The following is a 72,089-nucleotide window of genomic DNA, read 5'->3' as shown; positions in this document are numbered from 1 at the left end:
CTAATAAAAATAAATGAAAAAAAAAATTAAAAAAAAATAGCTCTCCCTCTGAACCTGCATGAGTTTTCTTTTACACTTAGTACTATTCCACATTATGTAATACTTTATGTTTTTATATTAGTAAGAATGGACACTGAAATATATGTTAAATATTCTACTATGAAATGCTCAGTTGCTTCAGTCATGTCTGACTCTTTGTGACCCCATGGACCAAAGCCTGCCAGGCTCCTCTGTCCATGGGATTTTCCTGGCAAGAATACTAGAGTGTGTTGCCATTTCCTTCTTCAGGTGATCTTCCCAACCTAGGGATCGAACCTGAGTCTCCTGCGTCTCCTGCACTGCAGACAGATTCTTTATGGCTGAGCCACCAGGGAATCCCCTACTATGAATAATTAGTGAAAATAATTTACATTAAAAAAAAAGAAAATGATACCAGCCAGCATTCTAAGTTGTAAGTAACAAATAACTGGCTAAATGAAGCAAAGGTTAATTTTGTGGGGGAAAAAAAAAAACCAACACATTGAAAGTCTCCTAGAAGGGTGTTTGAAGAACCAAGTTTGAGAATAGGTTGGGAATGGGTGCCAAAAAGGAGAAGCCACAGCAGGAAGAGTGGCCAGCTCCCCACCCTACAATAAAAGATCCCTTTTTTCCCCTCCATGCACACAGCTTGGCCACATACAAGAGGCAGGAACACAAATATCCATGGAGTGAAGCAGGAACCTACCTGAAAATGCCCTCACGGTAAAAAATGGCACACAATGAGACAGGCATGATTCTAAGGAAGAAAAGAAGTTTGGGGGAAAGAGAGAGGGAGAGAAGGAAGGGGAAGAGAGAGAGAGCAAGAGAAATATCAGAAAGGTCAAAATAAAAAATAAAGAAAATATAGAATGCTGACTGGGACTTAGAGAAATTGAACCACTCATGCACTATTGGTAGGAATACAAGATGGTACAACCACTCTGGAAAACAATTTGGGGGTTCTGTTGTTCAGTCACCCAGGCAGGTCTGACTCTGTGACCCCATGGACTGCAGCATGCCAGGCCTCCCTGTCCATCACCACCTCCCAGAGTTTGCCCAAGTTCACATTCATTGCATCAGTGATGCCATCCAGCCATCACATCCTCTGATGCCCTCTTCTCCTACTGCCTTCAATCTTTCCCAGCATCAGGGACTTTTCCAATGAGCCATCTGTTCACATCCAATGACCAAAATACTAGAGCTTCAGCTTTAGCATTAGTTCTTCCAATGAGTATTCAGCATTGATTTCTCTTAAGATTGATTGGTTTGATCTCCTCGCTGTCTGTGGGACTTTCAGGAGTCTTCTCCAGCACCACAGTTCAAAAGCATCATTTCTTTGGCATTCTGCCTTCCTTATGGTCCAGCTTGTATGTGACCACTGGAAAGACCATAGCCTTTAGCCTTGAATATACAGACCTTTGTCAGCAGAGTAGTGTCTCTGCTTTTCAACACGCTGTCTAGGTTTGCCATTGCTTTCCTTCCAAGAAGCAACCATCTTCTGACTTCATGCCTGCAGTCACCATCTGCAGTGATTTTGGAGCCCAAGAAGAGAGTTTCTCATAAAACTTAACATACAATTACCATATGATCCAGCATTTGCACTCTTGATTATTTATTCTAGAGAAAATGAAATTTATGGTCACCTAAAAATCTGAACACAAATGTTCATAGTAGCATGATTCATAATAGCCCCCAAATGGAATCAGCCCAGATGTCCTTCATCAGGTGAATGATTAAAGAAAGTGGAGTGCAGACATGCCAAGCAAGTGGACTGTAGATATGCCATTGCATGGAATACAACCAAGCAATAAAAGGAATGAACAATTAATATATGCAAAAACTTGGATGGATCTTCAGGGAGTAACACTGAGTTAAAACAGCCAATCCCCAAAATTAATATACTACGTGATTTCATTTTTGTAACATTTTTGAAATGACAACATCTTAGAAATGAAAGACAGATAAATGGTTGCCAGAGGTTAAGGATGTGGTTAAGAAGTGGGCAAGGGGGGGAATGACATGAACTTGCTTATAAAAGGGCTCAGAAGGGACCCATGTGGTATTGGAACTGTTCAGTATTTTGATTGTGGTGGTAGATCCACAAACCTACATGGGTGATAAATTTAAGGTAATCTTAATACACACAGAAATGAGTCCAAGTAAAACTGGAAAAATCTGAATAAAATCAATGGACTGTATCAATGTCAATATCCTGGTTTTGATGTTATACTATAGCTTTACTAAAGGTTCCAGGTGGCACTAGTAGTAAAGAGCCTGCCTACCAATGCAGGATACATAAGAGATGTGGGTTCAATGCCTGGGTTTGGAAGATCTCCTGGAGGAGAGCATGGCAACCCACTACAGTATTCTTGCCTGGAGAATCCCATGGACAGAGGAGCCTGGAGGGCTATGGCCCACAGGGTCACAAAGAGTCAAATGTGACTGAAGCGACTTAGCATGCACATAAAATAGAGGAAAATGAGCACCATGGAAAGGATCTCTGTTGTTTCTTGTAACCACATGCAGATTAAAATTATCTTAACAGAAATTCCAGCTTAAGGCACACACACAATTTACACCTTTATTAAACACCAAGTAGGTGGTAAAAATTCTTCTCCCTGTTAGAAGGGAGAAAGCTAGCAACTGGAGGATAGTAATGGTGTAATGAAAAGTGAAAGTAAAAGTCGCTCAGTCACGTCCAACTCTTCACAACCCCATGGACTATATGGTTCATGGAATTTCCAGGCCAGAATACTGGAGTGGGTAACCTTTCCCTTCTCCAGGGGATTTTCCCAACCTAGGGATCAAACCCAGGTCTCCTGCATTGCAGGCAGATTCTTTACCAGCTGAAACACAAGGGAAGCCCAAGAATACCGGAGTGGGTAGCCTTTCCCTTCTCCAGGGGATCTTCCCGACCCAGGAATCAAACTGGGGTCTCCTGCATTGCAGGTGGATTCTTGATCAACTGAGCTATCAGGGAAACCAGTAATAGTGTAATAGTCTAGTATAAGTAATAGCAGAGGAAAAGGAACAGACGAATTACTAATTTCCAAAGAGTATGAAAAGTGACAGTTACAAGCTTGAGTCACAGACAACGGAAGTTGGAGGGCCTGCAACAAGCTACGAAAAATTCACGGAAAGTTTGACATCTTAGACAGACTGCAAAACTGAAGCTGACTGGATGGTTGGAAAAAGAACAGGGCACTTCAGGGAGTAACATGTGAAAAAGCAGGAAGCACAAAAGACATGGAATGTTTAAGGAACGGCTCTGAGTGTGGCTGAAGCTTCAGGTGGAGACACAGGAGTCCCAACCATGAAGAGAATTGTATTCTGTCCTGAAAAGCTATCAATGGGTCCTGGGGGCAACCTGGAGCCAGCCAAGATAGCGGACTGGCTATGTCACTGTAGCTAAGTGTCATGACCTGAGGGAGATCTCATCTAAGTCTCACTGCCTCATCTGTAAAATAGGGATGACACTGTCATGAAGATTAAGCAGTTGTTCCATCGCTCAGTCGTGTCTGACTCTTTTGCAACCCCATGGACTGTAGCCCACCAGGATCCTCTGTCTACGGGATTTCCCAGGCAAGAATACTGGAGTGGGTAGCCATTCCCTCCTCCAGGGGATCTTCTTGACCCAGGGATCGAACCTGCTTCTCCTGCATTGGCAGGCAGATGCTTAACCACTGAGTCACCTGGGAAGCTTTAAGTAGATAAACGTAATTATGTTTTTAAGTATTATGTTATTAATTAATTAAGAGGAAATACATCTAAAGAGTTTAACACTGTACTCAATAAATATTAACTTAGAGTAGGGAGAAGAAGAGGAGTAAGAATAGTCACCATGCTGAGACCTGCAGGAACTTGGAAGACCACAGGTGAGGTGGTGATGCTGGGTTGAAAGGAAGGCTGCAGAACACACACTAAGTGCTGGATCCCCGAGAGCCAGAAGGAGCAAGGGGAACGATCTTGTGGAGAGAAGCATGAGGTGTCGTCAAGGAAGGAAAACTGGAGCGCACTAAGTGCCTACCGTGTACTTTATGATATTAGCTCATTTGTTCTTCACAGCAGCTCTACAAGGACAGGTATTATAATTCCACCATGTAAAAGAGGAAACTGACTCAAAGAGATAAAATTCCCCAAAATTATATAGGGAGTAAGTGAAAATACTGAGATTCAAAACCTGGTCTTACCGTACAATGTCCATGCTTTTCCTGCTACACCAGTTAAATCATTTCCAAGTCTTAGGGAATGGCCCATAAAAACCGTTCACCATCAGTAATAAGTAATTCTATACAACAAATAATTCTCTATGACTAATAGGGTTTTTATGGCTCTCAGCTCCCCATTCCCCCAAATCACTCTATTAGAAAAAGAAAAGGAAAAAAAAAGTCAACAGGAAAGGAACGCATAATTGATTATGATTATAGCTGGCATTCTCAATGCAGAGAAGATAAATGATTATCCAAGTTGAAGCTGAATCTTTGATAGCACCTTATACTGTCATCCAATAACAATTACCCCTCAGCTCTCACCTTTCTCCATTTAAAATCCCTTAATGGTTTAAACATAATCTCCCAACCTACACACCAAATTAAAACACAAAGATCCAGGAATTTGAAGGAGGGAATTCATCGGTAGTGAGGGAATAATGGTGGTCAGCTCCTTGGCTTCTACCCTAGCTGGGTTTAAACTTTTCATTCCATATGTTAATTCACTGTGTTCACTATTTAGAACACAGGTAACAAATCTACTTGATAGGCCAAAAACAAAAATTCCAACAATGATTCTCTTTAACCACTTTCTACTACAACAAACAATAAAATCTGTGATTTGCGATTTATCGATTCTGCTTTTTTCTGAACTGCAGAGATATATGTTCAAGATATCTTATTCTCCTTGATATTCTAGATGTATTATATGTACAGTACACATAGATATACATATATACATACTGTCTAATCCAGCAAGACACAACTTTTTCATGAGTTATAATAGCCTAAATGACACAATATCTTTTTCCTAAAAGTACTATGTAGCACTTGTTTAAAATTATATGCATAAAACATAATTTTACTTTGCCATCTATTAGATAATGTAAGAAATCTTGGGCAGTGTAGAAAGGTAGGGAATCTAAATCCATTTTTGATAATTGTGTTATATATCCTTCCTTTACTGAAAACAGTATTTTTCAATCCTGGTTGTGTTAGAATCATCTAACATCTTTTAAAATAAATACTTATATCTGGACATGTCTTCCCTTCTCTGGCTCTCCCAGTCCCTGCCTTTAAGTGACTGTCTGGGGTGGAGATCACAAATTAAAACTCTCTTCATGTGATAGCTCAGTTGGTAAAGAATCCACCTGCAATGCAGGAAACCCTGGTTCGATTCCTGGGTTGGGAAGATCCCCTGGAGAAGGGACAGGCTACTCATTCCAGTGTTCTTGGGCTTTTCTTGTGGCTCCGCTGGTAAAGAATCCTCCTGCAATGCTGGAGACCTGGGTTCGATCCCTGGGTGGGGAAGATACCCTGGAGAAGGAAAGGCTACCCACTCCAAGTATTCTGGCCTGGAGAATTCCACGGACTGTATAATCCATGGGGTTGCAAAGAGTTGGACACAACTGAATGACTTTCACTTTTCCATGTGATTCTAATGTGCAGGCAGGTTGAAAATCACTAGACCAGACTCTCCAAAAAGTGACTATGTCAGCTTTATTTACCACACATCACTGCTGATCACTGTTCAGACAAGTGATAAAAACTGAGTAAGACATATTGCTGCTCTCAAGGGACTTATCATATAGAGCTCTGTTGTCCAATATGAGAGTCTCCAGCCACATGTGGCCATTCAAATTTATGTTTAAATTAAAGTTGAATTAATTAAAAGTTACCCCCTCAGTCATACTAGCCACATTTCAAGTGCTCAACAGCCGCATGTGACTAGTGGCTACCATACTGAATAGATTTATAACAGTTCCATCCCTATAAAAATGGGCTTCGCTTGTGGTTCAGCTGGTAAAGAATCCGCCTGTAATATGGGAGACCTGGGTTCGATCCCTAGGTTGGGAAGATACCCTGGAGAAGGGAAAGGTACCCACTCCAGTCAGTACTCTGGCCTGGAGAATTCCATGGACTGTATAGTCCATGGGGTTGAAAAGAGTCAGACACAACTGAGCAACTTTCTTTCATTATAAAAACTTTAATTGGGTGGTACAAACCTAGATATTGTACCATTAGAAGAAACAAACAAAAAAAGACATTAATTAAACAATTGTGGGATGGACAGAACTACTTGTATATATAGCATGATGTACACTGCACTGAAATTATCTTCACTATCTTTTATATTTTATATAAAGGTAGTATGTTAAACTCTTTTGCACCAGAATTATTTTGTCACTCTACTGTTTTTACATAAATGTCTATGGCTATGCTAGGGACTTCCCCAGTGGCTCAGCAGTAAAGAACCTGCCTGCAATGCAGGAGACACAGGAGATGGGGGTTCGATCCCTGGTCAGGAAGATCCCCTGAAGGAGGAAAAGGCAACCCACTCCAGTATTCTTGCTGGAAAAACCCCATGGACAGAAGAGTCTGGTGGGCTGCAGTCCATGGGATTGAAAAGAGTTGGACATGACTGCAGCAACAGGGCACATGGCTATGCTAATTTGTATGTTTCTTTGCCTAGATCAAAGCACTGTCAAATTGCCTCACATACACCAAAACTGATTACTACATGCCTTTAAAAAACATTTTAAATAATTTTAGATACACAGAAGAATTGCAAAGATAATACAGAAAGTTCCTGTATACTCTTTACCCAGCTTTCTCACAGGTTAGCTTACATAACTCTAGTTTATCAAAACTTTTCACCAGTTTTTCCACTAAAGAATCTTTCCTGTTCCAGGATCCAATCCAATGCACCAGGCTGAATTTATTCGTTATTTCTCCTATCTGTGACTGTTTTGGTTTTTCCTTTTTATTTTTTGTTTTGTTTTTTCATGACCTTGACACTTTGGAAAAGTGCTGGTCAGATATTTTTGTAGACGGATTCTCTGTCTGTTTGATGTTTTCTCATTAGATAGGGAATACAGATTTGAGGAAAGAACATCACAGAGTCAAGTACCCTTCTCATATAACAAATCACTATATCAGCCTGACTTACTACTGGTTAATAAGGTTAGTGCAGTTAACTTGATTGTTTAGTTTTTTTTCACTGCATGTTTTTCCTCTGTAAAATTCATTTTCCCCCTTTCTATACTTCATTCATTAGAAAGCAAGTTACTAAATCTATATCTGACCCAAGAGGAGGGGCATTAAACTCCACCTCCTGAAAAGGTATCAGGAAATTGTGGAAACATGTTAAGACCACAATAGTGATTAATAAATGTCATAGGAAAGATACACCAAGGCTATATAAATATCCTGTTTCTCTGTAAAGTTCTGCCCAGTAACGTTGACATTCATCTGTGGATCATGCCTGTTACCATTATTACTAAGATGATCGGATGGCCATTTTCTATTTCCCTCATCCTTTCTACATTATTTGGAACTATTCTCTAAGGAAGTAAGGAAGGTAAGTCTGTTTTCCTCTTTTTGTTTACTTATTCAATAATTATATCAGTACAAACTCAAGAGACACTGATTTTATTTCTTAGCTTATAATCCAATACCATTCATTTTGTTGTTCATATTTGTTCCAGGTTTAGTTACTGGAAGCTCTTAGAGATTAGCTTTGGGCCTCCCCTATGGCTCAGGGGTAAAGAAACTTCCTGCAATGCAGGAGCCCCAGGAGCCACAGCTTCGATCTCTGGGTCAGGAAGATTCCCTGGAGAAGCACATGGCAGCCGACTCCAGTATCCTTGCCTAAAGAATAAACAGTGAGGGGAGAAGGCGTATTTTCCTTATTCTTGGTCTTGGAAGAAAGATACAAACTCTTACCATTCAATGTAACGTAGGCAGTAGATCTAGTTTTGTTTTGGGCTTTTATTCTTTTTGGCAGGGGTTGTTGTCTTTTGCTTTTTTTGGTAGATGCCCTTTACTAGGTTAGGAAATTCCTTTATATTCCTAGTTTACTAAGTGTTTTTATGAAGAAAGGATGTAAAAATTTATTAAATTCTGTTTTTTACACCATTTATTGAAATGACCATTTGGTGTTCCTCATACAACCTGTGAATGCATCAAATTATGTTAACTGGTTATAAAATGTGAAACTAGCCTTGTATTTCTGTGATGAACCTCACTCGGTCATGATAGATTATGTTTTTTATCCAATGATGAATGCAACTTGATCATATTTTACTGAGGAATTTTGGTCTATGGTCATATAAGATATTGTTCTTCTTTCTTTGGCTTTAGTGCTGGAATAATGATGGTCTTTTAAATTCATGGCTGCAATCATCATCTGCAGTGATTTTGGAGCCCTCCAAAAAATCACTCCAAAATCACTGCAGGTGGTTATTGCAGCCATGACATTAAAAGATGCTAACTCCTTGGAAGAAAAGCTATGACCAACCTAGACAGCATGTTAAAAAGCAGAGACATGACTTTACCAACAAAGGTCCATCCAGTCAAAGCTATGGTTTTTCCAGTAGTCATGTACAGATGTGAGAGCTGGACTATAAAGAAAGCTGAGCACTGAAGAATTGATGCTTTTAAACTGTGATGTTGGAGAAAACTCTTGAGAGTCTCTTGGACTGCAAGGAGATCCAACCAGTCCATCCTAAAGGAAATCAGTCCTGAATATTCATTGGAAGGTGATGCTGAAACTGAAACTCCAATACTTTGGCTACCTGATGCAAAGAGCTGACTCACTGAAAAAGACCCTGATGTTGGGAAAGATTGAAGGCAGGAGGAGAAGGGGATGACAGAGGATGAGATTGTTGGATGGCATCACCAACTCAATGGACATGATCTTGAGTGGACTCAGGGAATTGGTGTTGGACAGGGAGGCCTGGCATGCTGTAGTCCATGGGGTCGCAGAGAGTCGGACATGACTGAGTGGCTGAACTGAACTGAATGCTGGCCTTGTAGAATGAATTATTAAGTGAGCCCCATCTATTTTCTGGAAGAAAATTTGAGGAATTGTCATTATTTATTCATTATTATTAAAATACCTAGGAGCCTGATCTGTAGCTGTATAATAAGACTATGTTTAGCTTTGTAAGAAACTGCTAAACTGTTTCTTGTAGTAGCTGTATCATTTTATATTTCCACAAACAATGAGAGTTCTTGTTGTTATTCATCCTTGCCAGCAATTAGTGTTATCAGGGTTTTTAAAACATTTTACCCATTGGAATACACATGTAATGGCATCTTGTTTTCATGTGAAACTCCCCAATGACAAATGACGTTGAGCATGTTTTCATATGCTTATTTGCATTTGTGTATTTTCTTCAATGATGTTTCTGTTAAAATAATTTGCCCTGTTTTAACTGGATTCTTTGTTTTTCTCTTGTTGAGAATTCAAAATATTTTTAAATTTGCCTTGAGATTGCCTTTTGGGTTCATGGGTTATTTAGAAATGTATTAATTTCCAAATATTTGGAAAATTTCCAGCTTTCTCTTATTAATTTCTAATATAATTATATAATGATCTGAGGACATAGTTGGTACCATGCCTGTTCATTTAAATTTGTTAAAATTCATTTGTGACCCAGAATATAGTTTATGTTAGTGAATATTCCATGGGCACTTAGGAAGAATGTGTATTCTGATGTTCTCTGGTGGAGTGATAAATGTCAACCATGTCAAGTTGACTGATAGCATTGCTCAGATCTTTTCTGTCCCTACTGATTTTTTTTTTTTTTTTTGGCTAGCTGTTCTATCAGTAACTATAAAGGAGGGTTGGAGTCACCCGTGATAATTGCAGATGTGTCTGTCTGTCCTCTCAGCTTTTTGCCTCATGTATTCTGAAGCTCTCCTATTAGGTATGCATACCTTTAGACTGTCAGGTCCATTTGCAGGACTTACCACTTTATCATTATGTAATGTTCTACTTTCTGACAATATTCCTTTTCTGAAGTCTACTTTGACTGAATTTAACGTAGCTTAGTCCAGCTTTGGCTTTTTTATGGAGGAGACAGGACATAATAATTGGTACAGGTATCTTCTGCTTTATACACTTCCCTTTTCTGAAAGACCTCCATTAGTACCTGTTTTCGCTAACTGAAAAAAATTTGAAGAGGGTTTTCGCTCTATGAAAACAGACAAAAATCAAAGTGGGAGAGGAAAGAGATGAGAGGCAAGATAGGGGTAGCAGACTGTGTGTGTATGCTTTGTCACTCAGTCATGTCCTCTTTGGGACCCTATGGGCTGTAGCCTGCCAGGCTCCTCTATCCATGGGGATTCTTCAGGCAAGAATACTGGAATAGGTTGTCATGCCCTCTTCCAGGGGATCTTCCCAACCCAGGAACAGAACCCAGGTTTTCTGCATTGCAAGTGGATTCTTATCTGTCTGAGCCCCCAGGGAGGGGTATGAATACTGGAGTGGGTAGCCTATCTCTTCTCCAAGGGATCTTCCCAACCTAGGAATCAAATCCGGGTCTCCTGCATTGCAGGTGAATTCTTTACCAGCTGAGCTATCAGGGAAGCCCTGGTAGGAAGCAAATTAGGAGATACAAACAACTATGCATAAAATAAACAAGCAACAAGACTATATAGCAGAGTACAGGGAAGTATAGCCATTATTTTGTAATAACTTCCAAATGGAATATTGTCTATAAAAAATATTGAATCACTATGTTGTACATCCAAAACTAACACAATATTGCAAACCAACTACAATAAACAATAGGTAGTGTTCAGTATTATTCTGCGGCAAGGAGGTAGGGCACCCCCAGCGGCCAGTGGCACCACCAAACTCCTTCCCTAGGAACCACGTTCAGGATCCCAGCATGAAGCCACCATTGCTTTGCACTGTATGAGCATCTGTACTTTCTCTTGATTTATTTTTTGCATCTGTTAGCAAGATGTATCTTTATCGATAAACGATTCTTTGCTTCAAGGCATTTTTGCTTAGGAAAGGTTTCATAGAACACTCTACTTTTGGATAGTGGGGGGACCTGTATATGCTTTTATTTTAACCTATGTCTTTATATTTGAAGTGAGTTTCCCATAGACAACATAAAACTGAGTCTTCTTTCTAAATTTAATCTAACAATCTGTCTTTTACTTATGCATTTAGATATTTTAAGTGATTATCATTATAGTTGGCTTAAAATCTACTATCTTGCTAGCCATTTTCTAGTTGTTCAATTTGGCCCTTCCTGCTTTTGTTCACTTTCTGCCTTTTCTGAATGACTAAGCATTTTAAGCATATTAAAAAAACAGAGACATCATCTTACTGACAAAGGTCTGTATAGTCAAAGCTATGCTTTTTCCAGTAGTCATATATGGATGTGAGAGTTGGATCATAAAGAAGGCTGAGTGCCAAAGAATTCATGTTCTTGAATTGTGGTGCTGGAGAAGACTCTAGAGAGTCCCCTGGACAACAAGGAGATCAAACCCGTCAAACCTAAAGAAAACCAACCTTGAATATCCATTGGACAGACTGATGCTAAAGCTGAAGCTCCGATACTTTGGCCACCTGATGCACAGAGCCGACTCACTGGGGAAAAAAAACCCCATGCTGGGAAAGACTGAAGGCAGGATGAAGGTGACGACAGAGGTGGTTGGATGGCATCGCCGACTCAACAGACATGAGTTTGAGCAAACTCCAGGAGATGGGGAACACAGCGAAGTTTGGTGTGCTGCAGTCCATAGGGTCGCAAAGTCAGACACGACTGAGTGACTGAACAACAAAGCGTTTCAATGATCTATTTTGTCTCATACAATTATTTACTATTTATGCCTCTTTTTTCAGTGACTAATAATCAATTTATTAAAATAGTTGATTTAAGCAACACAATGGTGATCTCCCCTACTCTTGGCTCAACAATAATAGAAATAATTTGCTTGACTCTCTCAGAAGGATTGTCCAAGTGATTGAGTCACTTAAGAATCTTCTGGAAATGCTGGCAAGTCTTAGAACCTTCACCACAAAGAGCATTTCTCATAGTGATTGTCAGTCCTGGTAGACATCCGAACCAGACTTTCCACTTTAAGGTTCTTTTCCTTTGAGCCTCTGATCAAGTCAGTACACATCTTCCCCAAGGATTTTATATGGTGGACGGTTAGGGTAAATCTTCAGTGAACCATCACTTCCGGGTCCACAAGTGTCATTCCATGGCATTCCAAATCCGTGCCATGTGGCAGCAGCATAACTTCCTGACTGACTCCCTTCCTCAGCAAGAAGAAACCATGGAGAGTCAGTGTCTTCCTCATAGAGATTTGATACCTTTTTGAATATTTAACTTTGTAAGGGTTAATGAGTTTTCCTTCAAATAATATTATACCACTTCATATACAACATGACAGTGCATTCCCAGGTCCTTCCATTCCTTGTGCCACAGTTCTCATACATTTCATTTTTATTTATGGAATATCTTGGTACAAGTTTTGCTTTAAATAGTTAGCTTTTAGAACAAGTACAAATTAACAAAATATTCCATTTTAGCTTCATTCTTTATTCTCTGTATAAATTCAAGTTGCTGTATCACATTTCTTCTACTTGAAAAACTTCAACACTTCTTGCACAATAGATCTGTAGTAATGATTTACACCAATTTTTGTTTATCTGAGAAAGGCTCTGCTTCTACTTCCAATTTTTAAAAATTATTGTTTATTTATGACTGTGCTGGGTCTTCGCTGCTGCGCATGGGCCTTCTCTAGTTGCGGTAATCAGGGTCTACTCTTCACTCTGATGCACAGGCTTCTCGCTGCAGTGGCTTCTCTGGTTGTGGAGCACAGCATCCAGAGCAGTTGCAGTAGTTGGGGCACTCGGGCTTAGCTGCTCTGCAGCACATGGGATCTTCCCGGACCAAGGACTGAATCCATGTCCCATACATAGGCAAGTGGATTCTTAACCACCGGACCACCAGGGAAGTCCCCTGATTCATAATTGAAAGACATTTTTTATTAGATATGTCAGACATTTTTCCTTTTCAGAACTTTACAGACATCATTCTATTGCCTTCTTATTTACATGATTTCTAATGAGAAGTCTGTTGTAATTCTCTTCCTTGTTCATCAATGTAACATCATTTTTCCCTCAGTCTGCCTTCAAAGTTTTTTCCTATGTTTTCGGCTTTCAGGATTTAGAGCATGATGTTCCCAGGTGTTGGGTTTTTTAAAAATTCTTATTCATATTTCTTCAAATATTTTTTCTGCCCTCTACTCTTTTTGTTCTCCTGAAAATTAAAGTAAGTGAAAGTGTTAGTCACTCAATAGTATCAGACTATTTGCGACCCCATGAACTGTAGCCTGCCAGGCTCCTCTGTCCATGGGATTCTCCAGGCAAGAATACTGGAGTGGGTTGCCATTTCCTTCTCCAGGGGATCTTCCTGACCCAGTGATTGAACCCAGGTCTCTCGCATTGTGGGCAGATTCTTTACCATCTGAGCTCCTCGAGTTTCAATTATGCCTATGTTAGATCATTTGGTGTTGTCCTTTAGCCATTGGATGCTCTGTTCTCTTTTGTATCATTCTCTTTTTTTCTCTTTGTGTTTCACTTTGGGTGATTTCTATTGATCTAGCTCCATTTTCAAGTTCATTGGCTCTTTTCCCAGCTATCTTAAATTTACTGGCAAAATCACTGAAAGCATTCTTCATCTCTGCTACTGAATTATTCTTTTCTAGGATTTTCATTTTTATAGTTTCCATGTCTCTGCTCAAAGTATCTACTCAACCAGGTATGTTGTCTCCCTTTTCAATAGTAGCCTTTACCATATTAACCACAACTATTTTAAATCCCTATTGGATATGTCCAACATATGGGTCATATCTAAGTCTGGCTTTATTGACTCCATTGTCATTTTAAACTGTGTTTTTTCTTCCCTCTTTGTATGCCTAAATTTTTTTTGTTTAAAGTTGGATGTATTATACAAGACAAAATATCTATTGAGATACATAATTGTTATACTTGGAGATGGGCACACATTTCCCTCTGTTGGGCTGTTAGTATAGGGGTTCATGCCCATCAAGCCAGGAATTGGGCTGCCTCCTTCTTGGCTCTGGGTCTTCTACTTGGCTAAGGTTTTTTTTTTTTTTTCCCTTTTGCAAAAGACAGATTCTGTCTCCTACAGCTCTCCCAGTTGTATTCCACTCTTAATTTTGAGAATAATAGGGGGAGTGGTGAAAGGAGATGTTCTTATTAAGCCTCAGATTTAGGCAAGCATTATGAACGTGGGTCTCAGGTCTGTGACATTCTTAAGTATTCCCATTCCTTCTCCAGGGGTAATACTGGGTCTACATGGTCTCAGCTATCCCCCAGATGCCTTAGTCCATACTTCTGTTTCCTTTTCCCTGTATAGTAAGGCCTTTGTTCCTCTTAGATGATACAGAAGGTGAATCTGGCAGTGTTGGCAGTGGCTTCTGTTCCCTCCCCTGTTCCAGCCATATCACAGGGGAAGTTTTCCTAGGCCTCTCCTCAATCTGCCCTGGGAGCTCCTAGAGGAAAATTCTTCTGACTGTGACCCCATACACACACGAATGTCTGCAGCCCCAGGGGCTTCACCCTCCCACCCAGGCTTTAGATATTCATTAAAAATTTCTAGCTGAATCTTCTCTTTGGCTTATATGAATCTGGCAACATCTTTCTTTGCAAGCACTTGTCTCTCCAGATATTTCAGGGTAGTTGTTCACCCTGAAATCTCAATTCTTTCATGGGTTCAAATATCATTAATTTCCACTTGTCAGGTTTTTTTTCCTTGTTGTTTGTGTAGAAGTGATAGTCTTTTCAACGCTCTTCATTTCCAAATTGAAATAATAAGTCTTTTCTATAAAGAGGCAATTTGACCCATCCCACATATTGCTCATCAGACAGTGAACAGACAAAGGGCCTACAAGTTTTTAAAAGAAAAAAACCTAGTTTCTAGTTACTGCTGTGTAATTAATTAGCCAGGAGTGTGACTTCAAACAAGAAAAATGGACTGATAAGACTTATTAGACTCATCCCTCCAAAAGGATCAAGTGGTATAACTATGTGAAAGTGATCTGAAAAGGATTTTAAAAAGACATGGGATAAATGCAAAGTATGAGCTTATATTTTATTCTTTAGTTGAAGGCTGTATGACAAAAATAAAATAGGTGTTTTATATCTGGCCACATAAAGCTTTAGATCAATTCAGTCACATTTAATGAGCACCTCAGTCAGTTCAGTTCAGACGCTCAGTTGTGTCCAACTCTTTGAGACCCCATGAATCGCAGCACACCAGGCCGCCCTGTCCATCACCAACTCCCGGAGTTTACTCAAACGCATGTCCATTGAGTCGGTGATGCCATCCAGGCATCTCATCCTCTGTCATCCCCTTATCCTCCTGCCCCCAAGCCCTCCCAGCATCAGGGTCTTTTCAAATGAGTCAACTCTTCACGTGAGGTGGCCAAAGTATTGGAGTTTCAGCTTCAGCATCAGTCCCTCCAATGAACACCCAGGACTGATCTCCTTTAGGATGGACTGACTGGATCTCCTTGCAGTCCAAGGGACTCTCAAGAGTCTTCTCCAACACCACAGTTCAAAAGCATCAATTCTTCGGTGCTCAGCTTTTTTCATAGTCCAACTCTCACATCCATACATGACCACTGGAAAAAAAATAACCTTGACTAGAAAACGGACATTTGTTGGCAAAGTAATGTCTCTGCTTTTTAATATGCTATCTAGGTTGGTCATAACTTCCTTCCAAGGAGCAAGCGTCTTTTAATTTCATGGCTGCAATCACCATCTGCAGTGATTTTGGAGCCCCCCAAAATAAAATCTGACACTGTTTCCATTGTTTCCCCATCTATTTCTCATGAAGTGATGGTACCAGATGCCATGATCTTAGTTTTCTGAATGTTGAGCTTTAAGCCAACTTTTTCACTCTTCTCTTTCACTTTCATCAAGAGGCTTTTTAGTTCCTGTCTTCACTTTCTGCCATAAGGGTGGTATCATCTGCATATCTGAGGTTATTGATATTTCTCCCAGCAATCTGGATTCCAGCTTGTGCTTCTTCTAGCCCAGCGTTTCTCATGATGTATCCTGCATGTAAGTTAAATAAGCAGGGTGACAATATACAGCCTTGATGTACTCCTTTTCCTATTTGGAACCAGTCTGTTGTTCCATGTCCAGTTCTAACTGTTGCTTCCTGACCTGCATACAGGTTTCTCAACAGGCAGGTCAGGTGGTCTGGTATTCCCATCCCTTTCAGAATTTTCCACAGTTTATTGTGATCCACACAGTCAAAGGCTGTGGCATAGTCATTAAAGCAGAAATATATGTAAGGTAAGAGAAACCCAAGTAAGATGGTAGGTGTTGCGAGAGGGCATCAGAGGGCAGAAACACTGAAACCATAATCACAGAAAACTAGCCAATCTGATCACATGGACCACAGTTTTGTCTAACTCAATGAAACTAAGACATGCCGTGTGGGGCCACCCAAGAGGGACGGGTCATGGTGGAGAGGTCTGACAGAATGTGGTCCACTGGAGAAGAGAATGGCAAACCACTTCAGTATTCTTGCCTTGAGAACCCCATGAACAGTATGAAAAGGCAAAATGATAGGATACTGAAAATGAGCACCTACTACATGCTAAATTCTGTCCTAGTCATTTCTCTATCTGGGGAATGAAAAAGACACAATCTGTGCCCTTAAGGAGTTTTTAGTCCAGTGAAGCAGACTAATTATGTTTAATCTGACTCAACCATTTAATTGTAAATATCTGAAACTAACATCTGTCCATTCTTAGAAGAAAATTGAGTAACAATATACAAATGTGAAAATAATTTTTTTACAATTAAATTAGTCCAGAATAAGTATACTGTTTTAAATTAGGGAAAAAAATGACAACTTATTTTCTCTCAAAATATCACCCTGATTAAAACTTCATTAAGTATATGAGAATTCTTCTTAAAACTAAAGAAATATTTTACTCTTTAAACAATTAATTTGTAATTCAGATATTGCAGTAGCATGCTTTAAAGAGTTAAAATTTGTCATCACCAGGAAAATTACACTAATAATACTTTATTTTTAAACAGAAATAACATTTTTATGTATTGCTTAGGTAGTTTCTTAAATGATTTACTCTCTTTTTCCATTAGGTCATTTATAATTGAAGGGTTCCTAAGCTGAACAGTTAGATGCAAAAACATGTGTTCAAAGTTGAGACAGAAATGGCAAATGGCCACATTCTTAAGATCATGTAATTGAATGAATTAGGGAATTCAATACCTCAGCAGATGACAAGTTCAAGGATGACCCTGTTTTAGCAAAAGCTAAGTTGGAACACATGAAACCATCTGATTTTGAGTTTTCATGTGAATCATTTTGGAGCACAAGGATTAATGAATGTATGAGAATGTGTGCTTGGATTAGAATGCATTCCTACAGAATGAGAATAAGAAATATGAGAAATATTAAACAGAAACAAATACAGCATTGTTAATTTCTTATGATGTGACTTCAGAGGTGGGTTACTTTCCCACAATGCACCTGCATGCAAAAGACAACTGTAAACAGTGTATGATTCTGTTCAGAGCCTGTTCACAAGCCACCATCAATTTGGCTCAGTCCTCTTTACACACTACTAGGTTTGTCTTCTGGAACTAATAAGATTAAAAATTCAAATCTGCTTATGCTTTGGGCTAAATAGTAGAATTACTTAAAAACAGATATATATAAGTATCTATACATATACATAAAATTATGAATTGGAGGGCCCATTTTGAGAGCATTTTTGATAGTTAAAAATGTTTGAAAGTAAATCAACTGTATAATTTAAAACTCAGTTGGTATATGGAAAGGTTCTGTCTTCAATTCATGTGAATTATTTCATCAAACATAACAAAAAGGACTCCCCTGGTGGTCCAGTGGTTAAGACTCCTAGCTTCCAATGCAGGGGGTGCAGGTTCGATCCTTGGTTGGGGAACTAAGATCCCACACGCCATGTAGTGCAGCCAAAAAAGTTAAAATAAGATAAAATAACAGAGAATGAGCTAAATATTTAATATAATTCATCCAGACCTTGCTCTGTTTATAACAAAGGCAAGTCAAAGGCCTGTGAGAATTGTGAACTTCTCAACAGTTCAGGGTCAATATGAACAAGGGTACCAGCTGTTCCATTAGATAATGTCTTGGATAAAGCCACTCTTGAATGAAAATTTTCACACTTTGTAATAATAAGGCATCATTACTGAAATGAAAAAAAAAAAGATGACAAATATCTGAGATAGTCCAGAAATGAATTCTTTTCCATGACCAAATTTATTTTCTAAGCCAAGAAAGAAATAATTAGCATTTTGCCAAACTCTATGCTTTCGTGGTGGTTTAGAAATTAATAATACAGTGAGTACAATGAGAATACATATTCAAAGTGAGAAAGCAGTACTGTGATCTTACTTCTCACTTTCAAGAGAAATAAAAATGAATGAACAGCTACTTTTAGCTTTCAGAACTACTGAACAATAACTTGAAAAATTAGGACATGCGATGCACAAATGACATTGGAATTGTTTCTTATTCCTTCTTCTTAAAGTGTTATTCTTTCATTTTCCAAATAACAGTTGGAGATCTTAGTTCCCCAACCAGGGATTGAACCCCAGCCTCAGCAGTGAAAACACTGAGTCCTAACCATTGGACCACCAGAAAATTACTTTGATAAACTTATGATGGTAGCTGCTCTTGAGATTGTAATGAAATTTAAAGAAAATACTTTATTTGTGCTGCCAAAATATGCTTACCAGTTGAAATGGTTAGCTATATAAATGAGAGGTTGCTTTTAGATTTCATTTTTATATTGAAGCTTTTCTTTTTAGATAGCACAAAATCACAGAATAATTTGCTAAATTTTCTTCATCCAAGTCATAATGATTTCTGGGAATTGAGCAGCAGTGTTGAAGATTTGCTTAATAGTAAATCATGTTCTTTATTGCAACTGTGGCTTTACAATGATTTGAGTTATGCCGGGATTCTGTTCTAGACAATTTGAAATCAAACAGGAGAATGTTAATTTCTTACAACCAAGACATCTCATACCACAATATGATACGCATGGCTGCTATACAGTAATAGCCGAGCAACATTTTTTAAGCTGAGAGCAGTTAGTGTTCTTTTTCAAGGCAGATGTTTTCCAGATTTGCTATTGTCACTCATTAAGAAAGTAAGAAGTCTGTGAGTTATGATAATGTGAGGTATGATATTGTGCATAAAATCTCATCCATAAAACACCACAGATTTTTCTCAGCTAATTCTTTCCTCTGCTTGCTTTAATTGGTTCAGTGTGACTGTTGGTTTCCATTAGGCTAGAAATACTTATTTTGTCTGTGTGATAAAATGTAACCAAACAGAAAATAGGTAGGTGGTGAACATGCTGATAAAATGGAAAGAGGGTAGATATTTTAGTTAGCAGGACTTATATATTCAAAACTTGTGCTGTTTTAAAGTAATTGTGAAAAAAATGATTTGGGGTATTTTATGAGACCTATTTAGCACATACTGAATTTGGGAAACAATGTGCATACTTTGGAGGAATTCAAAGCAATGTACAAATATCATCCAATGAACGTTTCCATGTAAGATAATAGAGGAGATCTTACCATGCCTGTAGTTTACTGGAGTAAACACATTTCAAATAGTGACAACGAAGCCCTAAATGAAACAGGACAATGAAAAGAGCAAAGGCTGGGATTTTTTTTTCAATCCTATAAATTGAGTTTAATGCCTAAATTATCAGAAAAATACTGCGGTGATAATACCAAAGAGAGACTATAATTTTTCAATCTAACATATATCTTCTTAAAGCTATCTCCTTACCTAGAGTGATCTTAAAATGTGAAATAGGGCAGATGAGATATGTAATATCTTGGTTAAATAACTACTGTTGACCTGATTGATATTACCATCAATTTAAAAAGTGTATTTATCATCTTTCTTTCATTTCTCCTAAATGTTTGAATAGAAATATCTTTATTTAAAAGTTGAGATTTTTTAATAGCTTCTATTAAAAATATGTATCTTTTTAAAAAGTTGATTGTCTTTATAGGGGTCATTAGTGGTGAGAGAGGTTTCTGTTTTCCCACAGAAGTAGCTCATGGTATCTGTGCAGGGCTCCCAGCTGGCCTGCTCCTCAGAACTGAATTTGCAAACCCACATTCCAGATTGCCTCAGTACTGTAACATGAGATGCCTTAAAGAAGTAAAAACATAAATAACTTAAGAGACGATCAGTGGAAATACAATGATGGCTTTTTCACAAAACTTCAAACAAGAAGCCTTTAAAAGGGACTACTTTTCTCAAACAACTCAAAAGTGATGGCCAGATCCTTATACTCCTCATAACATTTGAATAACTTTATGCAAACCACTGAACAAAATATTAAGCCTTCTAGTACAGAAGATTCATAATTCAGTAATGACACCCCCTGCACACAACTTACAGCAATAGCACTTTGGAATTCATATACCAAATACAAGCTCACAGACTCGGCTATGGGTATAAACTATATTGGCTCCAAGTTTAGCAATTCCAAGTGTGAGTGTTATGTGTGTCTCTTCTCTTTTCCCATCATACTAGAACCATAAAATTTATTTTCATCCAGGCAGTCAGCATGCAGATCCAATTTATTATTATTATAATGACACAAGAAGAGGGAGGACAATGGATCAAGAGGAAGGGACTTCTCAAATGCAGAACAACCTCTCTGCACTGAAGTCAATACCAAGGGAATTCTGAGGCTGACTGGGTATCCCAGACGTCATGGATGAGATTTCTACACAGATGAACTGCTGAGCTCTCAACTAGATTTTCAATGCCCTTCAATGATACTGCTTGACTAAACTGTACTCAGCCCTGATCTGAATCAAGTTTGTGGCAAGGGCTTGAGAATCCCATGTTGAAAGGGAAGTGCAGTCCTGCAGAAAGATGCTGGACTTCCTACCTTTTGATGACACTGTTTCTCTATAAACCAAATGATTCTGGCCTCAGGTAGATTAACTTTGTTGGTGCTGTGTCAAGTCTCATCAGTCATGTCTAACTCTTTGTAACCCTATGGACTGAAGCCCTCCAAGGCTCTTCTGTCCATGGGGTTCTCCAGGCAAGAATACTGCCATGGGTTGCCATTTCCTTCTCCAGGGGAATCTTTCCAACCCAGGGATCAAACCCACATCTCCCATGTCTCCTGCATTAGCAGGCAGATTCTTCACCATTAATGCCACCTGGGAAGCCCAATTTTATTGATAACAACCTGCAATTAGGAAGGCTCTGGAACCAAGAGGCAGTTGGAATTCGTGAATTAGTTTTTGACCACCCAGAATGCTTCCACACAGTGAAAGGTAACAGATGGAGACAAAATCTCAGCACATTTAACAACCTGTCACAGCTGAGAGACTTCTAGCTGCTGTTTAGTCATTAAGTCATGTCTGACTCTTTGTGACCCCATGGACTGTAGCCCACCAGGCTCCTCTGTCCATGGGATTTTCCATGCAAGAACAGTGGAGCGGGTTCCTGTTTCCTTCTCTAGGAGATCTTCCCAAACCAGGGATCGAACCTGCATCTCTTGCATTGGCAGGCATTGACAGCAAATTCTTTATGGCTGAGCCACCAAGGGAGAGACTCTACTCTTAGCCTAATGAGAACTTCTATCATCAAAAGATAAATTTCTATAAAGCAATCCAACTACAACTCACTGAGTAACTACTATGAATCTGGCTTTGTCCTAGGGTGCATGCGTGCTAAGTTATTTCAGTCATGTTTGACTCTTTGGGACCCTTTGGACTGTAGCCCACCAGGCTCCTCTGTCCATGGGATTCTCCAGGCAAGAATACTGGAGAGGATTGAAATGCTCTCCTCCAGGAGATCTTCCCAACCCAGGAATCAAACCTGAGTCTCTTATGTCTCCTGCATTGGCAGGCAGGTTCTTTACCACTAGTGCCACTTGGAAGCCCATCCTAGAATACTTCACACAAATTATTTCACTTGATTGTCAAAAGTCTTTGAGAAAGAATATATTATCCCCTATTTTACAAATTGAGGCTAAGTAATTACAACTAGGTAGTGATGAAGCCTTCTTAGGGTTTGTCCAAGTCCAAGCCCAAACCACTTCTTCCCACTGCTATCCCACCCTGTGGTAGGTTAAAGATGGCCACAAATACCCTGAGACTCTTCTCTTTGAAGGATGGAGTCTAATGATCTTTACCCCTTAAATCTGGGTTAGCCTTAGTAACTTGCTTGACCATTAAAATGAAGTATGGCTTTAATAAGTATTGGAGCTTACACCCAAGACCTCTTGGGTGATCATGCATGAAATCCTAAGCTGCCATGAGAGAACATGTAAAGAGGTCCCAAGACTAAATGTGAAGGGGCCCCAGTTAAACCCAGACTTCCTGCCTTCCCCACCAAGATGCCAGGCATAAGCCATCCTGCCGGCCAGATCAGGCTGGGCATCAGTTTAACATCTCCAGGTGACCCCAGCTGATGTCAAGTGGAGAAGAAAAATCATCCACTGAGCCCCAGTCAACTTCTGACAGACATCATTATAAGATGTGATGATTGTTGCTAGAAGCACAAAGTTTTGGGATAGTTAGATATGCAGCAATAAACAAGTACCAAAAATTTTCTTCTAGGATATTACCATACTATGAATCTAAAGTCAGCCTAGGGCAGGAAAAACAAAACATTAAGTGTTGCTGAAAAGTAGAATATTCTGCTGACATTTGATAAATGGGATACTTTTTTTTTTTGGTTTATTATTCGAGTTAGGATATACTTAGTGAGGAGGCAGGAAGAAGAGAAGAAAAGAAAAATGCTACTCACAGATAACATGTTTGAAAGGTGCCAAAAAAGAAGTGTATTAGTCAAAACTCTTGACTTTGTGATGGAACCATAATTAAACTACTTAAAAAAAAAAAAAATTTGGAGTGTATTTGTTCCATCCTGAAAATTGTATTGGGATGCTGACCTTAGACATGCCTGATTAAATCACTCAAAAACATTATTTAAAATATGTATCTCTGTACTTGTTGGCTTCATTTGCCTTTGCTCTGGCTTTATTTTCAAGCAAATGCCCTCCTCCTGATGACAAGATACTTTATATTTAGGTTATATCATATCATCTTAGTGGCAAACTCTCCAGAAAAGGAAATTTTCATTTCCAAAAAGTCCAGGAAACGATGTAATTTGCCTGGATTGGGGCATACACCCTTCCCTGACCCAGTTCCTGTGGTCAGGAAAAATAAAATATTCTGACTGGCCAGGTCTTAGTCAGCAGACCACCCATTTACCTTGGCAGTAGGTCAGCCCCACCATGCCCATGTGAACTGGGAGTGGTGGTGCCTAAAGGAAACGTACAGAATTTTTCCATCATAAGGACTATAAGCTGAAGCACCAATACTTTGGCTACCTGGTGTGATAAGCTGACTCACTGAAAAAGACTCTGATGCTGGGAAGGACTGAGGACAGGAAGGGAGGTGGCAGCTGAGGATGAGATGGTTGGATAGCATCACCAACTCAATGGACATGAGCTTAAGCAAACTCCAGGAGATTGTGAAGGGCAGAGCAACCTGGTGTGTTGTAGTCCATAGGGTCACAAAGAACTGGACATGAAGGGGAATGACAAGAAAACACCTATTTCTTCTTTACATAATTAAAATCATTTCATATTGATTATCTAAATCATAGCTATAATATTTGAAGAAACATGCCTTAAACAAAATTATGGTCTTCATCTCCTCCTTAATCATTTTGCTGTCCTCTCTTCTGTTTGATGGGGCTTCCCGGGTGGTGCTATCAGTGAAAGAACCCACCTGCAATGCAGGAGACATAATGAGATGCTAGAGCGATCCGGAGGTCAGGAAGATCCTCTGGAGGAGGGCCTGGCAACTCACTCCAGTACTCTTGCCTGGAGACTCCCATGGACAGAGGAGCCTGAAGGGCCACAGTCTGTGAGGTTGCCAAGAGTCAGACATGTCTTTTCACCTTGCTTACAGTTTCCTTCGTTGTACAAAAGCTTTTAAGTTTAATTAGGTCCCATTTGTTTATTTTTGCTTTTATTTCCATTACTCTGAGAGGTGGGTCATAGAGGATCCTGCTGTGATTTATGTCAGAGAGTGTTTTGCCTATGTTTTCCTCTAAGAGTTTTATAGTTTCTGGTCTTACGTTTAGATCTTTAATCCATTTTGAGTTTATTTTTGGGTATCATGTTATAAAGTGTTAAAGTTTCATTCTTTTACAAGTGGTTGACCAGTTTTCCCAGCACCACTTGTTAAAGAGATTCTTTACTCCATTGTATATTTTTGCCTCCTTTGTCAAAGATAAGGTGTACATAAATGAGTGGATTTATCTCCGGGCTTTCTATTTTGTTCCATTGATCTATGTTTCTGTCTTTGTGCCAGTACCATACTGTATTGATGACTGTAGCTTTGTAGTTCAGTCTGAAGTTAGGCAGGTTGATTCCTCCAGTTCCATTCTTCTTTCTCAAGATTGCCTTGGCTATTTGAGGTTTTTTGTATTTCCATACAAATTGTGAAATCATTTGTTCTAGTTCTCTGAAAAATACCATTGGTAGCTTGATAGGGATTGCATTGAATCTATAGATTGCTTTGGGTAGTGTACTCATTTTCACTATATTGATTCTTCCAATCCATGAACATGGTATATTTCTCCATCTATTTGTGTCATTTTTTATTTCTTTCATCAATATTTGATAGCTTTCCATATATAGGTCTTTTGTTTCTTTAGGTAGATTTCTTCCTAAGTATTTTATTATTTTTGTTGCAAAGGTGAATGGAATTGTTTCCTTAATTTCTCTGTTTTCTCATTGTTAGTGTATAGGAATGCAAGGAATTTCTGTGTGTTAATTTTATATCCTGCAACTTTACTATATTCATTGATTCACTCTAGTAATTTTCTGGTGGTGTCTTTAGGGTTTTCCATGTAGAGGATCATGTCATCTGTAAACAGTGACAGTTTTACTTCTTCTTTTCCAATCTGGATTCCTTTTATTCCTTTTTCTTCTCTGATTGCTGTGGCTAGAACTTCCAAAACTAGGTTGAGTAGTAGTGGTGACAGTGGGCAGCTTTGTCTTGTTCCTGACTTTAGGGAAAATGCTTTCAATTTTTCACCATTGAGGATAATGTTTGCTGGGGGTTTATTATATATGGCTTTTATTATGTTAGGTATGTTTCTTCTATGCCTGCTTCCTGGAGGGTTTTTATCATAAAGGGATATTGAATTTTGTCAATGGCTTTCTCTGCACCTATTGAGATAATCATATGGTTTTTATCTTTCAATTTGTTAATGTGGCATATCACATTGATTGATTTGCAAATACTGAAGAATCCTTGCATCCCTGGGATAAAGCCCACTTGGTCTTTTTAATATGTTGTTGGATTCTGTTTGCTAGAATTTTGTTGAGGATTTTTACATCTATGCTCATCAGTGATATTGGCCTGTAGTTTTCTTTTTTTTGTGTGGCATCTTTGTCTGGTTTTGGTATTAGGGTGATGGTGGCCTCATAGAATGAGTTTGGCAGTTTACCTTCCTCTGCAATGTTCTGGAAGAGTTTGAGTAGGATAGGTGTTAGCTCTTCTCTAAATTTTTGGTAGAATTTACCTGTGAAGCCATCTGGTCCTGGGCTTTTGATTGTTGGAAGATTTTTGATTACAGTTTCGGTTTCCATGCTTGTGATGGGTCTGTTAAGATTTTCTATTTCTTCCTGGTTCAGTTTTGGAAGGTTATACCTTTCTAAGAATTTGTCCATTTCTTCCAAGTTGTCCATTTTATTAGCATATAGTTGCTGACAGTAGTCTCTTATGATCCTTTGTATTTCTGTGTTGTCTGTTGTGATTTCTCCAATTTCATTTCTAATTCTGTTGATTTGATTCTTCTCCCTTTTTTTCTTGATGAGTCTGGCTAATGGTTTGTCTAGTTTACTTATCTTCTCAAAGAATCAGCTTTTGGTTTTGTTGATTTTTGCTATAGTTGCCTTTGTTTCTCTTTCATCTATTTCTGCCCTAATTTTTATGATTACTTTCCTTCTACTAACCCTGGGATTCTTCATTTCTTCTTTTTCTAGTTGCTTTAGGTGTAAAGTTAGGTTATTTATTTATTTTATTTTTCTCTTGTTTCTTGAGGTAAGCTTGTATTGATATGAAGCCTCCCCTTAGCACTGCTTTTACTGAATCCCATAGGTTTTGGTTTGTTGTGTTTTCATTTTCATTCGTTTTTATGCATATTTTGATTTCTTTTTTAATTTATTCTGTGATTTGTTGGCTATTCAGAAGTGTGTTCCTTAGCCTCCATATGTTTGTATTTTTAATAGTTTTTTTCCCCTGTAGTTGACATCTAATCTTACAGCATTGTGATCAGAAAAGATGCTTGAAATGATTTCAAATTTTTTTTAATTTACCAAGGCTAGATTTATGGCCCAGGATGTGATCTATCCTGGAGAATGTTAAATGTGCACTTGAGAAAAAGGTGAAATTTATTGTTTTGGGGTGAAATGTCCTATAGATATCAATTAGGTCTAACTGTTCCTTTGCATTATTTAAAGTTTGTTTCCTTGCTAATTTTCTGTTTAGTTGATCTATCCATAGATGTTAGTGGGGTATTAAAGTCTTCCACTATTATTGTGTTACTGACAGCCTTCAGAATGGGAGAAAATAATAGCAAATGAAGCAACTGACAAAGAATTAATCTCAAAAATATACAAACAGCTCATGCAGCTCAATTCCAGAAAAATAAATGATCCAATAAAAAATGGGCCAAAGAACTAAACAGACATTTCTCGAAAGAAGACCTACAGATGGCTAATAAACACATGAAAAGATGCTCAACATCACTCATTATCAGAGAAATGCAAATCAAAACCACAATGAGGTACTATCTCACGCCGGTCAGAATGGCTGCTATCAAAAAGTCTACATACAATCAATGCTGGATAGGGTGCAGGGAAAAGGAAACCCTCTTACACTGTTGGTGGGAATGCAAACTAGTACAGCCACTGTGGAGAACAGTGTGGAGATTCCTTAAAAAGCTGGAAATAGAACTGCCACATGATCCAGCAATCCCACTGCTGGGCATACACACCAAGGAAACCAGAATTGAAAGAGACATGTGTACCCCAATGTTCATCACAGCCCTGTTTACAATAGCTAGGACATGGAAGCAACCTAGATGTCCATCGACAGGTGAATGGATAAGAAAGCTGTGGTAAATATACACGATGGGATACTACTCAGCTATTAAAAAGAACACATTTCAATCAGTTCTAATGAGGTGGATGAAACTGGAACCTATCATACAGAGTGAAGTAAGTCAGAAAAATACCAATACAGTATATTAACACATATATATGGAATTTAGAAAGATGGTAACGATGACCCTATAGGTGAGACAGCAAAAGAGACACAGATGTAAAGAACAGACTTTTGGATTCTGTGGGAGAAGGCGCGAATGGGGTGATTTGAGAGAATAGCATTGAAACATGTATATTACCATATGTGAAATAGATCGCCAGCCCAGGTTCAATGAATGAGACAGGGCCCTCAGGGCTGGTATACTGGGACAACCCTGAGGGATGAGATGGGGAGGGAGGTGGGAGGGGGTTCAGGATGGGGGACACATGTACACCCATGGCTGATTCATGCGAAAATATGGCAAAAACCACTACAATATTGTAAAGTAATTAGCCTCCAATTAAAATTAAAAAAAAAGTCAGACATGACTGAAGTGACTTAGCATGCACACTCCTGTTTGAAGGACTTCCTAGATGGTGCTAGTGGTAAAGAACCTGCCTGCCAATGCAGGAGACATAAAAGACATGGGTTCAATCCCTGGGTCAGGAAGATCCCCTAGAGGAGGAAACCAGTATCCTTGCCTGGAGAATCCCCATGGACAGAGGAGCCTGGCAGGTTACAGTCCATGAGGCTGCAGAATCAGACACAGCTGAAGTGACTTGGAACACAACACACACACACACTCCTGTTTGAGAACACACTCCGCTGCTCCCCTACTTGTCTCTCTGGCAGCCCAGGGCCACCACCCAAGTCTGAGTGTTCTGTTCTCTATACCTAATCTTTCTGAAAACTAGAAAACCGACATCAACTAATTGAGCCAGTCACCCACCTGCCCTTGGCCCCTTCTCCCTATAAAATGAGGGGACTGTTTAATATCCTCTAATGTACCTTAATGAACAACTTCCTCAGACTTTTCACTTATAGACAAATCCTATAAAGGCAAACCCTGATCCCTCAGTATGCCTTGCCACCATGACTGAGCAACAGGAGGGGACTCTTGCCCTCCTTCGCAAATCCACAAACTTCCAGTCACTTCCTCCCTCTAGAGTGATGAAGTCAACACTCCCCCCTTTACTTGTTCTTCTCCTCAGGAAGGAGGGGTGCTCATCTGTTTGGCAGAACCTGGCTTCTACCAGAGCCTGTTTCCCTGCTTGAGGAAATGGCGGGTCACTACTCGTTGGTGGCAGGATGTCTAGTTCTCTTTGACCATGTGGGCTCAGGCAGTAGAAGGCCCCTCCTCCTCTGGGGTGAGCCAGAGCTTCCTATCTCTGAGCACTGACCACTGTGGGAGGACCCACACCACCATTGTGTGTGTGGGCTACTTGCCATTCTGTGTCCCAGCTTCTCTCATCCTCCAGAAGCATCCTTGAATTGGCAGTGAGTGGACTGGACTGCAGCCCAGTCGATTTGGTTCTCTTTGCCAATGTGAAGATTTTTATTTGGGGTGGGAGGCAGGGGACACAATTTTGGCCTCAGGTCTAAGCCACATTCTCCAATTTCAATTTCCCAAGCCCCGAATTTTGTTTATTACACATCTAACAAGATGGCACTCTGAAGCCCCATTTGGCTGGTTCTTCTTCTCTCTCTAGATTAGAACCTGGCAGGGAGAAGAGGTAATCTTGAGCTCTTATCTGCCTCAACAGTCATTTCCAAACTACTTTCACATGCATTATTATCATTTCATTCTCAAAACCACCTCGTAAGGCGGCCAGGCAGGGGTTATTCGTTTTAATTTACAGCCAAGAAAATGGAGATTTAGAAAACTCAAGTGACTCATCCATGGTCTAGTTAGTTAGTGGCGGAAGGGGACTAAGTTCATTCACCAATGAGACTAGACTCTCCAAACTAGAGGCAAACGAACATTCTACAGCCTCAGAATTCTACACCAACTTTCTACCAGGAGAATACTTCACCCAGCAGTTACTACCTGTCCCTTGAACTGCTCTGGCAAGGAATTGTTAAATACCCTTAAAAGTTCTAATCTTTACAGGGCATACAGGGTATAAGCGAAAAAAATATCATGCAGATACCAATGCATCATAACGTCAGGGGCATGATTTAATTTCTAAGCTGCTGGGACAGGGGACCATGCAAATCACACAAAAAACACATTGCAGATGTTTTATCCACATAGATCTGAGTGAATATTATGGAACTGGATGCCCTGGTGAAGTTGCATTACTAGGTTGCTTCTGTGGTTTTGAAGGACCGTATTGGCCAGGATATTGGATACCACTAGAGATCATGCGAGCCTTAAAGCCTGTCAAATTGAGGCAGGCTGTGCACCTGCATCCAGCCGTCCACAACCACAGCCGTCCTGGCAGCTGCCAGCGTTCCCACCCTCCCGCACAGGACTGGAAGTATCCAGCCCCACGCAGACCTTACAGGTTTATGTACAAAGAGGAGACAAGGTGACACACAGGAAACTGGAAAATCTTGGCAATCCCATTACCTCTGAGACTAAACCAGCAAATTCTGAACTCTAACCAGTAAATTCATGACATATTTTTGAAAATGGTATCAGGCACCTACTGGATGTAAAGATTGAAACTTTTAAGAGGAGATTTGCCCCCACGAGCTCCAAATCTCAAATTAGGATCTCAGTGTACCTCTGGATGTTGAGCAAGACCAGAAAAAAACGGATGACCGTGCCCTAGTATGCCCTGTCTCAGGAAGTGGTATGAGCTGAAAAAATTATTTGCACTTAACATTCCCTGATTTTATAGGTAGTGTTCTTGTTTCACTTTGTGTATATGATGTGTTTGTGTGTCTGTGAGAAAGGGGAGGGAACACTGAATATTTTGTGTGGCATCTAGATCAGTTTGTTCTGTGTTTCTGCATAAAGCAAGAAGTAATGAAGTCAATTTCATAGTTTACACCCAAGATATGGAAGGAATAGGAAAATTCTGGAATTCTGGGAGAATGAGAGCAAGAAAATCATATGCCTAGTCCATAGTAAGTTCTCACCACCTCCTTGCTGAGAGAGTGAACTTATTTAACTGGGTTCATTACAGAATTTACTGACTGAATATATGCTAAAATGACTACTGTTACTTATTAGCAACAGGTGACTTGTGCTTAAATGTGAAAGTATTATTAGGGAGATAAGAAAGAAAGAAACTAAATACCTTTTGTTTCTTTTTATTCACCTAGGAACAGTCTTACAAAAGTACTGCATAATATTAACCTGTTGTCATCAATGATACAAATAGTTAAGGACACCCATTCTTTTAAGTAGCTTTCCCTCTTGAACACAGTGGTTCTTACATCAGACTCTCTTGGTGGAATGATTCAGTCCTCGCCCTGGGAAGTCTAATCACAGGAAAGCTATTATGGAAAATGGAGAGGCAAAAATACAAATGCACAGGAGTGTGGTTTACAGAGGACGATGTGGGAGATGAGCAATGTGAAAACAGTCTTGCTGAATACAAGCTGCTCCTTGATTCCTCTGACTCTTGCACCAAGAGAAGCTCAAGAAAAAACAGAAAGCAAATCCCTCAACATATGTGAGACCTCTTGACATTCTCCTTCCTACACATGAATGGGATAACTGGCACTTCATGTACTGCCTTTCTAATTGGATTTCAAGATATATACAATATATTAATACATCACAATTCAGTGGGCAAGGGAAATGATGTCAGCAAAAATGGCAGATTAAGGAACTACAAAAATTCTCATTTTCTCCATTAAAGCAATTAGAAAACTCGCAAAAAATTGTCAGGTTCAGTATTTTAAGAATGCTAGAAATTAATCAAAAGATCCCAGAAATCTGGGTAGTGGTTTTTCAAGGCAAACAGCTTAATCTTGGTAAGAACAGTGTGCTTTGAGGCATTTTCATTTGCCCTGAGTTCACTGCTCCTCTCTAGCTCCACAGTAGCCTTGAAAACTGACAGCTCACAATTACAGTAAAAATCAGCTGACTTGGATACATATACACTATCATATGTAAAATAGATAGCCAGTGGGAATTTGCTGAATGGCTCAGGGAACTCAAACTGGGGTTCTGTGACAACCAGAGGAGTGGGATGGTGTGGGAGGTGGGAGGGAGATTCAAGAAGGAGGGGATATATGTATACCTATGGCTGATTCATGTTGATACATGGCAGAAACCAACACAATATTGTAAAGCAATTATCCTTCAATTAAAGATAATTTTTTTTTTTAATCAGCAGGCTGGCAGCCACTGGAGGGAGAAGAATGAGGTGGGGTTCTGTTGAGGTTCATTCCAAGAGAACTGTCATTATCTGACCTTTTAGTTCCCTAGAAAACCCCACTTGAAGTGATGCCTTTATTTCACCTGACTCAGCTCACCCGGTGCAAAAAGTCTTTCTCCAGGTGCGTTCATCAAAAATTACAGGCAGCTGTTAACTCTGAAGCTGCCTAATGTGGTGAATAAAGCTTGGGGAAAATAATAGGATAATCAAAAGTGTTAAAGGGAAAAGCTTCGGAAGGAGAATTCTATGTAGGCTTTGAAAAGCTCTGCCATGCTTCTGGGAATTAAGAAAGCCACAAATACAAGTAGCTCTGTGCACATTCCCAGAGCTGTGTGCATGCTTAAGAAAGACCTGAAAGGCTCTAAATGCTGGATGATCTAGAGGCTCTGTGCAAACAGGAAGAGAAGGTTAAGGCAGAACCTGTCTGACTAAGGGTTGAAACTGTTCCCCAAAACACACAGAAAGCACCTCAGCAAAGACTGGAAGATGTTTTGGTTCCAGGCATGTAAGGAAATCCCTGTCTAATCAGCAGACCGCTAAGATAATCAAGTAGAAACCAAGTAGAAATACAAAAAAGAACACTGGCTTCATGGGATTAGTGCAGAAAAAGTCACTAAACAAACAAAACCAAAAATAAACAATAGAAAACCCTGGGGAGGAAGAAATTCTGATTTCTAGAGCTGCCACATTACATTATTTTAAATGTCTGATTATCTACAAAAATCATGACACATGGTCCATACATGAAAGGATATTTATATTAGGGTTCTCCAGAGAAACAAAACCCAACAGGATACATACAAGAGAAGATTTATTATAGGAACTGGCTCACAGGATTATGGAGGCTAAGAAGTCCCACACTTGCCATGTACAAGCTGGAGAATCTGGAAACTAGGTAGTGTAATTCAGTCTGTCTCAAGGTCCAAGAACCAGGATGGCTTATGTCCAAGGGCAAGGAGAAGATGGATATCTCGGCTCAAGCGGAAAGAGCAAATTTGCCCTTCCTCCACCTTTTTGTTCTAATCAGACCCTTCAAGGCATTGGATAATGCCCATCTACATTAGTGAGGACCTTCACATTTATGTAGTCTACTGATTTAAGTATCAATCTCTTCTGGAGAGACCCAAACAGATGCATCCAGAAACAATGTTCTCCCAGCTATCTGGGCATCCCTAGCCCAAGCTGACATGTAAAATTATTCATCACACCTGTAAATGCCTATACTAAAAAATAAAAAAAGACTTCAAATCAATAACCTAAACTTCCACATTAGGAAACTAGAAAAAAGAGTAAGGTAATCCAAATGCAAGCAGAAGGAAGAAAACAATGCTTCCTGTGGAAATACAGAATATGAAAATAAAGACTAATCAACAAAACCAAAAGTTGGCTCTTTGAAAAGATCAGTGAAATCAAACCTTTAGTTAGACTGACTGAAAAGAAGAGACTGGACTCAAGTGACTAAAATCAAGAATTAAAGAGGGGACATTACCACTGACTTTACAAAAATAAATGGGCTTCCCAGGTGGTGCAGTAAAAAAGAATCTGCCTGCCAAGGCAGGAGATGCAAGAGACATGGGTTCGATTCCTGGGTTAGGAATATCCCCTGGAAGAGGAAATGGCAACTCACTCCACTGTTCTTACCTGGAAAATTCCATGGACAGAGGAGCCTGGCAGGCTACAGTCCACAGGGTCAAAGAGTTGGTCAGACACGACTGTGCACATGCATGCACATGCATACACACACACACACACACACACACACACAGAGTTACAAAAATAAAAAGGATTATAAGGAGATACTAAGAACAACTGTAAGCCAACAAATTAGATAACCTAGATTATATGTACATGTTCAAAAACACAAACTACAAAAATAGATTCAAGAAGAAATAAAATTTCTGAATAGGCTTGTGATATGAAATTAGTAATCACAAAATTACCCACAAAAAAGCCTATAAATTCTTCTAAACATTTAAAGAACATTCACACACTCTTTCAAAAAGCAGAAATGGAGGGAACACTTCCTAACTTGTTCTTTGATGCTAGTATTACCCTGATACCAAGAACAGAAAGATGTAACAAGAAAGCAAAATCCGCATCTCACTGATATAGACATAAATATCCTGTTACAAGACAAATATCTAGTCTCCTGAGAAACCAAGAGCTGGACCATAAAGAAGACTTAGTGCCAAAGAATTGATGCTTCTGAATTGTGGTGCTGAAGAAGACTCTTGAGAGTCCCCTGGACTTCAAGGAGATCAAACCAGTCAATCCTAAAGGAAATCAACCCTGAATATTCATTGGAAGGGCTGATGCTAAAGCTGAAGCTCCAATACTTTGGCCACCTGATGCTAGGAGCCAACTCATAGGAAAAAGACTCTGATGCTGGGAAAGACTGAAGGCAAAAGGAGAAGGGGGCAGCAGAGGACGAGATAGTTAGACAGCATCACTGATTCAACAGACATGAATCTGAGCAAAGTTCGGGAGACAGTGAAGGACAAGACAGACTGGCATGCTGCAGTCTATGGGGTCGTGAAGAGTCAGACAAGATTTAAGTGACTGACAAACAGCAACAAATAAAATACTAACAAACTGAACCCAGCAATATATAACAGGAATTACACATCATAATCAATTGGGATTTAATCCAGGTATGCAAAGTTGGTAGTTCAACATCCAAAAGTCAATTATTTCACCATAGCAACTGAATAAAGTACAAAAAAGTCACTCACATGATTATCTCAATAGATGCATAAAAAGTGTTTTGCAAAATCCAAATCCCTTCATGGTAAAATATTAAACAAACTGGGGTTAGAATGATACATCCTCAATATGCAAAGTGCATCTATAAAAACTCCACAACTAAGATCATACTTCTTGATGAAAGAATGAATGCTTTTCCCCTAAGATCAGGAATAAGAGAAGGATTTACACTGTTACCTCTTCTTTTCAACATTTTAGCTAGGACAATTAGACCAAAAAGAAAATGCAAGAAAGCAAGAGAGAGGGAAGGATGGAGGAAGGTGGGGTGAATGGATAGAAGAAAAAAGAAAGAGGCATCCAAATTGGAAAGAAACAAGTAAAACTATCTCTACTTGAAAATGACAAACTGCAGAAAATCCTCAACGATCTACTATAAAACCATTGTAACTAATAAAAGAGTACAGAAAGGTTGCAGGGTACAAGAATAATATGCAAAAATATATTGTATTTATATACACTAGTAATGAACAGTCCAAAATGGAAATTAAGAAAACAATCCCATTTACTGTATACAATGGAATATTATTCAGCCATAAAAAAGGAACGAAATTGGGTCATTTGTAGAGATGTGCATGGACCTAGGGACTGTCACACAGCATGAAGTGAGTCAGAAAGAGGAAAAACAAATATTGTAAAGTAACACACATATGTGGAATCTAGAAAAATGGTAGAGATGACCTTATTTGCAAGGCAAAAATACAGACACAAAGGTAGAAAACAAATGGATGGATAACAAGAGGGAAAGGAGTTGGTAGGAGGAACTGGGAGATTGGGACTGACTCAGATACAACATACCACTGACAGTATCTATAAAATAGACAACTGATGGGAAGATACTGCATGGTACAGAGAACTTTACTTAATGCTCTGTGGTGACCTGAATTGGAAGGAAGTCCAAAAAGGAAGGGGATATATGTATATGTATGGCTGATTCATTTTGCTATGCAGTAGAAGCTAACACAACATTTTAAAGCAACTATATTCCAAGAAAAATTAATTAATAAAAAATAAAAAAAAATATTTAGGACTAAATTTAACAAATGAAGTATAAAAGCTATACCCCGAAAACTACAAAACACTGTTGAAAGATAGTAACAAATATCTAACTGAATGAATATACCATGTTAATGGGTCAGAAGCTTTAATTAAGATGGCAATCCTCTTCCCCAGTTAGTCTACAGGTTCAGTGCCACTCCTATCAAAATTCCAGCTGGCTGTTTGAAAAGCTGACAAACTGATCATAAAATTCAGGTGGAAATTCAAGGGAGGCAGAATAGCCAGAACAATCTTGAAAAAGATCCCCAATTTCAAAACTTATTAGAAAGACAGCCTGGTGTGCTGCAGTCCATGGAGTCTCAGAGTCAGACACGATTGAGCGACTGAACTGATTAGAAAGATACAGTAACCAAGACTTTATGGTACTGGGATAAGAGCAGACACATAGATTAGTGGAACAGAATTGAGGGTCCATAAATATTCACTTATTTGGAAAATAAATATTATTCTCATATTCCTCAATTCATTTTGGTCAAGGAGACCAAGACAATCTAGGTAGGAAAGAACAATCTTTTCAACAAACGGTGCTGGGAAAAGTATATATTCACACGCAAAAAAAAAAGAAAAGAATTTGGATCTCTACCTCATACCATATACAAAAAGTAACTACAAATCAACCACAGAGACAGATATAAACGCTGAAACTATAAAACTCTTGTAAGAAAACAGAGGTAAATCTCTGTGACCATAGATTATACAATGGTTTCTTAGACCTGACACCCAAAGCCTAAGCGATCAAAGAAAAAAAATAGACTTTGTCAAAATAAAAATTCTGTGCTTTAAAGGATACTACCAAGTGAAAAGACAAACCCAAAGAATGGGAGAACATATTTGCAAATCATATTATTTGATTAGGTTCTAGTAATCCTAATCTTTATTACAAATAAATAAAGAATAGTTACAATTCAACCACAAAAAGACAAATAATCCAATTTAAAAATGGACAAAAGGCCTGAATGGATATTTCTTCACAAAAGATATACAGATGGCCAACAAGCACATAAAGAGATTCTGAACATCATTAGTCATCAGGGAAATGCAAATCAAAACCACAATGACACATCACTTTACACCCACTGGAATGACTATAACCAGAACAAAGTACAATAAAGAGTGTTGGTGAGGATGTAAAGAAATTGGAAGCTTTCTACTTCGCTTCTGGGAATGTAAAATGGTACAGCCACTTTGGAAAACAACCTGATAGATTCTCAAAAAGTTAAACAAAGTTACCACACAACTTGGCATTTCCACCACTAGATGTATACTCAAGAGGCTTGGAAATGTATGTTCACACAAACCTTGTACACAAATATTCAAGGCATCATTATTCATAATAGCCAAAAAATGGATACAACTCAAATGCCATCAATTGATGAATGGATAAACAAAATTTGGTATATACACACAATGGAATATTATCCATCCATGTAAAAATGAAGAACTAATATACATTAAAATATGGATCAACCTTGAAAAATATTATACTTAGTGAAATAAACTAAGATAGAAAGGTCTGTAATTTACTATACTGATGGCTTATAGATGGAATTAGATGATTCTATTGATGTAATAATGTCCAGAATAGACAAATACACAGAGACAGAGAGATCAGTGGTTTCCATGAATTGTGGAAGGGAAGTTTCCAGGAGGTGAAGAGTGACTGCTAATCCCATTCAGTTTGGAATGATAAAGATGTTCGGGAAATACATAATGGAAGTGATCATATAATGTTGTGAATATACTAAAAACCACTGAACTACATATTTGGAAAGGGTGAATTTTTATGGTACGAGAATTATATTCCTATTAGAGAAAGAGACTCAGTGGTTATATCCAACCAAACAATGTAAAGAAAAATTTGTAATTAAATTCACCATCTTCCAACCAAGTAGCATAATACTATTAAAAAAAAACAAAAACATGAAAAGTCAGTGCGTTGATGCTTACAGTTACTTGGGGCATCTTCCTTCCTGGCTAGATTCATTTTCCCACAACTTCTAAAATAAGGACTAAATTTCAAGGACTATGAGATTCACTATCCCTTTATAACACTCCCAATTTAGAACTGCCGGATAGTACACATTATCTTGCTTACTAAATTCTTTAAGATTCAACAGTTTTTGGTTAAGAACAATATCTGCAGGGTAGGCCAGCAGACTGGACACAGAAGGAAGAGATGAAGTCCAAGTCTGAAGGCGGTCTCCTGGCAGAATCTCTTCTTCTAGGGAGGTCAGTCTTTTTCTATTAAGACAGTCAACTGATGGCATAAGGCCCACTTACACAATGGAAGATGATCTGTTTCACTTAGAGTCTATCTGTTTCAAAGTGAAGCTAGGAATACCTTCATGAAAACACCTAGAACAACATTTGACCAAATAACTGGGAACTGTGGCCTAGCCAAACTGACACATGAAATGAACCATCATGGGCATGAAATGGTAAATGCAGAGCTAGACTCCTAGTCTAGAAGTCTGAGTTCACCTTCAACTATTCCTCACCAAGGGACTTTGCCTCTCTTAACCTTGATATCTTTATTATAAAATGTAGAGAAATATTGAAATTTTGTGTGCAGAGTGAGAAAATAAGGGCAATTGGGGACCAATCCGATCCACCCTACCTTTTTCCCCCATTAAACTATCTATCATATGCCAGTGAATGCCCTCTAACTGATATCAAGACATCAGGGGGCTTATCACTGATTTAAAACACCCAATATTTGCTGTGTTCTAAACTGCTGTGGCTTCCCTGGTGGCTCAGAGGTTAAAGCGTCTGCCTGCAATGCAGGAGACCTGGGTTCGATCCCTAGGTTGGGAAGATCCCCTGGAGAAGGAAATGGCAACCCACTCCAGTATTCTTGCCTGAAGAATCCCATGGACAGAGGAGCCTGGTGGGCTACAGTCCACGGGGTCACGAAGAGTCGGACACAACTGAGCGACTTCACTTCTTCAAACTGCTGTGGGATATGTTGAAAAAAATCTCCTAATGCCTCCGGGTAGCCTAAATTTCAAAGAATAGTTTACGTGTATGAAGGCATGTGTGCGTGTATTTCTGTATTCTGGTTGCAAGGCCAAGGCACAACTAAAAAAATATAAGAAACAGATATTCAATTAAAAAATCAATAATAGAAAAATAATAAATGATAATTGAATACACAGATTCTTCCACATTGGATTCTATGTCAATGACACCTTCAAAACTTGTACAACATAGTGGTACTATGTCTTTGCAAATCCTTTCCTCTTCACTAACCCCAAAAGAAAAAGAAATTAAAACACACTTTCATTTTTACCTCCCTCCTGTGTACCTTGGGTCTCCCAACTATAGAAGCTTCATCTAAATTCCTAACAGTATCTCCCCTAAACTCCATATTCCTAACTTGCCTCTCTACCTCATCAAAACCTAATGAATCCATTAGTGGCTTATTCTTGCAATTTCTTGTTACCAGAGATGTAAACTGGGAATCTTATTATCAAAATTCAACTATTTCTAATAACCACTATATATCAACCATTATGCTAGAAAACTTCATATTTGTTAATGAGAATAAATGCTCAAACTCACCAGGTCCCTTTTTTCTTTGATTTTAGGTGGGCTATTTTAAAAATCTTTATTGAATTTGTTACAATATTGCTTCTGCTTTATGTTTCAGGGGCTTGGGGGATTTTTTTGGCCCCAAGGCACAGTGGGATCCTAGCTCCCTAACCAGAGATCGAACCCCACACCCCCTGCTTTGGAAGGAAGTCTCAACCACAGGACCACCAGGGAAGTCCCTCATCAGGGCCCTTAACACTGCTTTGAAACACTTTGTCTTATACCTACTCAGTCCTTTCTTCTATTTTCCAAGAGTTACTCCTCACATTCTCCACTTTTGTTAACCTCAGTACCTCATTCCTACTCACAGAGGCTAACCTCTTAACTTCCCATGAGAAACCATTCCTGATCTACAGTGGCATCCTACATTATTTATTTTCAACTCATTTCAGGCAAAGGGGTGTATTTTATGCTCATCAAAGCTACCTTCCCATCTCCTTCTACCTCCTCTAGGAAACTCCTGTTTCTTATATTTTTAACACCTTTAATTTTTCCTCAAAACATAAGCATGCTTAAGCAATTCTAACCTTTAAAAGCAACCAAAAAGAAACCAGTCTCCTACCAAGGAATAATTTCAAAGACTTCCACTTAGGGCTAAAATTGAGTTCCAGTGATAAGACTCACCCTTCCATCTAGAGCAACCACAAAACAGGCAAAATAGATGAAACAATGGTTTTCCAAACATTGGACGGGGGGCAGTAAAGGACAGTGGGCCCTAAGAGATGGGAAACAAGGAAAGACCTATAATCATTGCCATTGCCCCAGACCTTGCCATCACAGACATTTCCAAAGTGAAAAGCAAAAAGGGAGAACCCAGGAAGACCCCTGAGTGGAGAAGCCAGAAGTAGGAGAGTGGGGAAAACAAGGCAGCTAGAATTCACCAAACAGAAGACCAGAGAGAAGGAAGTGACACAGAGAGCAAACTCTAGAGATCTGCAGGAGGTCCCCCTGGAGTTTTCAGATCAGCACAAGCACAGGAGGAAACTTCCTTCAAACAAAAGTTGAAGGAATGCTCACCAAAAAAGATTAAAGGGAACAGAGTCAGGTACGGACACAGGGCCAGGAATAACATGCTCCAGCTAGACTGGAAAACCTCATGATGCACCGGGCTTCAGCCTGAGTGCTGAGAAGAGTCTTTCCTCAGTATGGGGAAGAATTAACCTTAGAATGCACACCAATGATTCCTTCTACTGATCCATCTTAAAAGCAAGACTGAAAAGGATTACACTATTTCCAAGTAACCGCATCCCAGAATGAATGTTTATAGTATTTATTAGAATATACAGATAGCCAGCACCAACAGGCAAAATTCACAATGTCTGGCCTCCAAACAAAAGGCACCAAAGCATGCAAAGAAGCAGGAAAAAGTGACCCACAATTAAGAGAAAAAAAAAAAAAAAAAACTAATTCAGTTACAGAGCCAATAGGCTAGCGAGGTTTGCTTTTTTTGTTTCCTTAGTGGTTGCACTCACTACGGTGGACTTCCATCCTAATTTAGGTAGTGACCCACACCAGTCTCCCTCCTCACAGGGGACAATGATGTTCCCCCTTTCTGCAAAGGAACTCAACTCCTGGAGGCTCTTGCCTGGAGGAGTCCCTGAAGATCTGCCAGGAGCTCCAACTGCACTCAACATTCAGTTTCTGTTGTACTCCTGGCCCATGGAAATATTTTTCTTGCTTTTGAACCCAACTGTGCCTTTCTAGTTTCCTATTTTTACACTTTAACTCATCACCATGTGCTTGGAGCACAAGGGCAGCTTCAAAACGTGACTTTACCATACCACCTCAACTGGAAGTCCCCACCCATTATTTCCTGAAACCCCTCCCTTGCTTTCAAAAAACAGTAATCTTGGTTTTCCTCTCACCTCTCTGATGACGGCCTTACTTTCTCTGAATCCCCTGCTCTGCTCACCCGGTAAATGTGTGGGCCTTTCAGGGCTCCACTCCCTCCTTACACTATAATAAAGGTTTAATGTGAGGCTCTATGTATCTGTGACCTTCTGAAATTTTATAAAAATTCTGATTTTTTTCAATCAGGGAAAAAAAAAATACAGTATTTAAAGCCAGATTTCATTTTTTAAAAGGAGAAATCTCGTTGCTGGAATGTTTATAATAAACATAATTCTTCAGTTATTTAGAATTAACACTGGGATTGTGGCAACTACAGTATGAGTAAACTGACATATAAGCTACATTCGAAAACAGAAAATAGTTTTCCTAAGTCCATTCAGGTAATGAGAAATGTAATTGGATCTCTGTAAGTACTGATAGTGGGGCAGAGCACACAGGAGTAAACTGAGTTGGTTAAGTGAAGGGCAAATAATGGTTTGAGTATGTCTTCCAGTAATTATGGGTGAAGATTAGATAGGGTTCCTGTGTTTTTCAATGTTTTCAACGATCAAATACTTAGGTAGTATCTGTCACAGACAGGGGGAATACCCAGATGAACAAGGCAGAGTCTCTGTCATCACTGAGTTGACAGTTTAGTCTTTTTGTTTTCTTATTAATTTTAATTCTGCTACTCTCCTCCCTAAGGGAATTTGCCTAAATGCGGCAATTTAAGAAGAGACAGGGACAGGGTGATGAAACAGGCATGAAGATTCCTTATCTACTTGTTTCCAACATCCTCAAGGAGTTTGCCTTTGAAACTTACAGAGGGTAGCAATTTCCCCTGCACACTAACTGGCTCATTATCGTTGCTAATTGGGCAGAGCAGCACAAATAATCCAAATGACAAAACATTCAGAAAAAGTGCACACGTTGCACAAAACACCTCCCTTTTCTCTGATCCCTATGGGAGCTCATTTTAGAATAGGAGGTGAGAGGGGCTTAGGGCCAGGGAAACAAAGTTTGTATGTAAATAAGCCAGGCCCCCTTTCACAGAAGAGTTTAAGGGGCTGGTTGGTCTGACCAAGTGTACAGGATCCCTGCTCTCTGACACCACAAAGTATCTATTACAGGACAACTTCCTCTGGCGCCAGGCGGCATTTAGTTTTCACTTGATGTTCAATAGGGGATGAGGCTCTGCTGGGAAGGGGGTCGAGGGTCGAGAGCTGCTAACATGAGGGTGACTCCGAGCAGGGTTCACAATTGTGCGAGGGGGTAGGACAAAGATGAGTCCCTAGGAGAGAGAACGAAGACAACAATGTAATAACTGACCTTGTACAATGTGCTGCACTTTCCAGGGAAGCTTACACACGGGTTTGCAGTTTCCCTCACCGGCACCTGGTTGGTGGGCTATACACAGAGAAAGAGCTCCAAGGCAGCCAGCAAGTGTCCCAAGGCCACTGAGGTGATAGGCAGAGATCTCCTAATGTCCACAGCAGAAGGGCCTCTTTCCAGTACATGCCACATGGCAGGATGGCATCTTCTCCTAGGTTAACTCCACAGTAAAATCGAAGGCTTGGGACAATATACTGGAGACCAGAGCTGTGTGCTACGTTTCAAGGGATGTTTTGGAAATGTAGTATTTTCACACTTTCAAAGTACTGCCATTAAAAATCAACAGTAAAAGAAAAACTTCTTAGTCAGAGACTCTTAGCTTCTGCCTAAGAATGGAAGGCTGTCCCAAAGGGTTTTTAAAAAATAAGACTGCTGTCAGACCCATGAACCACAGTCCAGACCAACTTGTCCTTCAGGATCCTCCAAATAAGTGAAGTCCAGAGATTCTGCAGACAAACCTCCAGAGGCCAAGCCATCACCATGTGTTTCCTCCTGAGAGCTGGGCTGGCTGCTTAACTCTGCTAATGGAGAATTCAAAGTCGTCTGCGGGAATTTGTTGTTGTTGTTCAGTAGCTAAGTCCTGTCCTACTCTGCGACCCAATGGACTGTAGCCTGCCAGGCTCCTCTGTCCATGGGATTATCTAGGCAAGAATACTGGAGTGGGTTGCCATTCTCTCCTCCAGGGGAAATCTTCCCAACCCAGGGATGGAATCTGCCTCTCCTGCTTGGCAGGCGGATTCTTTACATTGGAACCATCTGGAAAGTCCATCTGTAGGAAACCCACACCTTTCTAGTCCTAACCTGGAGTTTGTAGAAACCTTGGTTAGCACCCACACCTATCCCTTTTTAAAAAATCTATTCCAAAGTCACCTGCATTTTAGTTGTCAAGACAAATTACCGAGGACTTAATTTTTTTCTTCTGTTCTAAATGGCAGAGAAAATCAGGTCTCTGGGTCTGATCACATTCCCTATTTCTTTTCATTCTTAACTCCAGTTTTTCCACCTTCAGACTCCGCAAACCTGACCTGCCCAGGCCCAGCCTCTCTAAAGGCTAAGGTCTCACGGGACTCCACAGAGGCAAAAATCCAGCAGCAAATCTTGGATAAATAACCGGCGGAGGACCGACTGCCTTCGGCACAACAGAAGACTTCTCTCTCAGGCCCCACAGTTCCCACAGACACCTGACCACGTGGCCGCCAGGGTCAAAGTGATGAGAGTTCCTTTCCTTCCAGGTCAGGGACCGTGGGGACACCCCAGATGCACCCAATCAGCTCCCCGGCTTCGCGAGACAAAGAAACATGGCAACACTATGCTCCCCACGTGACTGTCCCGCCCCACCCTGTAACCGTATACCACATGACCTGTGCTCCACGTGACTGGCACGCCGCCAGACCCGGAACCTCCCATGCGTGGAGGTCGTACTTTGTATCCAGGGCTGTTTTGAAAAGACTGAGGAACTGGGCATTCATAGCCCTGACATCCACTATCTGTGGGGTGGCCCAAACTACCTGGGAAACGTACACCTCCATGTAACTTGTCCCCGTGAGAAGCTCTGCGGAAATGCAAACCCACCGGAAGCGTTTCTCCCCGTGTTCTGGGGTTGGACCTATTAGATGGGGGTAGGGTACACGTGGAGCGGTGCAGGCGAGATGACAGGAATTAGTGAGAGCAGACGTGCTTAATGTGTGCTTCCCGCATTTCGGTGCTTTTTCCCACGAGAATGTGCCTTCCGAGTGGGCGGGAGTCGGGCTCACCAACACCTGCCACAGCAAACACTAGACACTCAATGCACAATTGCATCGTTAATCCCCGAATTATCCAACAGAAATATAATGCGAGCCACATCTGTAATTCCCAATGTCGAGTAGCCACATTATAAAAATATAAAGTCATGGCAAATTATTTTTTAATGATATACTTCCTTTAACCCAATTTATCAAAACATTCTCATTGTTTGACGTATATTTTTCAAATATTAGATATTTTACATCTTTTCTTCACACTGTCTTCAATATCTGGTGTGTATTTTACAATACTGGACATGACTAGCCACATTCCAAGTGCTCAGTAGCCTCATGTGGCTGGTAAGATCAGTAATATTTAGCCAGTGCTGGTCTAGACTCTTGTTTTGCTAGATCAAAGGAACAGGCAATTTGTTCATCCAACTGGACAACCCAGAACATCAGGAAAATCTGGGGAGATGCCACCAGGAAAGTCATATGGGAAATGCATTCCCACAACCATTTCTTAAGCACCTACTTTGTATATGCTTTGACTTGGTGTTCAAGAGTATAGCACAGTCCCTACTCTCCCTAAACTCTAAACCATTTGATCTGCCCGGCCTCAAACTTCTTCCCCCAGCACTTACTTTGGAGTGATGTGGCATTAAATGGGCTTGGTATGTACTCGGGGGGTGGAAGGGGTGGGTGTGTGGCATTAAATGGCCTTTTCTGTGGTTTGTGACCTCATTCTCTCTTTTTAGAAAACCAAAGTCTGCATTTTTTATATTTCAGCAAATTAAGCACCTTTAGTGTGTTACACTGTGCTGCTCCTCCACAATTTCATTTAACCCTTTCAGTAACTGATTTAGGAGTTTTATTTGTATTTATTTATTTAGCAGTTTTCAAATAGGGGAAGGGAGGCTGGGAGAATTGTTGTGGCTTTATGGGGAGAAAACTTGGGGAAAGAAAGTTTCTAATGTAGTCCCATCAGTTTCCCTCAGTGAGGTCTTTTCTGAGGCCTAGGGGAAATGTCAGGTAATAGGACCATGCACTTGAACCACAGAAGCCTGCAGTTAAAGAGAAGAAACCTCTGGTGCTGCCTGAAACCCAGAACAAGCCCTTGCTTACAAACCCTGGGTCAGTTCTGGACACTGACACTTATTAGATGTGTGATGTTGGGCATCACACAATTCATAGTAATAAAAATAACTAGCATTTATTGATTTTTTTTTCTCATGCATCAGGCTGTGGCCCAGGCAATTACTCACAGACTCCCACTTTCTTACAACAAGATAGATATTTCATATTACATATCAGTAATCTGGGCCTCAAAAAAAAATTGCCAAAGGTCATACAGTTAATAAGCAGGAGAGCTGGGATTATTAATGTCTTAACCATTATTAAATGTATTTAATGTTTGTTTGATAATGTAACTTTAACCCACCTCCCACTGCATACTTAAAAAGAACATCTTAAAAGAATTTCAAAATCATCAATATATACCATAGAAACCTGTATATTTGCGTTACAAATCTCAAAGGTTATTAGCATGAGCAAATAGGAATTGTTTTCAGTGTGCTTGTTTTTAAAATATAAAAGTAAAGTTTTCATTTTTTATTTTCAGTGTATGGGGACTTGCCAAAACAATTAAAACAATTGGTTTTTCAAAAGAGATATTATATTAGCACTGTTCAGCTCATGGGGTTTTTCTAATCATTGAGACAGAAGGAAAAGTAAAAGCATTTTGAAAGTGTAATATCAGATGTCATTACAAACCTGTTAAAGCAAACTGCAGTTATATACTAACATGCAATGTATATGAAGATACATCTCTTAAACTTCATTAGGAGTCTGCAACTTGAAAAAAAGAGTGAAAGAATAAAAATATAATTACAAAGAAATGGAGGGAAAGGGAAGATGAAAACAAAATAAAGGGGAAATAGAGGAAATGGCTATATTTCTTGAAAGAGATCAGAGGGAGGAAGGAAAAAGAAGGCTGAGAAGAAAGGAAGAAAAGAAAGTAGGAAGGAAGGGGAAAGAAAAAACCAGGAAGAAGGAAAGAGCTAGTTTAAAGAGAGAAGAAAAACAAAACAAAACATGAATCGTTGGGGTCAGGCAGTTCCTTCAGGAAAAAGAAACTGGCCATGACCCACTTGGCGTTGAGGCTGGGTACAGTTTTTGTGACTGTTTAGAGAAAATCTAGCGGTCTCCCTGCCATTAATCTTTTCCAAAGAAAGACTTTGTTCTGCACCTGTATAAACAATCCCGATTTTTAAAACCTATATGCCTGCCTCTAATGTATGAGGCTCTGTATTTATACTGATAGCTTCAGGTCATCAATAGGCGATGCAAAAAGCTGCCCGAGATCTTCCCTTTCCATCTTTCTGCTCCCTTCCCCTGCCACCCTCCCTTCTCTCTCCTCTCCCCAACCGCCCCTCCCTAGCCTCCTCCTCCCGGCACCGAGAGTCAAGTTCAAGTGCAAGCAGCGGTCCAGGAAAGATTTCAAGCTCTGTCAAGTACTCCCCGAGTTCGAGGGTTTTACTCAACTGACCTCAGAGGAGACCGTCCCCCAGCTCTCGCCCCCCACCCACCGCCACCACCACCCCCTCCCCAGAATGACAAAATATATCGGGAGAAAACCTCTGCAAACGGGGGCGAGCGGGAGGGGTCTGGCAAAACATCCCCACAGGGAGGCCTGGCCTGGGAGACGAAGGTGGAACGATGATGCCTGAGTGATGAAGTCAGCCCTGGCCAGCCACCTGTTGCGGCACTTCAGGCACCAAGCCCGGCGCATTTGTTCTGCTGGAGGAGTCGGCGGGGCGAGGCTGGCCTGCGGCTTCTGCCCGCACCGTCCCGGGTCGACTGCCCATCTGTCTCCTTCATCTTCTCTCAGCTTGGCTGTAGGCCTGGAGGGAAACGACAGGTAAACATCTAATTCGGGTGTGAAGACTCAGTTTCTCAGTGCAGAAGGGCGTAGCCAACCCAAACCCACTCACAGAATTTTAATTATTTTGCTGTTGTTTTAGTTTTAATTACTCGGGGTGGGGGGGGGGGGGCACCGGACGCCTAATCCAGTGCCTGGCACACAGCAGGCTTTCAACAGCTCGCCATTGATGTCCACTCCCAAAATGAAGCAGCCATCCCCAGACCACGTATTGCCAAGGCTCTTCCAGTTAGGAAACAAGGAGACCGCAGTTACGCTTTGTCTCCTTTGAGGGGCATACTTCTAGGTGCTGTTTTATCGTGGTTTCTTGTTTGTTTTGTTTTACTTTGGATGGTTGTGCTGACTTTGCATGCTGAATCCAGGAGCGTGCTCTTCAACACACCATCGAAAATAGTCACCGATTCCCTAGACTGTAGCTCAGAGCGCTGGGGCAGGACCCTCTATCTTACCGCACTCTGGTGTTGAAAACAGAATTAATGCGTGGAACTACCCAGACAGCAGAAAACAGCAGACAGAGAGCATCCTGTGCTGCGCGACTGAAATACCGACGGGCCTGGGATTCTACACACGGAGTTTGAGTCCATATTCTGCTTACCAGCCTGTCGATATGGGGTCCTTTACTTAACATCCATCTCTGCGGCTTAGCTTCAAGTTCTGCAAAGTGGAGATAATAACATTTAAGTCACAGATGTTGGAAAATGAAACGACCCCCTGTAGATGAAAGTGCTTTGTAAATCAAACGGCGACGTTAAAAGAAAAGAGGGGAGGAAAATGAGAGGTAATTCGCCCATTGTTCGCTGTTGCTTGTTTAGCTTTTACGCTTTTGTCGGGCCGGGCTTGAATAGGCAGTCATACATTATGAGTGATGAACCTGGAAAATACATTTCGGCTGAAAAGATGGGAAGGACGCAGAGGTCGCGATCCTGGGGTTTCCAAGTGTCCGGCAAACTTCGCCTCCGTTAAGATCAGTCGGGGGTGGAAGTGGGTACCTGGGTACGAAAAAGTTACCCTCCTTCACTCACCCCACGAGCACTCATCTCGCAGTGATGGGTCCCTCGGGCCCAGGGGTCCAGATCCCAGTTCAAGAGACTTCCCCTTCCCCGCCCCCACCGGCAGATTCTCGGCACTCTGAAAAGCGGTCCCCACCCCTTCCACGCCCCCGCCCCACCTCTTGCCCCCCTTTCCCACCCCCTCTTCTTTACCCGGGGTGGTTTGTTCCGAAGAGTACAGAATAAATAGTCCGGTCAAAAGGCGCTGCGCGCGGTAGTGAGCGCCGAGCCGGGGCCCAGGCGCCGACTTCTCGGCCACGCTCTCCCGGATCAGTCTCGGGGCTCCGCGGTTCCCGACTCCGGTCTCTCGTCTCCTGCGGAGTTCAGCCTGGCCCCCGCCTCCGCGAGGGAGCGGAAGGCGGAGGCCGCGAGACTGGCCTGGGGGAGGAAAGCTGGGGCGCGGGGGACGCAACGATGTCCACCGGCTCGGTGAGCGACCCCGAGGAGATGGAGCTGCGGGGACTGCAGCGAGGGTACCCGGTTCCCGTCTCCAAGAGGCCGTGCCTCCGCGGCGCCGAGCGCAGCTACGGGTCGCCCAGCGACAACTCTTCTGCGGAGGAGGATGACCCCGACGGCGAGGAGGAGCGCTGTGCGCTGGGCGCGGCGGGCGGCGCGGAAGGCTGCAAGAGGAAGCGGCCCCGGGTGGCTGGGGGCGGCGGCGGCGGCAAGAAGCCCCTCCCGCCCAAGGGTTCGGCGGCCGAGTGCAAGCAGTCACAGAGGAACGCGGCCAACGCCCGAGAGCGCGCCCGGATGCGCGTGCTGAGCAAAGCCTTCTCCAGACTCAAGACCAGCCTGCCTTGGGTGCCCCCAGACACCAAGCTTTCCAAGCTGGACACGCTCCGGCTGGCTTCCAGTTACATCGCGCACCTGCGGCAGCTGCTACAGGAGGACCGCTACGAGAACGGCTACGTGCACCCGGTGAACCTGGTAGGGGCGCCGCGCGCGAGGCCCGGGTCGGGGCGGTCGAGTGATGCCCTGCGCGCTTCCCGGCGCCCGGCAGAGTCTGGCCGCTGGGAAGAACCCGAAGTGGGGCGGGGGGAGGTCTGGTAGGGGTGGTAAGGAGGCCAGTTTGGTTTCTCCCAAATCACGGGAGGAGCCAGTCGTTTTCCTAGAAGAGGACCATCCACCCCTCTGTGTTTGCATCAGTCTGATCATTGTACGTGACGCTTTTGCCGGGTGATACTATCACTATGGCTAATATCCTGCTTCCGGGGTAAATCTAGGTTCCATTGGAGTCCGCTGTTCCTTTGCAGATAGGAAGAAAAACCTCCCTTCTTTTTTGCAGATAAGAGTCTGACAGGCTTAAATCAACCAGCCCTACTTTCTGAAAGGAGGGAGGGAAGACCGAGACCTTTTTTAAAGCCTTTGGGTTTTTTCAATTCTTGAATAGCAGAGGTTTCCCCAAACGGGATTTGTCTGGAAAGTCCCTTTCCGACCTGCCAACTCTCCGGGCTTGAGAAAGATCATATCCCAGTTCCTTCTTGGAGCGAATGGCTGATGGGTGTGTGTGTGTGTTTGGGGGAAGGGAACTAAGCCACAAAATCCCAAATTCATGCAAATTTCGCGGAGTCACCATGAGGACAGCGGGAACGGAAAACTCCCGTCTTACGTGATCAAAATCCAGTAAAATTAAAATCTGGTTTAGAGAGAAGACGCGAAAAATTCCCAGAATACTGACAAAATCGGAGCCATGCAAAGCCAGGGGTATCCCGGGGTTCCGTCTGGAGAGCGGTTTCGTTTTGAAACAATCGTTTCTTCGGTATCTGATGCTCTTTCTGGTTTTACAGACGTGGCCATTTGTGGTCTCAGGACGACCAGACTCTGACACCAAAGAAGTCTCCGCGGCCAACAGATTATGTGGGACCACCGCTTAGAGCGAACTCGAACTCTCTTGGGATTATTGGTTGAGCACACGGGTTTGGGGACTAGGGAGACAGCGTGAGAAGCCCTGAGAATGGGAAGAACGTTCCATTGGATTCTCCTAGACTCCCCCAGCCCGGGACCGTGAACTCGACAGGTGGCGGGCGTTAGGGGGCGGGGGGGTGGGTGGGTAAAGCCCGGGTGTCGGCAGTGCGCCTGGCATCGCCGGGCGCAGACGGCTCTGCTGCCGCGGGTCTGGGCGACGACACTGCACGCGGACCCAGATCAGGCCTCGGGCTTTAGCTGTATAGAATCCCACCGCGGCGCAGTCTGAGCCCAGCGCGCAGCCGCCTAGGGGTTAGTTTCCACACTGAGCCAGATCTACCGTGTGATGGCCTGTACTGTCCAGGCCTCTCACGCTTAGACCATGGTCAGATCGCGCTCTGGACAACCGGCTTCAAAGAGGTCTCACGCCAGACCCTACATCGGGATGTGTTTTTAAGTTACAGAGAGGAGCGCGGCACACCTGGGCCAGAATTCAATCCCACAGGGCCGGGCCCGACGCACGATGTCCTGCCGGTTCGGGAAGAGGTGGAAGCGCGCTCGCAGAGACCCACCTGGCCTACGGTCGCGCTTCCGTCCCCCGAGGCGAGCATCTCCCCTTAACCAGGCTTAGGTGTGCCCCCTCCCCTTCTAAGGCTTGAGCCTCCCATCCGCCTCTCCCCATCGACCTGGCTCCCGTCTGCTTCGGCACCTCCCTCTGCTCCCTCCGCCCACACCTACTTGCAGGCCCCCTCCCCCGACTGTCCCCACCCGGCCTCCCCCTCGGGTGGCCCCCGCCTCCAACTCCAACTCCCGGCGCCCCCGTTCTTCCTCCGGGCCGGGTGGGGCGCGGAGGCTGTTCGGTACTAGTGACCCTGTTCCGGCGGAACGCGCTGCTGCCCCAGGCTGCACGACCACAGTAATTAGCAAATGTAAATAAATTTATTTTTTTATGAATAAAACGCATTGTGAAAACCGAGTGCCCTGAGGCGTCAAAACGTGGTCTTTTTGCCGGCGGCTAAGTTTGGTCTGGGGATTAACTTAAAGCTGCCCTTTTGGCTCTGGGTGGGAATTGGGTCATTGTTGGAGGCGGAGGGGTTGATCAGGTTTGGGTCGCTGCAATTTTAAGTATAACTCTTTTCTCTGATTCTGATTCCTCTTCGTAAGGCAAGGATTCTTGAAAGCCAGGGACTAGAGGTTTGTAAGGCCCTTAATAGTCTCTTGGGGTCAGGGCCACGTAGAAAGAAAGGTATTCACTCTTCAAAGCAATATAGGTGCACTTCTTTGTTGCGTGCGCACACACACACGAATTTCTCCAGACTAAAAGACACTACACACACACACACACACACACACACACACACGAATTTCTCCAGACTAAAAGACACTACACACACACACACACACACACACACACACACACACACGAATTTCTCCAGACTAAAAGACACTACAGTGCTAACAATTGCAAGTAGTTCAAGAACACCCTACAGCCAACACATCCAGAGTGGGGATGCGTCTTGGGTCTAACTGGCACTGATTTGTATTTCAGGAGAGTTTTGGAGTTTTTTTGGATAATGTTTATATAGACTTTTGATCCAGCCACCTGCAATTTTCACAGGAAGTAATAACTGAGGAAACCCATCACAGGGTTTTTAAATGCAGGTCTTTTTACAGAGGAGCATTCTCTTTGTAGAACCTTTAAAAATTTAGAAAAGTGTGAAGGATGAAACTAAACAAATGCCCAATTTGGGGTGTGTCCATTATGTTATGAAATCGAAAGGCAGTTCACTTCCCAGAGAGAGAAAATACAGCTGGAGTTTAGGAGGTGAGAGGGAAGTGAGGAGCATGGTTTCCTGTGTTGCACTAAAACAAACCCAGACTCTGGAGAACTGCTTTCTGGCAGGATTTTCTTGGGCTTTTGTTCATACACTGGTGGGGATCCAGCCCTCAGAACCCAGTCTTCAGGGGCAGAAGTTGGCAGGAGCTTTCGGTGGCATCAAGGATCTCTGATTAAAGGAGTACTTGGGAGTGACTAGTGACGGGAAACCTTAGCTTGGTGGTTAAAGGCACTTAGTGTGTGGGGTAGTTGCTCAGTTGTGTCTGACTCTTTGTGACCCCGTGGACTGTAGCCTGCCAGGCTCCTCTAACTGTGGGATTCACCAGGCAAGAATACTGAAGTGAGCTGCCATTCCCGTCTCCAAGGAACCTTCCCGACCCAGGAATTGAACCCAGGTCTCCTGCATTGGAAGCCGGTTCTTTAGCCACCAGGGAAGCCCACTTGGGCCAGTTCTGGGAACCCAGCTTCTTTGGAGTCAGGTGTCTGCTGGAAGCCAGCCCTGAGTCACGGTCTTTTACAAAGCTGCCAGCAAATGAGGTCCTTTTAAAGGAAAGGAGACGGTATTGTATCTTATAATGTGAACCTGAAAATGTGCAGAAGCTAGCTTGGGATCCAAGCTCTGCCACACCCCCCACAGACTGGTGACTGTGCAACTCCCCTCAGCCTCACTATCCCCATCTACAAAATGGGGTAGTAACAGTGACTGCCTCAGAAGATGGCTATCAGGAATAAAAGTGACAGCAATATTTAAGCATCCTCTCTAGCCATGTCCTAAGGGCTGATTGATGACTGAAGGAAACAGAAGGGGAGGCTTTGGCAAAGGGGAACATTTGAAGGGGGGGCACTTTAAACAGGTGGTACCACTTTAAACAGGTGGGATATTTCAGGAATCCAGTCTTTCAGACTAGGTCCTGTTTTGAGATGCCTGGATTAAAACAGTGAGATAAAAATGCCCCCCACCAGAGTAGAAACACAAAAAAGAAAAGAAAAAAACTATACTTGCAATGAATGTAAGCAGGAAAAAGCAATTGAATAAACAAGGAAATACATTAGGGCACATTTTCATAAATAAAATATTTTAAATGTGTGTTACTATGATTATATACTTTCAGGACACTTCAGGGGCAAACCCACAGATTTTCTGCTCCTCCTCAGCCCCCCACCCCCAATAAGGGGGTGCTTTCACTGATTCACATATCCAGAGTGTTGTTCTCTGCGAACTCATTTTTTATTGTACTTGATAATCTAATAATTTATAGAGAAGAGAAAAAACTTTCTCGAGAATTTTTTGCTCCATGGTTTCTGTAAGAAGTTGAATGTCAAGAATTATGTAGTTAAAAAAAAAGAAGAAAGAGGCCAATTTCTAGTAAGTCCAAATGAATCAGTATAAATTGCTCAAACTTCTGGGCAAGGGTTGCTGCTGGGAGAGGCCTGGAGTACCTTGAACTGTCCTTTCTTGATCTGTGACTATGGTGATTACTTTGTGCTCTAAGGGGTAGAAAGACATCCCAAAGCCTTCCTTATTTTTTTCCCTTCATCAGTTTCTTTTAGGGATTTGGGCTGGAGAAACAGGAATTGGGACTGGGGAAATCAACAAATTAAAAAAAGAGAAGTATGTTTGTCCTTAGGGTTATTTCAATTTGATTATACTGCTGTGAGAGAAAAGTTGAAGGAAAAAAGGTTAAGAAATGTAAAAAGTACTGAATAACAAATCAAATGAGTAAATTGAAAAATACTTTTCAGGGGGCTTTTTGAGGGACCAAAGCATTATTATTAGTGAGACTGACTCAATCAAAGAGAACAAAAATCCCCTTTCACAGGCTCTTCCTAAGATGAATATTCTACACGAAATACTTTCAGCACTGTAATTTTGAAACATTTAGGCGTTTCTCTTGGTTGTGGATGAAGAATTGATTTGGGGCATTTTCTTTTGCACTGAGCTTCAAGTTTTTACAACTTTATTTCAGTCTGATATATCCTTCAACAGACAGTGACGATCATTACAATTTACAGTGGAGATTTTCTTTTACAGGCGCAGCTTTTTTCCCTCTGGCAATAAAAGCTTCCTAAGTCAAAAATAAATAAGAAAGACACTTCCCCTCTATAAAAAGAACTAAATGGAACACACCCTGTTTTAATAGGTAGCAGGTAAATAGCTTGGCTAATACTTTTGGAAAAAATAACCAAGAGAGTTGTTTTTACTAATGTCTGGTAAGACAAAAACCAGGAAAATTCATAATTGACTTCTCATTGCCAAGCATCTAACTTATGGGCGCCACCTTTGTACCTGGGCACCTGGCTATTCTCTTTTCATCAGGCCCTTCTGTTTATCTACCTGAGGATGATCAGAGCGCTTGCAGCTTTGTACTAACTACCCACCACTCAGGCTTCTCAGGTGACTCAGTGGTAAAGAATCCACCTGCCAATGCAGGAAACCCGGATTCTGTCTCTGGGTTGGGAAGATCCCCTGGAGAAGAGAATGGCAACCCACTCCAATATTCTTGCCTGGGAAATCTCATGGACAGAGGAGCCAGATGGGCTGCAGTCCATGGGGTCACGAAAGAGTCCATTACAACTTAGTGACTAAACAACAACAACCCACCATTCATCTCCTTTTCTGCACTAGTTTGTCATTTTTATTATCTTTTTCCTCTCTCCCACAATGGTGAAAAATGGTCCAGAAAATTTCTTAAAATCCAATGACTCTAAGAAGGTCTAGGAAGTAGCCAGAACTTGAAATCTATATTTAATGGTGTAAGTAAACCTAATCAGCACTAAAGTACCAGTGCCTTGAATTTTCTCAACCCTTGTGGTTCTTCTATCACCAAGATGGGTTACAGATCAACTTTGGGGTCCTTCATTGCTCATGGAGTAGCTTTCAGTTTGGTGAAAATATGGTATTTATATTGATTATTACTCTTATCAGTAAACATGTGGAGGAGAGGGGAAAAAGGAGCAAGAAGCTTGTATTTTTTACTTTGTTTATTAAGAAAGTTTATATATCGAGTTGGCCAAAAAGTTCATTTGGGTTTTCCCATAAGCTCTTACATAGAAAAATCCAAACAAACTTTTTGGATAACCCAATGTAATATACTGATTTTGGGAATTATTAAAAACTCAATTTTTTAAAAAGACTGAAAGTTGCCATGTCAGATGTAGTTGCTTCCAGTCTAGTCCCACCGTTTCACAGCTCAGCGTCCTCATGCACTTTCTTCCCTGTGAGATGAGAATCAGTTCAGTTCAGTTCAGTCACTCAGTCATGTCCATCTCCTTGCGACCCCATGGACTGCAGAATGCCAGGCCTTCCTGTCCATCACCAACTCCTGGAGCTTGCTCAAACTCATGTCTATAGAGTTGGGGATGCCATCCAACCATCTCATCCTCTGTTGTCCCCTTTCCTCCCGCCTTCAATCTTTCCCAACATCAGGGTCTTTTCCAATGACTCAGTTCTTTGCATCAGGTGGCTAAAATATTGGAGTTTCAGCTTCAGCATCATTCCTTCCAATGAATATTCAGGACTGATTTCCTTTCGGATTGTGAGATGAGAATAATACATCCTACATCCCCAAAAGTATTGAAAGTGGATTAAATACAAAAATTCTATTAAACACCTAGGCAATGTTCCAGAAGTGCTAATTAAAAAAAAAAAAACAATTGAAACTTTGATTTCTTTCCTTTCCACTAACAGTAGTTCAGATGTCTTTCACTCTCCTGAAAATTTGTTCTGTCATTCCCCCCTGCCATTTTTACCGCCTTGTACTTTTAGGCCACACCAGTTTTCCTACATTGAATACCTTTCTTTTTGTTGTCACGAAGGCGAAATTTTCATTTGGTTTTCTCTTAAAAAGTAAATATCAAACCACTCACCATCAAAACTTATCCATGGGATTAAAAAAAATGCATTTAGGAGTGCAAGATAGTCTAATGGATTTTGATGTAATAGAGTATAAAATTTTCATTGATATGATTCTGTATTGCAGCTAACCTTCCAGAAGCTAGATTCGAGGAGCCCTGGTGTTATATCAAAAGAATATCCACAATGACCTAAAATGGCCATTAAAATACTTCTTCCTTTTACAACCACATATCTGTGTAAGGCTGTGTTTTCTTCATATACGTCAATCAAAATAACATGTCACAACAAATTGATGTAAAAAGTAGAAATGAGAATTCAGCTATCTTCTATTGTCAGATATTGAAGAGACCTGCATAAATATAAAACTTTTTTTGCCACTTTGCCCATTCAAACATTTTGGAAAATATAGTCATTTTGATTGAAAATATGTTATTTACATTCACATGTAATTACTTCCTTATTATTTTTAAATGAATTAACAAATGTTTTCTCTCAGTTTTGACTTCTAATCCAGTTAATACCAACAGATAGAAGCTACATAAACAAAAGCTTTTCAGGGTTTTTAAAATTTTTTTTAGTGTAAAAAAAGACAGAAGCAAAAAAAAAAAGTTTGAGAACCACTGGCCTAGATAATTCCTAAGGTTTGCCTGGAAAATCCCATGGACAGAGGAGCCTGGTAGGTTGCAGTCCACGGGTAGCTAAGAGTTGGACACGACTAAGCGAATTCACTTTCACTTTTTACTTTCATGCATTGGAGAAGGAAATGGCAACCCACTCCAGTGTTCTTGCCTGGAGAATCCCAGGGACCGGGGAGCCTGGTGGGCTGCTGTCTATGGGGTCGCACAGAGTCGGACACGACTGAAGTGACTTAGCAGCAACAGCAGCATCAATTGATAAGATTAATGTTTTCTTGATTTTGTGATCATCTCAGTAGGACAAGAGCCTGTAGATCAAGTTTACACTGGATATAGAAGCAAACACTTGATCAGAAAGATTCTCTAGAAAGGTTAAGTGAAACTGTTAGTTGCTCGGTCTTGTCCAACTCTTTGTGACCCCATGGACTATAGCCTGCCAGGCTCCTCTGTCCATGGAACTCTCCAGGCAAGAATACTGAAGTGCGTAGCCATTCCCTTCTCCAGGGGATTTTCCTAACCCAAGGATCAAACACAGGTCTTCTGTATTGCAGGCAGATTCTTTGCCATCTGAGCCATCAGGGAATGGCTTAGGATGAGAGGTTAGGATGATAGCTTAGATGTGAAGGATTTCCTCCATGCAACACTTTATCCGTACTTTCTTCCTGATCCAGCAGGGAAAGCAGCTGGACTACCATGTGCGTGGTTCCATAGAGGCAGAAGGATCTTTGTATCACTTCCTACTCTTTCTTCCTCATTCCCATCTCTCCTGTCTCCTCCAGGCTCTTAATTTTGTAGCCTCAGGGCTGGCCCCCTTTTTCAGATGAAAGGGAAAGCGATGGCCAAAGTTCAAGACCTCAAAATCCCTTTTTCTTTTGTACACATATTAATATTCTCTTATGGGTATATTAGAATCACAGCCATTATATCATACTAATAAAGAAATTTATTTAAGGGAATATGGGCATTTTATTTTTATCTGTAGGTTTGCCAAGTAGGGAAAGATACATTTATTCATGATAATATTGATTAACTTATACTGGGCACATCACTAAACAACTAAATGCCTGGATGTGCATAATTAGAGTAGAAAAGAAACAAAAACAAACAACAACAAAAACCCAGAGAATCCTCAAATGCTTTGGTTGTTGATGTTTAGTTGCTAAGTCGTGTCCAACTCTTTGTGACCCATGGGCTGTAGCCCACCAGGCTCCTCTGTCCATGGGATTTTCCAAACAAGAATACTGAAGTGGGTTGCCATTTCACCCAGGGATCTAACCCACATCTCCTGCATTGGTAGGCAGATTCTTTACCACTGAGCCATCAAATGCTTTGGAAGCAAGCATCTTCAAACGCAAAGAAAGGATCACATAAAATAAAAAACTCAGTGACATGAGGTCTAAGGCACTTGGCTGATCCTTAAAGAAACTGTTTTAAGAGCCAGGCAGTTGGATACCATATCATCTGTGCAAAAGTGATAGCAGAAACACCTCAGGCTAAATCCAATTATGGAGAATCAAAATTGCAATGGGCAGTGCTTGAGGGGCTTCAAACCAAGGCCTCAGGAGCCTGAAGGGTCAAGATGAGTAAACGAAATAGACACAGAGAAAAGGAAGAAGCTGTCAGGAGAGGAAAGATCACAGTCCTAATGCTGTCTCAGACCTCTGCCTTGATGGACATGGGCTGTGTGTTATGCTCTAAACAGAACACCTGAGGTGTTTCTGACCAGGCCCTGTATGACGGGCTGTTAACATAGAAAGAACTCTCTGGAAATCCCTAATTTTCATGGGCTTTAATTACAGGTTTTCCCTCAAATAGTGGTGGTGGAATAAGCTATCTACCTTCTTTGCCTAGGCCCTCTTCAGACCAACACCATTTCTTGGAGGCTTGGGTTGGGATGGGTTAGGTTCCACTAGATGATGGGGTATCTAATCACCAAAGATGGTCCCTGATGAACCAGGCCCCTTGTGTAGGGCTGGTCCGGTGACCTGCTCTAATCAGTAGAAGGTGGCGGAAGTGACTCTCTGATAGTTCTGGGCCTGAACCTTAAGGACCGGCCACTTCTGCTTGTACTTATTTGGGTTCCTTGAGCTTTCACATGAGAATTCCAATCACCTTCCTGAAGGGACCATGTGGAGAGGCCACAGGAAAAAGAGAGAAATCTTGAGTCTACACCTGAGAATGGAGGAGCCCTGCCGAGAGCAAGGTCAGTGAGACCCATGATCCCAGCAGAGGCAACTCTGGAGCATATTGTGGAAAATGAAGGAGCCACAGAGAATGGACAGCAGAAGTGAGCTAGTCCCACTGGGCCCTGCCCTAATTCCCTAGCACAGAATTGTGAGAGATAATAATAACAGGGGCTTCCCCGATGGCTCAGCAGGTAAAGAATCCATCTGCAATGCAGAAGACACAGGAGACATGGGTTTGATCCCTGGGTCAGGAAGATCCCCTGGAGAAGGAAATGGCAACTCACTCCAGTATTCTTGCCTGAAAAATCCCAAGGACAGAGGAGCCTGGCAGGCTACAGTCCATAGGGTCACAAAGAGTCAAACACAATAGAAGTGACTCAGCACACATGCATTAATAATAGAGTTGTTTTAAGCTATTAAACTGGGGGTGGTTTATGACAGCGATAGATAACTGAAACTAATTGTCAGTTTCCACATCATTCATTTATTCAAGAAACACTTATGGGTCATCTGCCATGAGCCAGGACAACACTGGGTAGAGTGAAATGAATGACAATTGCCTGCCTTGAAGAAGCATAAAGGAAAAGAGAAACAGCCAGGTGGATTGATCTGTGAAGCATGGGATGCTGCGTGCTATGAAGGGACATGGCCTTCCGGGAAGCAGGGTACAACACACAGCCTTGGATCATCGTGGAAGGCTTCCCAGAGAGCTGACAGGTGAGGTTGGAAGACAAGGTAGGGGAAAGACTTCCCAGAAAAAACTATAAGTTATGAAGAGCTTCCAGTACTGGTCAAGAGACTGAAGTTCACACCTAGTCTGGCAGTGGAGAGCATGGACTCTTACCAGCGACTTAAAATCACTGAATCTCAATTTCCTCACTTGTAGAACGAAGATATAATAGAACCTACCTGAGAGGGTTGTTTATGAAGGTTCAAAGCCACAGTGAATGTCAAGCACTTAGTGCCTGGAATTGTAGGTCATCAACAAATGTTCGTCTATTAGTATCAGTGTTCCTATCACCATTATCATCACACTGAGATAACCATCTGAGAAAAGTCATTTTCTCAGCATGTAGGAGAAAGTGCTAAGTCCCTGACCATTGAGAGCCCCTTATTTTTCCATAAATCTGAAAAATCTCAGCCTTTCACTCTGACTCTGTTTCAATTATCCTCTAAAGGGATTGGCCTTTAAAATATATCTGTAGGGTCATGACAGCTGGGTAGAACAATGGGTAGATTGACTCTACGGCCATTGTAACATATTGAGGTTATAAACAGCACCAACCATCTGCATGGATTCAGATGCACCCACTAGTACTTTTCAACTCTCCTCTGATCTGTCCCAGGACCTCGGCTCTGGAGGGAAATTTAAGACCCTATGACCAGAACTGTCCAGGATTAGAATTCACAGACTCTGAGTTTCCCGTTGGCATTCAGCCCACCCAATCTGAAGGACACCAGCAGATAAGAATTTGGCACCAGGACAGCTATTTTCTGCAGCTGCTTTCGATGTGCACTGGCCAAGCTCTGGGAGTCTGCCGAGGGTGACAAGTGGGGGCTATCTGAGAAACTGACTAGTTGGGTGGCCCGGGGCAATCGCTCACTGTTCCAACTTTGGTTTCTCTTCAAAACCAAGGGGCCTGAGCTAGATGAAGCCACTGGTCACTTTCAGTTCTAAAATGCTCTACTTCTTATGGGTCTTCCGTAGACATCAGTGATCCAGTTCATTAGTACATAACAAAAGGGAGGCTGAACCCCTGAGCAGAAGGACAAAATTCACTTAAAAGTTTTAGATGAAATCAAACTCCTCAGGTGTCTTTTGACTTGTACAGAAGAATTGTGCTATTTCCACACAATTTAACTGTCAGTTATAAACTTCAATACAGACTCTTCATTTTCATTATACTCAGTCTTCAAAGGTGCTAAAGGCTTCTTCAGTGTGATGTAGAAATCAAATAAGTGTGGAAATTGTGGTATTTAAAGCTATTCTTGGGACTTCCCTGGTGGTTAAGACTTTGCCCTCCAGTGCAGAGGGTAAGGGTTCAATCCAAGGGGAGCTAAGATCCACATGCCACATGCTTTGAGGCCAAACAAAAAAAACAAAACAAAAACCCAGAACACAAAGACAATAGAAGCAATATCGTAACAAATTCAATAAAGACTTTAAAAATGGCTCACATTTTAAAAACATTTTTAAAAAAATAAAGCTATTCCCTTCTAAAAACAGATTTTCATTAGTTTTTCTTTTTCTTTTTTTTTTAATGAGACAAGGAGACTGGTCAGACCTTTGAAAAAGTGTTCAATGATTGTAGTTAATTTGCCTCAGACTAAAAATTATAGTGGATGCTGGGCATACACACCAAGGAAACCAGAATTGAAAGAAACACATGTACCCCAATGTTCATCGCAGCACTATTTATGCAGATGTGGAAGCAACCTAGATGCCCATCAGCAGATGAATGGATAAGAAAGCTGTGGTACATATACACAATGGAATATTACTCAGCCATTAAAAAGAATACATTTGAATCAGTTCTAATGAGGTGGATGAAACTGGAGCCTATTATACAGAGTGAAGTAAGCCAGAAAGAAAGCACCAATACAGTATACTAATGTATATATGTGGAATTTAGAAAGATGGTAACAATAATAACCCTGTATTCGAGACAGCAAAAGAGACACAGATGTATAGAACAGTCTTTTGGACTCTGGGAGAAGGCAAGGGTGGGATGATTTGGGAGAATGGCATTGAAACATGTATATTATCATATCTGTAGTGAATCACCAGTCCAGGTTTGATGCATGATACAGGGTGCTTGGGGCTGGTGCACTGGGATGACCCAGAGGGATGGGATGGGGAGGGAGGTGGGAGGGGGTTCAGGATGGGGAACACAAGTACACCCATGGTGGATTCAAGTCAATCTATGGCAAAACCAATATAATATTGTAAAGTAATTAGCCTCCAATTAAAATAAATAAATTTTTAAAAAATAAAAATAAATTAAAAAATAAAAATTATAGTGGAAAAATCAAATCAAATCAAAGACACTTCAGCAAAAAAAAAAAAAGAAGAAGAAGAAGAAAAAAAGAATGGCTTTCTTTCAACTTCTAGAAGCCTAGGAAATGTTGAAACCCTGTCTGTTGTTCTGAGAATCTGGTGAGCTTTTTCTCTCTTTAGGTATAATGTTTTCCCAGTGCTTTCCTTTGGTAAGTTTCACCTTGGTGATTTCTCAAAATCTCTGTTGGGGCTTTAGCATCACCCCTGTGAGTCGTTTCACATCTAGAGATGAGATGTGGTCACCTGAACCTGGATGCTTGGAACACTCCCTGGCTTGCAGTGTGCAGGATGGTGGACCAGGCAAGAGAAGCTGAGCTCTCAGGCTGAGGGCCATGATGAGAATGCCAGGGGAGGATTCAAGAGGCATTTTGTTGCTAGAACTGAGTTGACTGGGTTGTGAACTGGATGTGGGTGACGAAAGACAGGAAGAAATTAACGATGACTACAAGGTTTCTAACTTGGGCCAGACAGTGAACATCATGAGTCATCATTTATCACTGAAGTTTAAAAGGGCAAGTTTGAAAGAGTACAGACTTTAGAAACTCTTCCATTCATTTAGGAACTCTACTGTCCATTGACCTAACAAGGTTCTTACCACATTTGGTCTTGGTCTTGGGGTTCAGATTCGAAGCCGGTACACTAGCGACTAAAAGCAGAGACAGAGAGAGATAAGGACTCCTTGGTTCAAAAACACACATCTTGGAAACAATGTCCCTGCCACTCTTCTGCGTGAGCTTGACTTTCTCCTGTCCCTGAATTGTAAATGTATTCAGATCAGGGATAATGGTTTTTCATTTTGAGTTTTTACGAAATCATAAGCCCCATCTTTCTAGTAGAAAGGAGATACTCAATAAATATTTAATGAATTAGTCCTAATAGAGAATAGTTACTGCTACTCTGCTAGCTTTCCTGGGGGCTCACTGGTAAAGAACCCGCCCACCAATGCAGGAGATGCAGACTATGTAATTCTGTGAGCTAAAAACCCCAATTTAGGAGCCGTAAGAGATACGGGTTCAATCCCTGGGTCAGGAAGATCTTCTGGAGAAGGAAATGGCAACCCACTCCAGTATTCTTGTCTGGAGAATCCCATGACAGAGAAGCCTGGTGGGTTATATAGCCCATGGGGTCAAAAAAGAGTCAGACACAATTTAGTGACTAAACAACAACTCTTGGGGTAAATTATTTTTTTGTTGTGAAATGATGATGATTTGGGAAAGTCCATTCTTTAGAGCCCCCTTGAGATACTTAATCATCACAGGCACCCAGGACATGGCTTGACAATAACACTAATTCTTGCCAAACAGAAGGTGCCTCAGATCTGCCCAGAATCTGATAGTTCCTGGGAGCCCTCAGACAGAAAGAAAACTCATTGCATGAGTATAATAAAGGACAAAAGCTTTAAAATAGGAAGAGACACACTAACACTGTATTCACGCCAAGTCTTATGCTATGCACTTTGTAGACAGTATCTCGTTTAAGTCTCTCCTCAGAACATTATGAAGTCTCTGATTCTCTTCATTTATAGGTAGGAAAACAGGACCACAGAGCTTCAGGAGCTTGCTGAGAGCCATACAGGTGTTAGTGACAGGCTCAGAATTTAAACCCGGTTCTCTTTAGTTCAGAATCTGAACCCTTAATCAACCTCATCCTGTTACTTACCTCAATATGTTTCCCAGGTATAAAGGAAGCTGGTGGGAAAATGGTGCCCACCAACCAGGCCACCTTAGCCTTGGATGTGAACTTGGAACAGTGGATGAGTCTACAGAGTTATACCTGGTTTTGAGTGCTTAAAACAGTGTGAATCTTGGGAAAGGAGCCAGGGTCTGTCTGCTTAGCTGGCAGTATCAACTGAAGCAGACAGCAGAAGGCATTTGTCATCTATAAAGACATCTGTTTCTTTTTGGTTATGCTTTCCTCTTTATCTCCTAATGAAGATGATTTGAAAAATGCCTGCTCTCTATGGGCTGAACTAAAAGAGGTAAATCTATTGTCATGCATGCATGCTAAGTCGCTTCAGTCGTGTCCAACTCTGTGTGACCCTGTGGACTGTAGCCTGCCAGGCTCCTCTGTCCATGGGATTCTCCAGGCAAGAATAGTGGAGTGAGTTGCCATGCCCTTCTCTAGCGGATCTTCCTGACCCAGGGATTGAACCCTCATCTCTTACATCTCTCCCGCACTGGAGTTTTTAGCTCACAGAACTACAGTCTTGGAGAATACAGCACTGGAGGCACTCCCACTCTACCTAGAATAGCCAATCAGATCAGAGGTGTTTAATAGAGAATTGTTGAAGCGAGTTTCGGAAGAGACAACTTTCCACCAGCAATGAGTGATCCACTCATCCATTTTCACAAGGACAGGACAAGGAATAATACGTCTGAATTGAGACGTGAAAATCAGGGTAGACCTAAGGAAGTTATCTGATAGAGAGGTTTTCTAACCATTACTATTAGGGATTAGTAATCATGAAATTAAGAAGGATCTGTGGTATCTATTTCATAGAATCATGAAGCCACAACACTTTGGAGCTAGAAGGTGTCTCATAGACTCTACTTTAGCTTCATCACAGTATGCTAAAGATAATGAAAAATAAAGACTAATCTAAATGCCTACTGTGATTACATAAACACAGACTCTTATGCAACAATTAAAAACTATGGTCTCCAAATTGTGTAACTACATGGGAAAGGCTTATGCTATGAGCAGATAAGAAATGATATTTTTAACGATGATAATTGAAACCAAAATAATCTATTCATTTTACAGAGAAGGAAAATGAATTTGGATTTTGGAAATTGGATGTGGCTTCTCAACTATCTGGGATTAGAGAAAGACTCTGTTTGAAGATTCAGCTTTCATTCCCTTATCATTTGAGATAATTTCTTAGCTATCTTTTACTGGCTGGTTTGTCTTCCTCTGTCCATGGGGTTGCAAAAGACTCAGACACTACTTAGTAACTAAACAACAACAGCAAATGGTACTGGGACAACAGGGCATCCACAGGCCAGAGAATGAACTTGGACTTCTACTTCACGCCAAAAATCAACTCAAAATGCATGTGATTTATGCATTAAATATAACAACCAGGACCATGACAATATTAGAAGTAAACATAGGGGTGAATCTTTAAGACTTTGGACTTGGCAGTGGATATAATACCAAAAGGAAGCTGGAAAAGGAAATGGCAATCCACTCCAGTATTCTTGCCTGGAGAATTCTATGGACAAAGAAGCCTGGCAGGCTACAGTCCATGTGGTCACAAAGAGTCGGACACGACTGAGCACCTAAGATACACATAAATTATATTCTGCTAAGGATCTAGTAACCAGAGTATATAAAAGATTCTTTAAAAAAAAAAAAACCACAACATGATTATATTTTAATACACAACCAAAGTATAAAACATCATAGTAACTTGATGGCAATAAAATATAGTATTTCATTTGCACTGCATGACATCCTTAGTTATAAATGAGTTCTTAGAAATCAGTAACAAGACATTGCTATACCAAGGGAAAAGGGAAAAAAACAAAAACAGAACAAAATGAAATAACACAAGTGAATGGTAAGGATTAAGCATATATGAAGTTAACTGAGCTGAAAAATAACAGAAGAAAAGAAATTTCTTTTTAACATCATATTGCCAAAGATTAAAAATAACAAAAAGGCAAACAATTCCAAATTATTTTTAATGGTCAAAGGATTTGAATAGATATTTTTCCAGACATATACTAGTGGCCAACAAATACTTTAAAAGATGCTTACCATCATTAGTCATTAGTGAAATTTAAATCAAAACCACAATGAAGGACTACTTCACACCCACTAGGATGGCTATTCTAGTAACAAAAAAGGACTATCACAAGCATTGGTGAGGATGTGAAAAAACTGTAATCCTCCGACAAAGTTGGTGGTAGAAATATTAGCTAGTGTGAAAAACAATTTGAGAGTCTTTCAAAAAGTTAAGCATAGAATTACCATATAACCCACGAATTCCACTCCTAGGATTGAAAATAGTTACTCAAACAAATATATGCACATGAATGTTTAAAGAGCACAGCTCACAACAGCAGTTGGAAATAGCCCAAATTTCCCAAATAAATAAATTGTGGTATCCTCATATAATAGAGTATTATTCGGTCATAAAAATGAATAAATACCACAAGGTGGATGAACTTTGAAAACATTATGAAAAGTGAAAGAAATCAGGCACTGAAGATCACATATTGTATGATTTAATTTGCATGAAATTTGTATGAAACAGATAAATCAATCCACCAGGATAAAATGCACATTGGTTGGTTCCAGGGGCTGGAGTGAGGAGGCAAGGGGAGAGTCTACTTAAAAGAGTTTTAGTTTGTAATGATGGAAATGTTTTAGAACTAGATGTACATTGTAGTTGCACAAATTGTCAGTGTATTAAATATCACTACCTTATTCACTTTAAAATATGTCTTGTGAATTTCATCTCAAAAAGGATTTTTCTTTTAAAAAAGTAACATTTTTTATCAAGCATAAGAAAATGAGTTGTTTTACACTCATCTTCAAGGGCAGTAAATACATCTGTCAATAGACGTTTCCACGTTATATTATTTTCTTACATGATCACTGTTTCTGCTATTCTGGGAACTCTCTGCAGCTCAAACTCTTATCACAGGATTCAATCAGAAAAAAATAACTGAATTTAGAAAGTAAAATATATGATCAGTGCAAGTTCGATGCTTGAAACAGGGGATCCGAAGCCAGTGTTCTGGGACAACCCAGATGAAAGCGTGGGGAGGGAGGTGGGAGGGGGGTTCAGGATGGGGGGGACACATGTATACCCGTGACTGGTTCATGTCGACGTATGGCAGAAACCATCACAATAAAGCAAATTAATTATCCCCCAATTAAAATAGATTAAATAAATATTTTTTTAAAGTCAAGTTTTTGAGCGCCATACAACTGGCCCAGTCATGAAAGGATATGTTCAGCGCGCCATCTAGTGACTAATTTGTAAGTTGCAGCAAGCCTTTAACCTGCATATATTAACCCTGAGGTTACTTTCTGCCTTTTCACGCTCAAGCGTTTCAGGTCTCTGGTGGTGAATACAAAGACTGAGGTTATGCGCCTTCTTGAAGACTTGACATTTTAAAACAACAAAAGTATCCTGTCTTATCCTGGATTCCCTAGAGGACAGAGCCAGGAGCAAAAGCATTGGAGCTGACACCTTAAGCGGGGATCTTGGGATCACAGGAGTAAGTGGAAGGACCTGGGAGCGAGGCAGGGAAGGAGGAAGATGAAACCTCCTGTAGCGCAAAGCTAAGCCGGTTACAGTTTGGGGACGAGCAGGACGTCCTCAGAGAGGACGCGGGGAGCCACTGGGTCCCCCGAGGGTGGCGGTGCTGGGGCTGCTGAGGGAGGGCTGGGGGAAGGGATTTCCCGCCAGCTCCATCCCCCTTTCCCGGAGGGTCTCCTCCCTTACTCCCGCCTGGGCGCCACGTGGGATCAGCCTCCTCTCCTTGCACACAGCCCCGCCTTGATGACCCGCCCCCGCCCTCAGTTCTTGCGGGGAAGTGGTCCCTTTCTGAGAGAGTCAATTCCTAGGCAGATTGATAAGAAGTCCCGGGTCCCTGAGGAGGAGAAAGGTGTCTGGGCCTCTCGAAGTGGAGATAGGGGTCTGGAATTCTCAAGGAGGAGGAAAGGACAAACATCTTTTTTTCCTCTCTCTTTCTACATTCCTTAGTCTTAGTCACATAAATTTTTTTTTTTTTTCTTTCAGCCTGAAACTGATGATTACACAACAAACAGCTCAGTTTAAACTCTGTACTAAGGATTCTATGACAACTATGTATCCTGATTGAGGACGGTTTCTCCTTCCTGAAAACCTTCTGACTAATCCTTTTATCTTAAAATATAAATTATCGGAGTGGGTCTAGTAAGATCTTTACAGCCTTGAGACGTTCTTTTGATTTACTATAATAACTAGTTTTAAAAGTTACATTCAGAAAACTAAGATCATGGCATCTCGTCCCATCACTTCATGTTAAATAGATGGGGAAGCAGTGGAAACAGTGACAGACTTTATTTTGGGGGGCTCCAAAACCACTGCAGATGGTGACTGCAGCCATGAAATTAAAAGACGTTTGCTCCTTGGAAGAAAAGCTATGATCAACCTAGACAGCATACTAAAAAGCAGAGATATTACTTTGCCCACAAAGTTCTGTCTAGTCAAGGCTATGGGTTTTCCAGTAGCCGTGTACGGATGTGAGAGTTGGACTATAAAGAAAGCTGAGTGCCGAAGAACTGATGCTTTTGAACTGTGGTGTTGGAGAAGACTCTTGAGAGTCCCTTGGACTGCAAGGAGATCAAACCAGTCCATCCTAAAGGAGATCAGTCCTGAATATTCATTGGAAGGACTGATGCTGAAGCTGAAACTCCAATACTTTGGCCACCTGATGCAAAGAACTGATTCATTTGGAAAGACCCTGATGCTGGAAGAGATTGAAGGCGGGAGGAGAAGAGGATGGCAGAGGATGAGATGGCTGGATGGCATCACCTACTCAATGGACATAAGTTTGAGTAAACTCCGGGAGTTGGTGATGGACAGGGAGGCCTGGCATGCTACAATCCAGGGGGTTGCAAGGAGTTGGACACAACTGAGCGACTGAACTGAACTGAATTTAAAAAGTACATAACTCCCTTGCTAACACTAGCTAACACTAGTGAGTGGGGCACGCTCCACTCCCTTCTGATATCTATGTAAGAAGCCTTCTCTGTCCCCTTGCACTGTAATAAAACTTCTGTCACACAAGAGCCCTGAGTGGTCAAGTCTGGTCTCTGGTCCTGAAGCTAAATCTTCTTCGGAGATCACGAATCCGACATTGTTCACCGTAAGCCATCATTCATTTCCTAAAGGCAGCCATGGAGCGCAACAAAGTCTACTTTCCTGGAAGTGTATCTTCTTCCTCTGCAACCATCAAGAAAGCAGCTGGTGGCAGGGGTCTTTCTGGAGACCTAGTCATGCTGGAGGGGATCCAAAGAGGCTTACAAACTAAGCTATGAACACGTGTCAGCCTGTTAGGGGCACCCACAACACAGTCACTATTTCTTTCACCTATGGGCCATCTGGGGATTCTCAGATCCCCTGTAGTAATTTTTCAAGGACACTCTTGCTAGCAGAGCCCTTCTAGAAAACCACTTTAGGAAGTTACCCACAACTACTTAGTTTATGTGAAGTGAAGTGAAAGTGGTTCAGTCGTGTCTGGCTCTTTACGACCCCATGGACTATACAGCCCATGGAATTCTCCAGGTCAGAATACTGGAGTGGGTAGCCTTTCCCCTCTCCAGGGGATCTTCCCAACCTAGGGATCAAACCCAGGTCTCCAGCATTGCAGGAAGATTCTTTACCAGCGGAGCCACAAGGGAAGCCCAAGAATACTGGAGTGGGTAGCCTATCCCTTCTTCAGCAGATCTTCCCGACCCAGGAATCAAACTGGGGTCTCCTGCATTGCAGGCAGATTCTTTACTTCCTTTATGAATGAGACACAAATGTATAACTTGCCTCATTGTTTGGTCATATTTGTTAACAGTGTTACAGTTTTTAGAGGATTTTTGGAGCAGGAGTTATTCAAGGAAGGACCAGTGATGATCATTTCATTTGAACTTCCAACAATCCTGTGAGAAGTACCTGGGGATGATTATGGCCACTTTATACCTGTTAGACCTGGGCCTTGTCTTTAAGAATAAACAGCAAGTGGTAGGTTCATTTGCTACATTTTTATGAAAATACTAGAATCATTCTGCTCCTTCTCATGGAAAACCTGCATCCACAGGTATGAGTTCTGTGTTTGTGTTTTAAGATGAAAACACACACCCTAGTGCAGTACAGAGTTCTATTCACTCTGTCCATTTTGGATCTTGTGCTGTGCTGTGCTTAGTCGCTCGGTCATGTCTGACTCTCTGTGACCCCATGGCCTGCAGCCTGCCAGGCTCCTCTGTCTGTGTGGATTCTCCAGGCAAGAATACTGGAGTGGGTTGGCATGCCCTCCTCCAAGGATTCTTCCCAACCCAGGGATCAAACCCAGGTTTCCCGCATTGCAGGTGGATTCTTTACCAGCTGAGCCACCAGGGAAGTCCATTGTGGTTCTTCACTCCAGCCAAATAATACTGTGGATAAAAACAGAAGCATTAAAAAATGGTAATAGAGATTTTTGCACTTTGTTTTGATTAAAAATAGGTAAAACTTAGAATAGGTAAAACTGGTCATATAAAATGAACACATTAAAATGAGTCTATGATGAGATGGCTGGATGGCATCACCGACTCGATGGGCATGAGTCTGAGTGAACTCCGGCAGTTTGTGATGGACAGGGAGGCCTGGTGTGCTGTCATTCATGGGGTCGCAGAGTCAGACACCACTGAGCAACTGAACCGACTGACTGACTGACCGATACTTCCCCCTTGTGGTCAAGAGTGGTATCAAAGGAAGGAGGGTGTGAAAGTGAGAAAGAAATATGGTTACTTTGGGAAACTCCTTCCTTGTACTGTGGTGGAGATTACTCTGCAACAACTAAATCCTTTCATTTCTGGTTAAGTGCTCCAAACTCTCAGATGCCTCATCTGTAAAATGAAGTGAATATCTGAGAGAACGGCTGGGAGAGTGATGGGTGAACCAATGTTGCTCTGCACCTGGCCTAGGTGAGCCCAAAAGGGATGATGCCTTTCTCCGTTAAACTAGAATGACCTTGGGCTTCCCTGGAGACTCAGTGGCAAAGAATATGCCTGCCAATGCAGGAGACATGGGTTTGATCTCTAGTCTAGGAAGATCCTCTGTGCCATGGAGCGATTAAGCCGGTGCATCACAACTATTGAACCTGTGTTGTAGAGCCCAGGAGCCCCAACTACTGAAGCCTTCATTCCCTAGAGTCCACGCTCTGTAACAAGAGAAGCCTCCATAGTGAGAAGCCCACACACAATGGGAGTGCTCCCCACTTGCCACAACCAGCGAAGACCCACCAAAGCCAAAAATAAATAAATAAAATTATGTTTAAAAACCTTAAAAAAAAAAAAAACAAACTAGAACTTTCCTCACAGGCGGTTGGCAACAGTTGACAACCATTAAGACCCATAGTAAATGTAGAGGGTAGATGAGTTGTTGTTTTTGTTATCGTGTTTTTACAGATTAGCCAAAATCCAGGATGAATAGGTACGTGCTAAGACACAGAATGTAAATGTGAATGTCTTCTAAGATTTCTCCCTTTCTAGAAAAGTCCTCTGTCTCCCTCAATTCGCATGGTCCTGATGACTGGGTCTCTTTCCACACAAATACCATCTGGCCAGGAGCTCTCCCTTTGGCTTCTATGATACAATAAACTCTTGGTTCCCCCTCACCCACCCCTTCCTTGACGAATTCTTTTTAGCCTCTTGAAGGCCCACCCACTTCTACCTGTTTCTGCCCACTGGTACCCAGGGTTCAATCGAATTCCTGTGATGGTCCTTTGAAGGCAAGAAAACAGCATCACATTCACCCTAAAGATTCTCTCCAAGCTGGAAATCATGACCTGTTTCATCTGCTGTTCACTGGTCATGACACCAACACTCTAAAGGCCTAGTTGCTTTCCACTGGGTAAGATAAGTTTGCAGATGTTGCTCTTAGCACGGGGTGGATTCCAGGAACGGACAGACTAGACCCAGTCTACTGTCTGCTTTATCCATTCCTACATTCTTATTAATGCAGCCCAGAATTGTTGCTATTGATCAGCATGTCCATGTCATTTTCATTTTTTTTTTTTTTACTTCAACAATAGGAATTTATTTCCTCTAGTGCTGGAAGCTGGAAGTTCAAGCTCAAAGTGTTGGCAGGGCTGGTTTCTTTGGGGGGGACCTCTTTTCTTGGCTTGTAGCTACCTGGCAGTCTTTTCCCTGTGTTCTCACATAGTCTTCTCTGTGTCTCAATCCCTGTTGATTTAGTTTGTTTTTCACACACTCTACGCTAACCTATTTAATCTCTATTTGCAGAGTTGTATCCTTTTATCCCCAATTTATAACTTTGCATGTATGCCCATTTAAGATTAAACTGGTAAAATTAAAACTAGCCTGTAATTTTTTTTTAAGTTGCAGGCCCCAATTAAATTAATGATGGAGTCTGTAGCCATCTGGTATGAGGTTTTATTCATTTTCTCAATTTATTTTTTCCTATTTGGGTCACTGAAAGAGATTATGCTTGTGGAAGATGCAGATAGTTCAGCGGGTCTGGAGGTTAGCAGAGAACACAGGAAGCCAACTCTCTTTAAATATTGGAAATTGTAGAGAAAAAAAAAATCCTAGACAATGAAAATACAGTTGGCTTTCTGATAGAATTCAGAAAGGTGTTTCAACAAGGCAGCACTTCCTCCAAAGGCACTAGCAAACTTGTCTCCTCCAGTTTCTCATGGTTCCAGGCGTTCCTAGGCTTGTGGACACATCACTTCAGTCCCTGGCTCTGTTTTCATAGGCCTTCTCCCCTTCTGTGTCTTCTCTTTTGTCTCTTGTAAAATACTTGCCATTGGATTTAGGCTCTACCTGGGGCTGCCCTGGTGGCTTAGATGGTAGAAAAAATTGCCTGCAGTGCAGGAGACCCAGGTTTGATCCCTGGGTGGAAAAATCCCCTGGAGAAGGAAATGGCAACCCACTCCAGTATTCTTGCCTAGAGAATCC

At 41.4% G+C, this 72,089-nt stretch overlaps 1 protein-coding gene, 1 long non-coding RNA gene and 1 other non-coding gene across 3 annotated transcripts; 2 read left to right on the top strand and 1 right to left on the bottom strand.

Annotated features, from left to right (window-relative positions):
• The first annotated feature begins 38,153 nt into the window (after window positions 1-38,153).
• TRNAC-GCA (transfer RNA cysteine (anticodon GCA)) lies at window positions 38,154-38,225 on the top strand. Its single transcript has one exon. It is a non-coding gene; the product is annotated as a tRNA-Cys (tRNA).
• Window positions 38,226-45,141: 6,916 nt separating this feature from the next.
• On the bottom strand, window positions 45,142-47,999 carry LOC110150020 (uncharacterized). Its single transcript, XR_011491456.1, has 3 exons — window positions 47,912-47,999; window positions 47,485-47,543; window positions 45,142-46,851 (listed from the first exon to the last, which is right to left on the bottom strand). It is a non-coding gene; the product is annotated as an uncharacterized lncRNA (long non-coding RNA).
• Window positions 48,000-48,073: 74 nt separating this feature from the next.
• MSC (musculin) lies at window positions 48,074-50,817 on the top strand. Its single transcript, XM_020912787.2, has 2 exons — window positions 48,074-48,865; window positions 49,726-50,817. The coding sequence occupies exons 1-2, from the start codon at window positions 48,353-48,355 to the stop codon at window positions 49,810-49,812; spliced, it is 600 nt and encodes a 199-aa protein (XP_020768446.1). The 5' UTR covers window positions 48,074-48,352; the 3' UTR covers window positions 49,813-50,817.
• The last annotated feature ends 21,272 nt before the right edge of the window (window positions 50,818-72,089 follow it).

Source organism: Odocoileus virginianus, chromosome 15, assembly GCF_023699985.2.
Source record: "Odocoileus virginianus isolate 20LAN1187 ecotype Illinois chromosome 15, Ovbor_1.2, whole genome shotgun sequence".
Taxonomy (NCBI): Eukaryota; Metazoa; Chordata; class Mammalia; order Artiodactyla; family Cervidae; genus Odocoileus; species Odocoileus virginianus.
The sequence above is the reverse complement of the archived record's forward strand: the minus strand, read 5'-3'. Positions and strand labels throughout refer to the sequence as shown.

Bases quoted from the DNA above. Each gene is read 5' to 3' on its own strand.
- MSC (XM_020912787.2), top strand. From the start codon at position 48,353: ATGTCCACCGGCTCGGTGAGCGACCCCGAGGAGATGGAGCTGCGGGGA. The intron at 48,866-49,725 runs GTAGGGGCGCCG...CTGGTTTTACAG, and splicing joins ACGTGCACCCGGTGAACCTG to ACGTGGCCATTTGTGGTCTC.